Source organism: Mustelus asterias, chromosome 29, assembly GCF_964213995.1.
Source record: "Mustelus asterias chromosome 29, sMusAst1.hap1.1, whole genome shotgun sequence".
Taxonomy (NCBI): domain Eukaryota; kingdom Metazoa; phylum Chordata; class Chondrichthyes; order Carcharhiniformes; family Triakidae; genus Mustelus; species Mustelus asterias.
Window position 1 is genome coordinate 5,019,494 of NC_135829.1, and position 72,089 is coordinate 5,091,582.

Sequence of the window (72,089 nt, forward strand, 5' to 3'; positions counted from 1 at the left end):
CTTTATTTTTACTTTACGTTTTACTTTATCCATACCTTTTATCATCTTGTATATCTCAATTCGATCTCTCCTCATTCTTCTAAATTCCAGACAGTATAGGCCTAAACTGTTCACGTTTTCTTCATGCGACAAACCCCTCATCTCATTTGAACTGAGAGACACTAGAAATGGATGTGAGCAAGTGAGGGGGGGAGAGTGGTAAGAGGAACAGAAGAGAAAGACTGTGAAAGGGTGAAGGGCTGAAGAGATTTTACGGTATAGAAGGGAGTGAGATTGGGACGGCTATGGAAGCAAAGGATATGCTAGGCCATTTCCCCCTGGATGGGGAGTCTGGACCTGGGTGATGAGGGAGGGCACACAGTCTCAGGGTTGGACATTTAAGCCTGAGATGAGAAACGTCTTCAGTCAGAGGGTTGTGAACCTTTGGCATTTTCTACCCCAGACAATTCTCAGCCAATGATTATATTCAAAAGTGAGACACACAAACTCTTGGACACTGAGGGAATCAAGCGAGCAGTGAGGAATGTGAGACTGGAACTTTACACTGGTGGGATTTCCCCACTCCTGTCGGAGTCAGGGACTTTTGAATGGTTCGCTGCATTTTCCTTTCGTGACGGGGCCAAAAGATTCCTCCCTGGAGTTCAGATTATCCAAGATTCATGCAGCGTGGTGGCACAGGGGCTAGCACTACTGCCTCACAGCACCAGGGACCCAGGTTCGATTCTGGCCTTGGGTCACTGTCTGTGTGGAGTTTGCACATTCTCCCCGTGTCTGCGTGGGTTTCCTCCCACAGTCCAAAGATGTGTAGGTTAGGTGCACTGGCCGGGCTAAATTGCCCCTTTGTTTTCCGGGATGCATAGGTTAGCGAGGTTAGCGAGGTAAATGCCATGACACGATGGGCCGAATTGTCTAATTTGGTCTGATGATCTACCTACAAGCTGGTTATACTGGGCTCATTTGCCCTGGTAATCCCCCTCTAGAAAAACAAGCAGAGGTGCGGTATCCTTAGCAACCTTACCTCACTTCAACTCTATTATCCACCTCATATTTCAAATTAGATGAATGCCCTGTGACTTCAATACAAACTGCACAAGATTGAGTCTAACAGTGAAAAAAGATCTACGTGAGAGACATACATAGTGAATGACAGACGCACAGAACGGGAAGGAAGGCAGAAGAAAGGAAAAACAGAGAATAGAGTGGAAGAAATAATCACCGACAGGTAGCAGACCAGACAAGAGAGAGGGCGAGAGATCAAAGATAGATCATCGAATGCTACAGTGCAGAAGGAGGCCATTCGGCCCATCGAGTCTGCACCAACCACAACCCCACCCAGGCCCTATCCCCATAACCCCATGCATTTACTCTAGCTAGTCCCCCTGACACGAAGGGGCAATTTAGCACGGCCAATCCACCTAACCCGCGCGTCTTTCGGACTGTGGGAGAAAACTGGAGCACCCGGAGGAAACCCACGCAGACACGGGGAGAATGTGCGGACTCCACACAGACAGAGAGGCTTGTGTCAATAGAGGAAGACACAATGAGGGGCAGCAGTTCAGCCAGGAAGAAGGGGAGATTCCATTTCACAAAGTGGGGGAAGAGAAAGTTTGCGACACAATCTTTGTTTTATTTTTACCCGCGGAGGGTGAGGAAGTAATTGCACTCCGTCCTTAGACGATGAGCCATGGTATTCTGCTCTTGCCACTCTCAGCCTTGAACATTTACATCTCATTTTAATGAGCCGCTCCCGGTGCTGTATAAATGTATCATCAACATGGGTCTTGGCTGTCTGTGCTTGCTGGGTGTTAGCAAGTAGCAGGCTGGGGAAAGTGTGGACAGAATCGGGAATTTTTCTATGTTCACCCCTGTGTCCATTTTAGCTGGTGGGGCCAGTGATTCGGTGAATGACCAGATAAATCCGGCCAACAAATTTTTATCTAAAGAGCCAGAAAGATCCAGGCAGTCTTCAAATTACCATGCTGCAGAGTCTCAGCTACAGACCAAGACAGTAACACCAAAGCCTTTTTAAACTTGGAGGTTCCTGCATCTTTGAAAGTCTCCTATCCTTAAGAGTCATGCAATCATACCCATCATCCCATCGAATGCGCACTAACAAACGTACACCAAATCTACACTAATCCCACTTTCCTGCATTTGGCCCGTAGCCTTGGATGTTTTGACATTTCAAGTGCTCACCCCCATGCTTTTTTAAAGGTTGTATGTTTCCCTGCCTCTACCACCCCCCCAGGCAGTGAGTCACAGACTCCCATCATCTCCTGGGTGAAATGTTTTCAACAAATCCCCTCCTAACCCTCATAAAGTTATGTCCCCTCATAGAAACTAGAAGCAGGAGGAGGCCATTCGGCCCTTCGAGCCTGCTCCATTATTCTTTTTGATCATGGCCGATCATCGAATTCAATGTCCTGATCCCCCCCCCTTCCTCCCATATCCCTTGATCCCTTTAGCCCCAAGAGCTATCATAGAATCATAGAAACCCTACAGTACAGAGGGAGGCCATTCGGCCCATCGAGTCTGCACCGACAATAATCCCACCCCAGGCCCTATCCCCACAACCCCACACATTTACCCCACTAATCCCTCTAACCTACACATCCCGGGACACTAAGGGGCAATTTAGCATGACCAATCAACCTAACCCACACATTTTTGGACTGTGGGAGGAAACCGGAGTACCTGGAAGAAACCCACGCAGACACGGGGAGAATGTGCAGACTCCGCACAGACAGTAACCCAAGCTGGGAATCGAACCCATGCTCCTGAAGCTATGAGGCAGCAGTGCTAACCACTGTGCCACCGTGCCGCCCCATATATCTAATTTCTATATCTAATTTCTTCTTGAAATCACACAATGTTTTGGCCTCAACTACATTCTGTGATAATGAATTGCACGCATTCACAATCCTCTGGGTGAAGAAATTTCTCCTCACCTCAGTTCTAACAAGTTTACCCCTTATCCTCAAACTATGACCCCTAGATCTGGACTGCTCCACCATTGGGAACATTCTTTCTGAATCTACTCTGTCTAACCCTGTTAGAATCTTATAAGTTTCTATGAGATCCCCCTCACTCTTCTAAACTCCAGTGAATATAATCCCTCGTTATTGATTCTTCAACTGAGGGGAACAGCTGCTCCCTATCCATAGAACCATAGAAAATTACAGCTCAGAAACAGGCCTTTTGGCCCTTCTTGTCTGTGCCGAACCATTTTTTGCCTAGTCCCACTGACCTGCACTTGGACCATATCCCTCCACACCCCTCTCATCCATGAACCCGTCCAAGCTTTTCTTAAGTGTTAAAAGTGACCCCGCATTTACCACTTTATCCGGCAGCTCATTCCACACTCCCACCACTCTCTGCGTGAAGAAGCCCCCCCCTAATATTCCCTTTAAACTTTTCTCCTTTCACCCTGAACCCATGCCCTCTGGTTTCTTTCTCCCCTAGCCTCAGCGGAAAAAGCCTGCTTGCATTCACTCTATCTATGCCCATCAAAATCTTATACACCTGTATCAAATCTCCCCTCTGTCCATGCCCCTCATAATCTTGTACACCTCAATCAGGTCGCCCCTCAGCCCTCTCTGCTCCAACGAAAACAATCCAAGCCTATCCAGCCTCTCTTCATAGCTCAAATGTTCCATCCCAGGCAGCATCCTGGTGAATCTCCTCTGCACCCCTTCCACTGCAACCACTTCCTTCCTATAGTGAGGTGACCAGAACTGCACACAGTACTCCAGCTGTGGCCTCACCGGAGCATTTTATGCATCTCCAACATAATCTACCTGCTGATAAAGGCAAATTGTCCCATATGCCTTCTGAACTACCCTATTCACCTGTCCTTCCACCTTCAGGGATTTGTGGACATGTGCCCCAAGATCCCTCTGTTGCTCTGAGCTTCCTAGTGGCCTGCCATCCAAAGTGCATCACCTCGCACTTAGAGTCATAGAGTCATAGAGGTTTACAGCATGGAAACAGGCCCTTCGGCCCAACTTGTCCATGCCACCCTTTTTTTTTTAAACGTCTAAGCTAATCCCAATTGCCCCTGTTTGGCCCATATCCCTCTCTACCCATCTTACCCATATAACTGCCTCAATGCTTTTTAAAAGACAAAATTGTACCCACCTCTCCTACTACCTCTGGCAGCTTGTTCCAGACACTCACCACCCTCTGTGTGAAATAATTGCCCCTCTGGACCCTTTTGTATCTCTCCCCTCTCACCTTAAACCTATGCCCTCTAGTTTTAGACTCCCCTACCTTTGGGAAAAAATGTTGACTATCTAACTGATCTATGCCTCTCATTATTTTATAGACCTCTATAAGATCACCCCTAAGCCTCCGACGCTCCAGAGAAAAAAGTCCCAGTCTACCCAGCCTCTCCTTATAACTCAAACCATCAAGCCCCAGTAGCATCCTAGTAAATCCTTTTTGCACTCTTTCTAGTTTAATAATATCCTTTCTATAATAGGGTGACCAGAACTGAACACAGTATTCCAACTGTGGCCTTACCAACGTCTTGCACAACTTCAACAAAACTCCTGTATTCAATGTTCTGACCAATGAAACCAAGCATGCCAAATGTCTTCTTCACCATTCTGTCCACCTGTGGCTCCACTTTCAAGGAGTTATGAGCCTGTACCCCTAGATCTCTTTGTTCTATAACTCTCCCCAATGCCCTACCCACTGTAGGTAGGGCATTGGGGAGAGTTATAGAACAAAGAGATCCAGGGGTACAGGTTTTCAGGGTTAAATTCCATGTGCCACTGATCTGCCCATCTGACCAACCTGTCTATATCTTCCTGCAACCTAAGACTTTCTTCCTTACTATTACCTACCCTGGCAATCTTCATGTCATCTGCAAACATACTTATCATCCTCCCCCCCTGCAACATTCTCAGCCTGATTCTTAAATCCAAGGGTACCTGTAAAGAAATTTGAGCTCCTGGTACTGTCACCTATTGAACATTCATCTTTCCGAGGGAATCCAGCAACAATTCTGACGTCTGCCTTCAGCTATTTGAAGCTTCTAAACTACAATACAGAAGAGGAAACGGCTTCTCACGTTTAATGGACCCACAATGATTATTCTTCTATAACAAGCCAAACATGTGAACTATGGAACCAAAAGAGAAAATGCTGGATAATCTCTGCAGGTCTGGCAGCATCTGTAAGGAGAGAAAAGAGCTGACGTTTCGAGTCCAGATGACCCTTTGTCAAAGCTAAAAGGCAGAGAAAATGGGAGATATTTGTACTGTCGGGTGAGGGAATGAAAGATGTCATAGCCACAAAAACAAGGGGAAAAGGCTGCTAATGGCAGCCCATAGAGAGAATAGAAGGTGTGAATGGCCAAACGGCAGAGAAGCTGATATCAGAGGGTAAAGTGTGACAGATGAAGATGTGGGGGGAAAGGGGGAAGATGGGTGGGAGAGAGGTAAAATTGAAAAAAAGGGGGAAAGGGGAGCTATGAATTATTCTTTTGTTTACAACTTGTAAAAGTACACTATCCTCTTTAACTGTATCTCTTCTCAAGCATGTGGTGTGTGTGAGTGCGTGCGTGTGTGTGTGTGCGTGTGTGTGTGAGTGTGTGTGTGAGTGTGTGTGTGTGTGTGTGTCTGTGGTATGTGTGTGTGTGTGTGTGTCTGTGGTATGTGTGTGTGTCTGTGGTATGTGTGTGTGTGTCTGTGGTATGTGTGTGTGTGTGTGTGTCTGTGGTATGTGTGTGCGTGTGTGTGTCTGTGGTATGTGTGTGTGTGTCTGTGGTATGTGTGTGTGTCTGTGGTATGTGTGTGCGTGTGTGTGTGTTGATTGATGTTCCATTTAGATATTTGGAGTGGATCCATGAATAAATAAACCTCTTTATTGAAACCCACAAAAGCTTGCTGCTGTTATTTAAATTGACCACGCACTCCGGGTCTCACACATCACCCTCTCCAAAACCTGCACTGATTACGACAGTAAGGGGAAGCGTATAAGGGTATGGTTCACTCCCGGCCAGGTCCGTGACAAGCGTTACAGATCCATAATTGGCCCAAGTGCCCATTCTTCACAGGGGAGACATCAAAGACAGCAACAGTGTGAAATTCTGGCCCATTTTGTTAGTTTTTTTGAATCAATGCAGCAAGTTTCTACCCTGGTATCTAATTTGAGTTCAGCAGTTATTGAGTTCATTAATTAATCTTGTCTTTTGTAGTTATTGATTGTTCTGATGTGATCTTACAGGGTTTGGAATGTTAGATATTTGTGCCGATTATGCAATGGTTTCAGGTTTGCACTCACACAGAGCTGTGCAGGTTAATTTAGGCGAGAAGCTGTTTGCACTTGAACAGAGGGAGTGAAAGTTTTTGGGAGCTGTAGTCACTGCTGTAATGTACTAAATGCCGCAGCCAATTTGTGCACAGCAAGATCCCACAATCAGCAATGTGATAATGACCAAATAATCAGTAGACCGGGGGATAAACACTGGGTACGACACTGGGGAGAACTGCACTGCTCCCCTTCGAAATACTGGCCAATGGATCTAACGTTAACACTCCCTTTGCTCTGAAAAGGGGTCATCCAGGCTCGAAACGTTGGCTCTATTCGCCATCGCCTCCCCATGTCTTGTTCCCATATCACCTTTGTTACAATCTCTCCGAGCTCACACCTATCCCAGGCCTTCTACTTTCCTCCACCTGCTCCACCCCCTCTATAAAAGTATAAAATTAATCACATTTCTCCCTCTCTTTAGCTCCAAAGAAGAGTAATGTGGACGCTAAACATTGGCTCAATTCCCTCTCCACAGAGACTGTCAGACCTGCTGGGTTTTTCCAACATTTTCTGTTTTTGTTTCAGATTCCAGCATCCATTTGCCTTTTTCCTTTTATGTTTTTAAAAATTCATTCCTGGGACATGGGCGTCGGTGGCTGGGCCAGCATTTATTGCCCATCCCTAATTGCCCGAGGACAGTTGAGAGTCACTCACACTGTGGATCTGGAGTCACACGAGGCCAGACCAGGTAAGGACGGCAGATTTCCTTCCCTGAAGGACATTAGTGAACCAGATGGGTTTTTCCGACAATTGACAATGGTTTCATGGTCATCAATAGATTCTTAATTCCAGATTTATTTTGTTGAATTCAAATTCCACCATCTGCTGTGGCGGGATTCGAACCCGGGTCCCCAGAACATTGGTTGAGTTTTTGAATTAATAGTCTAGCAATAATAGCACCAGGCCATCGCTTCCTCACGTCTTGTTCCCATATCACCTTTGTTACAATCTCCCCTAGCTCACACCCATCCCAGGCCTTCTACTTAGCTCCACTTGCTCTGTGCTCTCAGTAATATTAATCACATTTCTTCCTCTCTTTAGCTCTGAAGAAGAGTGACGCAGACGCGAAATGTTAACTCTGTTTCTCTTTCCACAGATGCTTCTGGACCTGCTGAATTTATCCAGCATTTTCTGTTTTTATTTCAGATTTCCAGCATCCACAATATTTTGCTTTTGTATTGGAGAAGGCAGGGCCTAGATTTTAACATCTCATTGAAAAGTGACACCTTTGACAATACAGCACCACCTCATCCTTGCATTGTAATGTCAGCCTAGATTATGTGCTTAAAGGACTGGAGTGAGAATTGAACCCACAACCTTCTGACCCAGATGAGAGTGTGCAGGGAAGGCTCTCTTGCTCTGCTCCAAATGCCTTACAACGAATCTCATATCCATGAACCCTTGTTCAAAGTCCTTCCACTGCTTCAAGTTGTCTGCTTCAAGGTGGCACAGTGGTTAGCTCTGCTGTCTCACAGCACCAAGGACCCGGATTCGATTCCCGGCTTGGGTCACTGTCTGTGCAGAGTCTGCACGTTCTCCCCATGTCTGCAAGGGTTTCCTTCGGGTGCTCCGGTTTCCTCCCACAATCTGAAAGACGTGCTGATTAGGCACATTGGCCGTGCTAAACTAACCCTCAGTGTACCCGAACAGGCACTGGGGTGTGGTGACTAGGGGGTTTTTGCAGTAATGTAATTGCAGTGTTAATGTAAGCCTTACTTGTAAAGTAAACTTTATTTATTAGTCACAAGTAGGCTTACATTAACATTGCAATGAAGTTATTGTGAAAATCCCCTAGTCGCCACGCTCTGGCATCTGTTCGGGTACACTGAGGGAGAATTTAGCATGGCCACTGCACCTAACCAGCACATCTTTTGGACTGTGGGAGGAAACCAGAGCACCCGGAGGAAACCCATGCAGACACGGGGAGAACGTGCACACTCCACACAGACAATGACCCAGGCCGGGAATCGAACCTGGATCCCTGGCGCTGTGAGGAATCAGTGCTAACCACTGTGCCACCATATGTGACACTAATAAATAAACTACTATCCATCCTGACCATCCATTCATAGAGAAGACAGGTTGCAACATTTTGGACAGACAAGATGTGCTGAAGAGGTGGTGGAATATTAACCCAGCAGGAACCAGGGTGTGGAATGGACTGCCCGCAGTGATAGTGGAGTCAGACACTTTAGGAACATTTAAGCGGTTATTGGATAGGCACATGGAGCACACCAGGATGATAGGGAGTGGGATAGCTTGATCTTGGTTTCAGATAAAGCTCGGCACAACATCGTGGGCCGAAGGGCCTGTTCTGTGCTGTACTGTTCTATGTTCTAGATCATTGAAACATCTGCATTCCAGAATTACTCGACATCCACCACTAATGTGTGTGAGTCACGGGCAAATAAAGCAGGAATTGACAACATCAAAATGAAACAAAATTTTTGTTTTCGAACGGAGTGAACTTTGGTTCATGAAGCATCAGAACTGGCTCCTTTTTGGTCAGTTGAACGATAGAACGTTGACAAATTTTTCTCCCTCTTGTGTTTGCCATTTGCAAACACAATCCTGAGTTCCAGAGGAGTGTCTGTTGGTGTTACAAAGAACAAAGAACAGTACAGCACAGGAACAGGTCCTTCGGCCCTCCAAGCCTGCGCCGATCATGATGCCTGCCTAAACTAAAACCGTATGCACTTACAGAGTCCGTATCCTTCCATTCCCATCCTATTCATGTATTCGTCTAGTTGCCCCTTCAATGCCACTATCGTACCCGCTCCCTCCACCTCCCAGGGCAGCGCGTTCCAGACATTTACCACCCTCTGAGTAAAAAACGTGCCTCGCACATCTCCTCTAAACTTTTCCCCATGCACCTTAAACCTATGTCCCCGAGAACTTGACTTTTCTACCCTAGGAAAGAGTATCTGACTATCCACTCTGTCCTTGCCACTCATAATCTTGTAAACCTCTATCAGGTCACCCCTCAACCTCCGTCGTTCCAGTGAGAACAAACCGAGCTTATCCAACCTCTCCTCATAGCTAACACCCTCCAGACCAGGCAACATCTTGGTAAGCCTCTATTAGGTTGCCCCTGTTTCGGGACTCAAGTCACAAGAATCATAGAATCCCTACAGTGCAGAAGGAGACCACTCAGCCCATCGAGTCTGCACTGACCACAATCTCACCCAGGCTCTATATCCCCATAACCCCACACATTTACCCCGCTAATCCCCACTAATTGGCATGGCCAATCAATCATCTTTGAAATGTGGGAGGAAACCGGGGCACCTGGAGGAAACCCACGCAGACACGGAGAGAACGTGCAGACTCCACACAGTCAGTGACCCAAGCCGGGAATCGAACCCGGGTCCCTGGCGCTGTGAGGCAGCAGTGCTAACCACTGTGCCGCCCTACTGCCCATAATAAGAGATGATCGTTACAGATGGACTCCTCGGTATTTCTTTCCCTGATAGAGCGACAGTCAAGATTCTCACATTTCCAATGGCAGATGCCGTGGACTGACTCATAAACTTCACAGTCGGATGGACAAAAGGTTTTCCCCTGTAATCTTCTCCTCTCCATATACATTTCTGAAGCAGATGCCTTCAGGTTAATTGGATCTAATCCTCCCAGATTTGCTTGTGGACGGCACGGTGGCTCAGTGGTTAGCACTGCTGCCTCATAGCTCCAGGAGCATGGGTTCGATTCCCGGCTTGGGTCACGGTCTGTGCGGAGTCCGCACGTTCTCCCAGTGTCTGCGTGGGTTTCCTTCTGGTGCTCCGGTTTCCTCCCACAGTCCGAAAGATGTGTGGGTTAATTCCCCATTTCATCACTGAGCACTTTTATTCTGACAGTAGTGAACTGGCGGGCTGGTTGCCCATGGAAGGCATCGTAGTCAAAACTGAGCCTACTTTTTCTCAATGTCCATAGAATCATAGAATCTCTACAGTGCAGAAGGAGGCCATTCAGCCCATCGGGGCTGTACTGACAACAATCCCACCCTATCCCCGTAACCCTACGTATTTACCCTGCTAATCCTCTGCACTAAGGGGCAATTTACTATGACCAATCCACCTAACCTGCACATCTTTGGACCCTAAGGGGCAATTTAGCATGGCCAATCCACCTAACTCGCACATCTTTGGACCCTAAGGGGCAATTTAGCATGGCAAATCCACCTAAACTGCACATCCCCTCTGCGCCCGTTGGGCACCGCAGGGGCTGGGGTGCATTATAGACCCCGATAATCACATTATGATTTGATGCTTTAAGTTTCCTTTGTACTTCAGTTCTGTTCTGGCTGTTCCCCCTCCTTTTGGGGAGCTGCCCCTTTTACTTTATCCCTGAGTTAATTTGAGTTGGTTTATTTGGTTTGCCCTAAAAGAGGCCTAACCTGCACATCTTTGGACACTAAGGGGCAATTTAGCATGGCCAATCCACCTAACCTGCACATCTTTGGAGCGTGGGGGGAAACCGGCGGACCTGGAGGAAACCCACGTGGACACGGAGAGAATGTGCAAACCTCACACAGACAGTGACCTGAGGCTAGAATTGAACGCTATTCCCTGGCGCTGTGCGGCAGCAGAGCTAACCACTGTGCCGCCGTGCCGCCCACAAGCAAGTTACAGCAAAGTTTACTGGATAGCAATTTAAGTGGAGAGAGTAATTTATAATTGGAAATGCGCACAACAGGAAATAAGACTTTGTAAGTAGCGTGTGTACGCAGATATAAAAATTTCAATATATATTTAAATGATGCAGATTAGTATGTGGATCCTGAAATACTCTCAATATGAAGTGCAGAAACCAGTAGATATATATCAACCGTGTGGGAAAGGAGCCAAATAACTTCCTAATACCTGAACAAATATCAGCAACAATCTAACATCCTCCTCCACTAATACTTTGATATACATATTGACAGAAGAGAAAGAACTTCAGGGGGTTGAATGATGTCAATGCTCTGTGAATTATCCGGAAAGGAAAGCCAGTATGGACGGATTGATGTCAGCAGAGAATTGCAGAAATCCCACCATTTTTCACTAGCTCCTGAGCCTGGTTCTAAGCAACACGTTTGGTGGCACAGTGGTTAGCACTGTTACCTCACAGCGCCAGGGTCCCAGGTTCGATTCCAGCCTCGGGTCACTGTCTGTGTGGAGTTTGCACATTCTCCCAGTGTCCGCGTGGGTTCATAAGATATAATGTGGAGATGCCGGTGTTGGACTGGGGTGGGCACAGTAAGAAGTCCAGGTTAAAGTCCAACAGGTTTATTTGGAATCATGAGCTTTCGAAGCGCTGCCCCTTCATCAGGTGAGTGGAGAGTAGGTTTCACAAACAGGGCATGTATAGGCAAAGACACAATTGCAAGATAATGGTTGGAATGTGAGTCTTAACAGGTAATCAAGTCTTTACAGATACAGACAGTGCAAGTGAGGAGAGGGATAGTCACAGGTTAAAGAGGTGAGAATTGTCTCAAGCCAGGAGAGTTAGTAGGATGTTGCAAGCTCCCGAGCAGAAACTGATAGCCAAGTTTCGCATGCATGAGGATGGCCTCAACTGGGATCTTGGGTTCATGTCGCACTACATGTAATCCCTACCATTTGGCCTGGGCTTGCGAAATCATACAAGTGGACTTCTCTGCCCTGGATGGTGCCGATCCTTTTGAGTGTTGTTCGAGCTACCCACCCAGGCAAAGAACAATCATGGTGGGTTACGTTTAAGTACATTGACGATATGTAAAATAACATGGCCGTGGGTAAGAATTGAAATTGACACATTACGTCACAAGCTAGATTCTAAACTCCTGCAGCTTTAAGTGGAAGAGCTTCCTTAGCTTGACTGAACCCTAGAGTAAGGGGTTAGTGTTGACATTTAGCCATTATCAGAATGGGTTTAGTGCAACAGTAGCCCATTTTGTACTGCACACAACTTTCCTTTCCACAATGGTTGGATTCCACCCATACTTTATCTCTTACAGGCTACAAGCAAACAGGGGGATGTCAGCAACAACAACTTGCATTCATATAGCACCTTTAACATGCCCCAAGGTGCTTCAGAGGAGCAGTGTTTGACACCAGGCCACATAGGGAGATATTAGAACAGCTACCCTCAAGCTTGGTAAAAGAAAAGGGGTGGCACGGTGGCACATTGGTTAGAACTGCTGCCTCACAGCGTCAGGAACCTGTGTTCAATTCCCGGCTTGAGTCACTGTCTATGCGGCATTCTCCCTGTGTCTGCGTGGGTTTCCTCCCGGTTCTCCAGTTTCCTCCCACAGTCCGAAAGACTGTGCTAGTTAGGTGCATTGGCCATGCTAAATTCTCCCTCAGTGAACCCGAACAGGCATCGGAGTGCGGCGACAAGGGGATTTCCACAGTAACTTCATTGAAGTGTTAATGTAAGCCAACGTGTGACACTTGTGACCTGGGCGGCACAGTGGCACAGTAGTTAGCACTGCTGCCTCACAGTGCCAGGGACCCGGGTTCGAGTCCTGGCTTGGGTCTGTGCGGAGTCTGCACATTCACCCCGTGTCTGCATGGGTTTTCTCCAGGTTCTCCAGTTTCCTCTCACAGCCTGAAAGACGTGCTAGTTAGGTTAGGCACATTGACCTGACCAGGCACTAGAGTGTGGTGCCTAGGGGAATTTCACAGTAACTTCATTGCAGTGTTAATGTAAGCCTTACTTGTGACTAATAAATAAACTTTACTTTCAATAAAAAAACTTTAAATAGGTTATAAGGACCATCTTAGTGGAGAGGGATAGAGGCGAAAATGTTTTGAGAGGGAATTCCAGAGCTTAGGACCCAGATCCTTGAAGATATGGACACCGTTGATGGAGTATTAAAATCGGGACTATGTAAGAGGCCAGAGTTAGAGGAGTGTGGAGATCTTGAAGGGTTGTAGAGTTGGAGGAGAGGACAGAGGTCATGGGGAGATTTCAGCTGGAGTTAATGGAATGAATATATCAGTAAATAAGGGCACAAACTGAACATACTTAACATAGACCCAGTCTCTACAGCTCTCTGCAGTAAAGAATTCCACAGATTCACTACCTTTTGAGAGAAGAAATTCCTCCCCATCTCTGATCATATTCCAGGTGTGGACCAAGAGATCAATTCAACTGGTCCAATCCCCTGGTCCTCCTTGTCTTCATTACCACAATTCTGGCAAGATAACAATCAACTCTTCAACACACTGAAGATAAAATGATTGGGATCTTCATTTTTATACTCTGAAAAAGTTGAATGAAAGTTTGCAATAGACGATGGCATCGGGGTTGAAAAGACTGGGGAAAGAGTTGAAAGAAATTCAGAAATAGTAATTGGACAACATCAGGATTGCATTTTAGAAGTTTGTGGGTGGCAGTAGAAAGAAGACCTGAGGGAGATGAGGAGATCCACAGTTTTGAGGTACTACACAAGAATAAATTAGAGTTGGAGATGTACGATCCATCTCAATTTCCAACAGCAAGGAGTCAGGACAGGAACACGAAGGATGCTGAATTACAACTAATGAGAGACAAATAAAGAAAGTTTAGAGCAGCAATTGACATGGGAAACATAGAAACGTGGAAACGAGAAGCAGGAGGAGGCCATTCGGCCCTTTGAGCCTGCTCCGCCATTCATTTTGATCATGGCTGACCATCAAAATCAATATTTTGATTCAGTTTGGCAAGCAAGGTTAAAGACTGGATCCCCCGTTGTGTTGCGTTAGCACATCTTAGCGAGTACAGCAGTAGGGGAATCACATTTGACTCCAGTTTTATATTTAGCAGGTTGTTGATGAACGACCAATCTTTATGTTGCTTCTATAATCTGTGTTGATTGCTTGTGCCTTCATTCTATCAATCATCTGTACATTTATTAACCCGTGGAGACACGGAAACCACATTAACACATTCATCATTGGTTACTAATACCAAGAATCTAATCAGCATGGAGTTAAAATGGAATTTTGCCACAGGAGGATTTATTATTTTGATATCACAGAACATGGCTGGATTCCCAGGCGAATTTATCAGTTTTAGAAAAATCAACAGTTTCTTGATGAGGCATATGTCACAGATAGATGAAAAGATGAAATGGGTAGGAAAATCCAAATCCAATAATGCAATTTATTGAAATGAAGACTTATCCCCTACTCTAACTTGTTTGGGCAAATCTCTCTTTCCAGTACAACTTTGCATGTCTTTATCTACACTCTTGCTATAGAGGGAGTACAGCGAAAGTTTACCAGGCTGATTCCTGGATGGCAGGTCTGTCATACAAGGACAAACTAAATCGGTTAGGATTATTTTAATTGGAGTTTAGAAGAGTGAAAGGTGATCTCATAGAAGGTTATAAAATTCTAACAGGGTTAGACAGCGTAGATTCAGAAAGAATATTCCTGATGGTGGGGGAGTCCAGAACTAGGGGTCATAGTTTGAGGATAAGAGGTAAAACTTTTAGGACTGAGGTGAGGAGAAATTTCTTCACCCAGTTGGTGGTGATTGTGTGGAATTCACTACCACAGAAAGTAGTTGAGGCCAAAAGGTTGTGTGATTTCAAGAAGAAATTAGATACAGCTCTTGGGGCTAAAGGGATCAAGGGGGAGAAGGCGGGATCAAAATATTGAATTCGATGGTCAGCCATGATCAAAATGAATGGCGGAGCAGGCTCAAAGGGCCGAATGGCCTCCTCCTGCTTCTAGTTTCCACGTTTCTATGTTTCCCATGTCAATCGCTGCTCTAAACTTTCTTTATTTGTCCCTCATTAGTTGTAATTCAGCATCCTTCGTGTTCCTGTCCTGACTCCTTGCTGTTGGAAATTGAGATGGATCGTACATCTCCAACTCTAATTTATTCTTGTGTCGTACCTCAAAACTGTGGATCTCCTCATCTCCCTCAGGTCTTCTTTCTATTGCCACCCACAAACTTCTAAAATGCAATCCTGATGTTGTCCAATTACTATTTCTGAATTTCTTTCAACTCTTTCCCCAGTCTTTCGAACCCTGATGCCATCGTCTATTGCGGATTGCAAACTTTCATTCAACTTTTTCAGAGTATAAAAATGAAGGTCCCAATCATTTTATCTTCAGTGTGTTGAAGAGTTGATTGTTATCTTGCCAGAATTGTGGTAATGAAGACTAGGAGGACCAGGGGATTGGACCAGTTGAATTGATCTCTTGGACCACGCCTGGAATATGATCAGAGATGGGGAGGAAACTCTTCTTTCAGAGGGTAGTGAATCTGTGGAATTCTTTACCGCAGAGAGCTGTGGAGACTGGGTCTATGTTAAGTATGTTCAGTTTTGGTCCCCTCATCAAAGGAAATGGGTGTGTTGTTGCAATTATACAGGGCCTTGGTGAGGCCACACCTAGAGTATTGTGTGCAATTTTGGTCTCCTTTTCTGAGGAAGGATGTTCTTGCTCTCGAGCGAGTGCAGCGAAGGTTTACCAGGCTGATTTTGGGAATGGCAGGACTGATGTACGAGGAGAGATTGACTAGGTTAGGATTGTTTTTGCTGGAGTTCAGACAGATGAGGGAGGATCTCATAGAGACTTATAAAATTCTAACAGGACTAGACAGGGTAGATGGAAGAAAGATGTTCCTGATGTTGGGGGTGTCCAGAACTAGGGGTCTTTAGACCATTTAGGATGGAGATGAGGAGACATTTCTTTACCCAAAGAGTTGTGAGCCTGTGGAATTCATTACCACAGGAAGTAGTTGATGCCAAAACATTGAATGTATTCAAGAGGCGGCTGGATATAGCACTTGGGGCGAATGGGATCAAAGGTTATGGGGAGGAAGCAGGATAAGGCTATTGAGTTGGATGATCAGCCATGATCGTGATGAATGCAGAACAAGGTCAAAGGGCTGAATGGCCTCCTCCTGCTCCTATCTTCTATGTTTCTATACTGGATTGGAGGCAGTCCTGAGAAGGTTCACTAGTTTGATCCCGGGTATGGAGGGATTTTCATATGAGGAGAGATTGAGTAGGTTGGGCCTGTACGCATTGGAGTTTAGAAGAATGAGAGGTGACCTTATTGAAACATATCGGATTCTCAGGGTGGATGTTGAGAGGTTGTTTCCCCTTGTGGTAGAGCCTGGGACCAGAGGGCACAATCTCAGAGTGAGGGGGTGGCCCATTTAAGACAGAGATGAAGAAGAAATTCTTCTCTCAGAGGGTAGTGAATGTGTGGAATTCTTTACCGCAGAGGGCTGTCGAGGCTGGGTCGTTGAGTATGTTCAAGGCTGAGATAGACAGATTTTTAATCAGTAAGGGAATCGAGGGTTATGGGGATAAGGCGGGAAAATGGAATTGAGGATTATATCAGTTCAACCATGATCTCATTGAATGGCGGAGCAGCCTCACTGGGCCGAATGGCCTACTCCTGCTCTTAAGTAAGTTGCTCACCCTATGTAATCTATGAGTGGTATGCTTTGTATAGCACGGAAGAAACAATACTTTTCACTGTATACTAATATAGTGTAAACTCTACTTTCTATTGGAACTCTATTTTCACCCTCAAGACTGAATGGACCCTCTCTCTAATGGTTGTTAAGTCCCACTTAATGTTGGCAAACTTGGCAAACGACTCGGAACGAAGAGAGGAACTGGCAAAATGTATTCAGCATTTTCAATGTTAATGGTCATTAGAAGAAAATCTACCTTTTAAGATGTAAATTAAATCATGGGCTGGATTTTACAATCACCCATCTGTTTTTGATGCTTGGGGGAGGTAGGGCACTTTAAAAAAAAGGAGAGTGGCAAGGCTGGCACCTTCATGCCCATTCCTGAACTGTCCCTTACAACAGGGTAGATGGGCAGCCACCAGAATTGGATGCCCAGCCCACCATATATAAGTAAAGAAGGAATGGTCAATTGAGTTTGATACCAAGCCAATGCCCATGAACGGTTGGCATGGGTTGGCAGGTGAGAGTGGGTAGGCCTTTTCTTCTAAGGAAACTGCTTAAAAAGTGGGAAGGAAGTGGGCGGGCTGCCTTGCAGTTCGAACAGTGCCAGTGGTGTATCACAGCTTGGTATGGCTCCTGCTCTGACCAAGACTGCAAGAAACTACAGAGGATTGTGAATGAAGCCCAATCCATCACGCAAACCAACCTCCCATCCATTGACTCTGTCTACACTTCCCGCTGCCTCGGCAAAACAGCCAGCATAATTACGGACCCCACGCACCCAGGACATTCTCTCTTCCACCTTCTTCCGTCGGGAAAAAGATACAAAAGTCTGAGATCAGGTACCAACCGACTCAAGAACAGCTTCTTCCCTGCTGCCATCAGACTTTTGAATGGACCTACCATATATTAAGTTGATCTTTCTCTACACCCTAGCTATGACTGTAACACTACATTCTGTACTTTCTCATTTCCTTTTCTATGAACGGTATGCTTTGTCTGTATAGGGCGCAAGACACAATACTTTTCACTGTATGTTAATACATGCGACAATAATAAATCAAACCAAATCTAATCAATCAGATTGGCTGGCAGCTCTTGAGGGCGGGACGTCCTCCCACTGAGGGACGGAAGTCCCCCACCCGGCTTGGTTAGCCCCTGTAGCCATGTGTTGTGGCAATGGTGCGGGCTTCTTTCATGTGTGTGGCTACTGACCAACAATGAAACAATGGGCAGGGGGACTAATACACCCCCCACCCCCATGAAATCCAGAACCAGGTCTTAACAATGGGCAGTGTGATATAAGTGGCACTGCGCGTTGGTGCAGTATTAATAAGGCTTAGTTGAAATGGAAGGGCATCATTCTATTATCCACTATCTCCTCCATTGTGTCACTTAGCTCAAGCCAACTAGACAATTACAGGCACAAAAACAGAAAATGCTGAAAAATCTCAGCAGGTCCAATAGGTACCGAGCACAGTGGTTAGAGCTGTGGATGGGAGGGGGAGTAAAACGTAATTCTGTGATAAACGTATCTACTGAATAGCTTTAGGATTGTAAACAGGGAGAGTAGATGGGGCGGCATGGTGGCACAGTGGTTAGCACTGCTGCCTCACAGTGCCAAGGACCCGAGTTTTATTTCCAGCTTAGGTCTCTGTGCGGAGTTTGCACGTTCTCCCCGTGTCTGCGTGGGTTTCCTCCAGGTGCCCTGGTTTCCTTCCACAGTCTGAAAGACGTGCTGGTTAGGGTACATTGGCCGTGCTAAATTCTCCCTCAGTGTAACCCGAACAGGCGACGGAGTGTGGCGACTAGGGGATTTTCCCAGTAACTTCATTGCAGTGTTAATGTAAGCCTACTTGTGGCACTAATCTATAAACTTTAAACCAAGCTAATGTTTTGAGTCTGGATGCAGACTCTAAACGTTGGCTCTATTTTCTACCCACGGATACTGTCAGACCTGCTGAGATTTTCCTGCATTTTCTGTTTTTGTTTCAGATTCCAGCATCCGCTCTAATTTTGCTTTTATCTTTTAATTTATTCGTGGGACATGGGTGTCGCTGGCTGGGCCAGCATTTATTGCCCATCCCTAGTTGTCCTTGGAGGGCAGTTGAGAGTCAACCACATTGCTGTGGCTCTGGAATCACATGTAGGCCAGACCAGGTAAGGACGGAAGATTTCCTTCCCAAAAGGACATTAATGAACCAGATGGGTTTTTCCGACAATTGACGATGGTTTCATGGTCATATTTTTTATTGAATTCAAATTCCATCATCTGCCGTGGCGGGATTCGAACCCTGGTCCCCAGAACATTAGCTGAGTTTTCTGGATTAATAGTCTAGTGATAATACACTAGGCCATCGCCTCCCCCTTATCTCAGTAGACAATTACAGGCTTACCTCAGCTCAGATTGGAAAGGCGCCCGGCCATGTGGGGTTGTGTCTAACGGAGAAATGATGGCACTGAAGCGGGCAGCTTCTTGTTAGCATCTAGCTCCGCAGAAGTGCGGAAATGTTGCCCAGAGGATAAAAGTTGGAGTGTGATGGTAAGGTTATATAAGGCATTGGTGAGGCCGAGTTTGGAGTATTGTGTACAGTTTTGGTCACCTAGTTACAGGAAGGATGTAAATAAGATTGAAAGAGTGCAGAGAAGGTTCACAAGGATGTTGCCGGGACTTGAGAAGCTGAGTTACAGAGAGAGATTGAATAGGTTGGGACTTTATTCCCTGGAGCGTAGAAGATTGAGGGGAGATTTGATAGAGGTGTATAAGATTTTGATGGGTATAGATAGAGTGAATGCAAGCAGGCTTTTTCCGCTGAGGCTAGGGGAGAAAAAAACCAGAGGGCATGGGTTAAGGGTGAAAGGAGAAAAGTTTAAAGGGAATATTAGGGGGGGGCTTCTTCACGCAGAGAGTGGTGGGAGTGTGGAATGAGCTGCCGGATAAAGTGGTAAATGCGGGGTCACTTTTAACATTTAAGAAAAACTTGGACGGGTTCATGGATGAGAGGGGTGTGGAGGGATATGGTCCAAGTGCAGGTCAGTGGGACTAGGCATAAAATGGTTCAGCACAGACAAGAAGGGCCAAAAGGCCTGTTTCTGAGCTGTAATTTTCTATGGTTCTATGGTTCTAGGAGCACCAATGTCCAGCGCCATCACACGGAAAGATGTAGATTTCACTGTCCTGACCTCCCAATCTCAGATAAACTTTTGTGGGAGTCGCCAAAGAGGGGCCCGAGTTCTCCAACAAGGGATGAGGAATGCCACAGATACACAGTTGGGAAGTGCTTGAATCCAGCCAAATAGTGATTTCCCCAGAGCAGGCTACACTCCCAGATACTTAATCCCCAGGCTGAGACCACTTAGCAGAATAGATGCCGAGATACTATTAGCTGCAAGCTGGGGACGCTGGAACCAAGGGTCATAGAATCATAGAATCCCTACCGTGCAGAAGGAGGCCATTCGGCCTGTCGAGTCTGCACCGACCACAATCCCACCCAGGCCTTATTCCCATAATCCCTAACATTTACCCTAGCTAGGGCCAGCACGGTGGCGCAGTGGTTAGCACTGCTGCCTCACAGCGCCAGGGACTCAGGTTCGATTCCCGGCTTGGGTCACTGTCTGTGTGGAGTTTGCACGTTCTCCCCGTGCCTGCGTGGGTTTCCTCCGGGTGCTCCGGTTTCCTCCCACATCCAAAGATGTGCCGGTTAGGTGGATTGGCCATGCTAAATTGCCCCTTAGTGTCAGGGGGACTAGCTAGGGTAAATGCATGGGGTTATGGGGATAGGGCCTGGGTGGGATTGTGGTTGGTGCAGGCTCGATGGGCTGAATGGCCTCCTTCTGCACTGTAGGATTCTATGATTCTAGTCCCCCTGACACTAAGGGGCAATTTAGCACGGCCAACGCACCTAACCCATACATCTTTGGACTGCGGGAGGAAACCAGAGCACCCGGAGGAAACCCACACAGACACGGGGAGAACATGCAAACTCTGTAGACAGTCATCCAAGGCCAGAATTGAACCTGGGTCCCTGGCACTGTGAGGCAGCAGTGCTAACCACTGTGCCACCATGCCGCCCAAAGGGGTCAGCCATTTTGGACTGATATGAGAAATTTCTTTGCTGAGAGAGTGGTGAATCTTTGGAATTCTCCACTCTGGAGAGCTGTGCTGCTTAGTTGGTGAGTATGTTCAAACCTAAAAGAAATAGAATTTTGATGCTAAAGGAATGAGTGAACCTGCAATAGGATAGGAAGTGGAGGGGGTGCAGGGCGCGGTCAAAGGATCAGTCGTAGATATTAGGCGGTGCAGCAGGCTTGAGGGGTCAAATGGAGGTTATTTATTAGTTTCACAAGTAGGCTTACATTAACACTGCAATGAAGTTACTGTGAAAATCCCCTAGTTGCCACACTCCGGTGCCTGTCCGGGTACACTGAGGGAGAATTTAGCATGGCCAATGCACCTAACCAGCACGTCTTTCAGACTGTGGGAGGAAACCGGAGCACCCGGAGGAAACCCACGCAGACATGGGGAGAAGGTGCAGACTCCGCACAGACAGTGACCCAAAGCCGGGAATTGAACCCGGGTCCCTGGCGCTGTGAGGTAGCAGTGCTAACCACTGTGCCGCCCCACCCCTGGCCGAATGGCCCACTCCTGCTCCCATTTTGTATGTTCTTCTTTTCTTAAGGTGTGTGAGGAGAACCAAAGAAGGGGGTGAAAGTCAAGACAAAGAAAATATATGTTGTCGTTATAGGGCAATGTTCTCGAAGAAACAAAGCTAAGCCCTCCATGAGTTTAGAGGCTGAGTAATCTGCTTTGCCCTTTTCATCAGTAAGACGCAATGTGTTCAAATATAGGAGAATCATCATACAATCCCTACAGTGCAGAAGGAGGCTATTCGGCCCATCGAGTCTGCACCGACCGCAATCCCACCCAGACCCTATCTCCATAACCCTAAGCATTTACCCCCCTAACACTAAGTGGCAATTTAGCATGGCCAATCCACCCAACCTGCACATTTTTGGAGTGTGGGAGGAAACCGGAGCACCCGGAGGAAACTCACGCAGACACGGGGAGAATGTGCAAACTCCGCACATACAGCCACCCGAGGCTGGAATTGAACCCGGGTCCTTGGCGTTGCAAGGCAGCAGTGCTAATCACTGTGCCACCGTGCTGCTCTCCCTGTTTACGGTCCTAATGCTACTCAGTAGCAAGTTCACCACAGAATGACTCCCCCTCCATCCTTTACTAAAAGGAAACCTGTCATCCTGGTCTGGCCTATATTGTGAGTCCAGTTCCAATGCCAATATGGTTGACTCTTGCCTCTCTTGTGAAGGGGCCTAACAAGCCCAAATTGCATTACAGCATCTAAATGTGGGCAACAGGTGCCAGCAATGCCTACCCCAGTGATTTAATATGTTTTAAAAATACGTCCCCTCTTGCTACATTGGTTGTGAGCTGAGATAACATTTAAAAATGTGGCAGATGTGTTTGGATAAAAGACATCCCTGACATTTAACGGAAAGACCACTTTATTTCGAGGCAGACAATGCTACAACCAGTAATACTCCGCCAAAACTGGTTATTCTTGTACCAAAACATGGAAATCTAGAGACCAGGCAGACTGCTTTAAGAAAACCAGGATAACATATTTAATAATAGATTCAGTCATTCCAAAGGACACTGAAACACAGACAGAACAAGGCAAATGTACATATAGTTCTATGTACTATGACAGTATGCGAAGCACTAACAATTGTATGCAAAATATGTCCAGCAGATGTCTTCATTTTCTCTTTCTTTCTATTGTAAATAGAAGCGATTTTATTAAATCTCTTGGGTTCTCTACAAGCATTTGAGCAAGAAGAAGTTACAGCCAGAACTCCTGGGGCAGTCACAGAGTTTTCCAATCCTGGCTCCTTTTCTCACAGCACATTGTTCCCCAACGTCACACTGAAAATAGACAAAGACAAGCATTTAATGGTTAAAGACTTCAATGTGGAGTAATCTGCTACATTTATTTACACGCACGCACACACTCTTATATAGGATGTCATGGATTAGAATTAATGGGTCTTTTGATCCCACCAGGATACTACCGTTTCAACATTAAAATGTTTGTTCATGTATTCCAACAACAGCTCAATTCTCCATGCTAAATTGCCCCTTAGTGTCCAAAGATGTGTATGTTAGGTGGATTGGCCATGCTAAATTGTCCCTTAGTGTCCAAGGATGTGTAGTTTTGGTGAATTTGCCTTGCTAAATGGGTTACAGGGATAGGGTTGGGGAAAGGGCCAGGATAAGGTACTCTGCCCCTTAATGTCCAAAGATGTGCAGGTTACATGGATTGGCCATGCTAAATGGGTTATGGGGATAGTGTTGGGGAAAGGGCCAGGGTAAGATACACTGTCAGAGTGAGTTGGTGCAGGCTCGATGGGCCGAATGGCCTTCTTCTGCACTGTAGGGATTCTATGATTCAGGAAATCAAATTAATTTCAACAAATTGGAATTCATTTCCAATAAGGTCCAGTTTGAAGCTATGAATGATTGAGCAGTCACAAGGCAATAATTATCGCAGGTTTACAAGATGACCACCACTTGCATTCATATAGCACCTTAATGTCCTCAGGCACTTCACAGGAGCAATATGTGACAAGATTCGGCCATAAAAGGATATTAAGACCAAAATCATAGTCAAAGAGTTGGTTTTTCAAGCAGTGATCTTAAAAAGGAGAGATGGATGTATGAGTTTCTGAAACTGGAGACAAAATACGTTATTGCGGGAGCTTAGAGGAAATTACATTTACAAAGTGATTCTTATCAAGGGGAGTTTAACACTGTAGATGGATGTGAAATTGTTCAGAACACTACCATTCTTCAGCTAGTAAACCTTAAATTGTAAGACAAGAAAAATGATTTCAAATTCCTCGATGATAACTCAGGGAGGATACGGAAGAGGTTCACCAGGATGTTGCCTCGTCTGGAGGGCATTAGCTTTGAGGAGACGTTGGATAAACTCAATTTGTTCTCACTGGAACGATGGAGGTTGAGGGGTGACCTGATAGAGGTTTACAAGATTATGAGTGGCATGGAGAGAGTGGATAGTCAGATGCTCTTTCCTAGGGTGGAAAAGTCAAGTACTAGGGGACATAGGTTTAAGGTGCGTGGGGAAATGTTTAGAGGAGATGTTCAAAGTGAGGATAAAAGCTACAAGTCCATGGGCTATAGTTTGATGCTTAAATCCACACGAGTTGTTGAATAATTTTGGACACTAGCTGACTATCAGGACACTGCTCAGTTTTTCTATATTGCTGACATTTTATAAGTTCCTTTCTAAAAGAAAAGCCAGGACAATTCAATCATACCTGTGCTCGTGGAGGCTGTGGGATTTTCAAAGTTGTGGAAGGATACTGTGCTGTAACCTCGGCAAAGGCTATTCATGTGCTAATCTGGTTAATTGTTCTAGCTCGGACATGGGTATGGTGTGAGGGGCCCTCTGGTGCTTCATCTAAGTCACATCTGAGCTTAAAATGAGGTGTTGTCCACTATTCCATTGCGAGGTCATTGTAGACAATTACCAATCCGACAATGTCCACTTTCCAATGGGGTTACTGGATGATAAAAATCCAGCTGGATTATTTTGCCTCCTAGATTAGGGAATGCCAGCTGTAGGCATAGCATCCCTGCCGCTGAAACGCCAAGATCATTTAACTCCACATCAACTGGAGATCGAGCCAGAGATTGTTCTGGGCTGTGTTATTCAAATCAACACTGGACATTACACTGCATGTATGTGTACCAGTATCCATTACACTGCATGCGTGTGTACCAGTGTCCATTACACTGCGCGTGTACCAGTATCCATTACACTGTGTGCGTGTGTACCAGGATCCATTGCACTGCGCGTGTACCAGTATCCATTACACTGTGTGTGTGTGTGTGTGTGTGTACCAGTATCCATTACACTGCGCGTGTACCAGGATCCATTGCACTGTGCGTGCACCAGGATACATTGCACTGTGCGTGTACCAGGATCCATTGCACAGTGCGTGTACCAGGATCCATTGGTGTACGCATACAGTGCAGTATCCATTACACTGTATGTGTACACCAATATCCATTACACTGCTGTTTGTGCCAGTATCCATTACACTGCATGCGTGTGCCAGTATCCATTACACTGCATGCGTGTGCCAGTATCCATTACACTGCATGCGTGTGCCAGTATCCATTACACTGCTGTTTGTGCCAGTATCCATTACACTGCATGCGTGTGCCAGTATCCATTACACTGCATGCGTGTGCCAGTATCCATTACACTGCGTGCGTGTGCCAGTATCCATTACACTGCATGCGTGTGCCAGTATCCATTACACTGCGTGCGTGTGCCAGTATCCATTACACTGCATGCGTGTGCCAGTATCCATTACAAGCTCACTGACTCCCACAGCTCCCTTGACTACAGCTCTTCACACCTCACACCCTGTAAGGACATCTCTGACACAGAGTCATCCAGACTCGAAACATTGGTTCTATTCCCTCTCCACAGATGCTGAGATTTTCCAGCATTTTCCGTTTCTGCTGGACATTACACTGACCAGCTGAACCGGCAGAAGGAAAACAGCAACGTGGATTCTTACTGGGTTGGAGCAATTCATCCTGTGGTCAATTAGTTAGGCCTTTCTGTGCAACTATCAGCTCAAGTGTCATTGGGTGCCGTGATTTGCTGGAAGTAAGAGCTATTACAGGTGCAGCAAAAGCAACGGTGCATCTGGGACCAGCGTGAAGAACGGGATCGACTGTCTACTCAACCAACCTGATTTCCCAGTTGAGAAATAAACAGAGAAAAGATTGAGCAGAAGGGAATTTATAATGCATGGAAGACATGCTGTTTAGGTGCATTGGCCGTGAAAAATTCTCCCTCAGTGTACCCGAACAGGCGCCGGAGTGTGGCGACGAGGGGATTTTCACAGTAACTTCACTGCAGTGTTAATGTAAGCCTTACTTGGGATGCTAATAAATAATGGGCGGCACGGTGACACAGTGCTTAGCACTGCTGCCTCACAATGTCAATGACATGGGTTCAATTCCAGCCTTGGGTGACTGTGTGGAGTTTGCACGTTCTCCCCGTGTCTGCGTGGGTTTCCTCCGGGTGCTCCGGTTTCCTACCACAGTCCAAAGATGTGCAGATTAGGTGGATTGGCCGTGCTAAATTGACCCTTAGTGTCAGGGGGAGCAGCAGGGTAAATATGTGGGGTTATGGGAATAGGGCCTGGGTGGGAGTGTGGTTGGGGCAGACTTGATGGGCCGAATGGCCTTCTGCGCTGTAAGGATTCTACAATAAATAAATAAATAAATGACTCCAGGTCAAATTAGGTGCCAAAAAAGAACAAAAAAGGAAGAAAAATTGTTTTAGGAAAGGAAGAAATGTAAGGAAAAAAGAAAATTTGACATTTTAAAAAATCTCCAAAAACAATTCACAACCTGAAGGAATGAGAATCCACAGTTATAATTGTTCACTTTTTGGGTAAAAGAGGTTGATTTGCAAACAATAACAAACATTGAATTCTGACAAAAAGTCATCAATTTGAAACATTAACCCAATTTTTTGTCCCCACAGATACCAACCTGCTGAGTATCTCCAGCATTTTCTGCTTTTATTTCAGATTTCCAGCATCTGTAGTGTTTTGTTTTTGGATAACATTTATCACATTCTTAAATGGGTACATGTACCATTAATTACCAGACTGAACTATCTTGGAGAATTTCCGAGAATCATAGAATCCCTGCAGTGCAGAAAGAGGTCATTCGGCCCTTCAAGTCTTTTCCGACAACAGTCCCACCCAGGTCCTATCCCCATAACCCCATGCATTTACCCTAGTTAGTCCCCCTGACAGTAAGGGGCAATTTAGCATGGCCAATCCATCTATCCCGCACATTTTTGGAATGTGGGAGGAACCCGGAGCATCCGGAGGAAACCCACGTAGACACGGGGAAAACGTGCAAACTCCACACAAGCAGTGACCCGAGCCTGCACAGACCATGATCCCACCCAGACCCTATCCCCAAAACCCCATGCATTTACCCTAGCTAGTCCCCCTGACACTAAGTGGTAATTTAGCCTGGCCAATCTACCTAACCCGCACATCTTCGGAGTGTGGGAGGAAACCGGAGCACCCGGAGGAAACCCACACAGACACGGGGAGAACGTACAAACTCCACACAGACAGTGGCCCAAGCCGGGAATCGAACCCGAGTCCCTGGTGCTATGAGGCCGCAGTGCTAACCACTGTGCCACCGTGCCAAATCAAAGAACAAAGAACAAAGAATAATACAGCACAGGAACAGGCCCTTCGGCCCTCCAAGCCCGCGCCGCTCCCTGGTCCAAACTAGACCATTCTTTTGTATCCCTCCATTCCCACTCCGTTCATATGGCTGTCTAGATAAGTCTTAAACATTCCCAGTGTGTCCGCCTCCACCACCCTGCCCGGCAGCGCATTCCAGGCCCCCACCACCCTCTGTGTAAAATATGTCCCTCTGATATCTGTGTTAAACCTCCCCCCCTTCACCTTGAACCTATGACCCCTCGTGAACATGGTGCTTAATCTTCATCCCAGGGAGGTTAAGTACAAGGCTAAGGACTGAGTGTCACAAATGGCCCAGCAATTTGTGGGGATCTATAATTCAATGGCCACTAGTTGCTGGGCGATTTGCACATGAACATAGTTCACACACGCTATTATTGCCTGCCAATTTGGAAGGGTGAATTCTGGGTGTTTGATTCCTGCTCTGGATTGAGTGGGATGATGGCAGAGACTCAATAACTGTTCCAAAACCAACCCATTATTGGTTCCATAATGAAAAACGGGGGGGGGGGGAGGGAAGTGGAGGGTTGAGGGGTGGGAGGAGAGAGGGAAGGGTGAGGAGAGTTATGAGGAACGACAGGGTTGGGGAGAGGCAGAAAAGTGGATTTGGCCACAATTAAGCCCCCAATCCAATCAGCCATGAAATTATTGAATGGCGGAGCAGGCTCGAGGGGCCTGCTCCTGCTTATATCATCTCAATACATGTTGGAGAATAGGTTTGGATTCAGCTTGATCCAAAAAATTAAATCTCCTGCCGTTTCTCCATGAGGACTGAGAGCAAAGTAAAATTCTCCAAATTTGCTTTGCTGCCCATTTCTATTTTAATTTTTAAGTTTGTTCTCCCCACAAACCTTGGACTCAAATGACGACAAGTCCTTTCAATTGAATAACAACACTGACCCCCACCAGTTAATCAGCAATCTCTTCAGATCTTTATAACAATGCATGCAAATCAATATTTAAGAATAAATTAAGTTGTACTGAACGTGGTATCTGTTTTCTGTCTGGTAAAATGAAATATTATTCAATTGTGTGCATGGCTATGTCCCTATAATAAGATAGCTGCAGAGAGGGCAATTTAAAACAGGGCCTCGTTCGTTTGAAGGAAGAATTTTTGGGAGGCAAACCAAATACTTTGTTTCATTTAGTTCTTTATTTCGCCATTCCATCATTTTTTTGAAGCAAAGTTCTAACAGGATTTATATTCAATTCTTGCACTAACAGCACTTAAATCTAAAGTTTAATGTTTATTTATTAGTGCCACCAGTAGGCTTACATTAACACTGCAATGAAGTTACTGTGAAAATCCCCCAGTCGTCACACTCCAGAGCCTGTTCGGGTACAACTGAGGGAGAATTTAGCACGGTCAATGCACCTGACCAGCTTTCGGACTGTGGGAGGAAACTGGAGGAAACCCACGCAGACACGGGGAGAACGTGCAGACTCTGCACAGACAGTGACCCAAGCCGGGAATCGAACCCTGGTCCCTGGAGAGAGGGTATTAATATCAGGTTATGTTGAAATGAGAAAACTTTCTGCATGCAAGGCCCCCTTTATCAACCATGGTTTTACCAAAATAAAGAGTTCAATTCCTTTACGAAATTTCTTGTGTTAAGGATAAAGTGAAAGAAGGCTTTGTGTCTAAGGTATGTCTCCTCTCTAACAGTCTGAGGGGAAAATATTGTGAAGAGGGCACTCTACAAGAATCAACCACCAGAGGGTTTATTTCCTCTCTGGATGGTTTTTTCTTCACCAGTTTTCTCGGTGCTCTTCTGAAGACCTTGCTGTCGCTTGCTCATTATCTACGTGAGTCTTAGAAGGAACCTCAACAGAGATGGGCCCTGCCCTCATCCAAACTCCACCTCAGTGGGTCTGGAGCAGGAACACTGACTGAATTTCCTTTCGCAACACAGGGGTCAAATGTAACACTCCAGATAACAGACACCATCCAATGTTTCCCTAAAAATGTGGAGTAATATGTTCCACAAGGAGGGCGATTACTGGGAAAAATTATTCAATGGCTGGAAACTCAGACAGATCTTTTTTTTAAATTCATTCGTGGGACATGGGCGTCGCTGGTTGGTCAGCATTTATTGCCCATCCCTGGTTGCCCTTGGGGGCTCAGTTGAGAGTCAACCACATTGCTGTGACTCTGCAGTCATGTGTAGGCCAGACCGGGTAAAGACAGCAGATTTCCTTCCCTAAAGGACATTAATGAATTAGATGGGTTTTTCCTGACAATGGTTTCATGGTCATCAGTAGATTCTTAATTCCAGATATTTTTTATTGAATTCAAATTGCACCATTTGCCATGGCGGGATTCGAACCTGGGTCCCCAGAGCATTAGCTGAGTTTCTGGGTTAATAGTCTTGCGATAATACCACTAGGCCATCACCTCCCGTTGCATGTTGGAATTATGCTGAAGAGAATGGAGAAATGTTGGTAATGGTAGAACTGTGCGTCTGTGAAGGGCTAGAGAAAAAGGATGCTAAAGAGCTTAACATGAAACTCTTTTACATTTTACAGGAATGCAATGATAGTCAAGAACCTGTCAACTCAGACAATTGTGCACCAAGCTTCAGGCAGGACTGAACCATATCAGTTCCAAACTGGAGTCAGAACTCATGAAAGCAGCCAGAAAGTTGACTGGGAGATGACCTCGAGGTTGAGATGGTGAGCGAGTGTTCAATAAACCAAATGGAATGGAAATATTATTCTGCAACCAGGCTATCTACAAACATTTTCTCTCCTTTTCGCCCTACCCTTTCTGTGGTATTGACTCCTGCCTCAGTGATGGTGCAGTGTGTAGCCAAATGACAATCTTGTGGACTGATTGTTTAATTCCCACCTCATTTAACTCAATGGGGCTTTATTAGAGGGCGATTGTGACCCAACCTCAACCTTGAAGTCAAGGAGGTGTAATATTAGAATGTATAGGGGTCAAATATGAGAATGTATAAGGGTTAAGATGGTGTAATATTGGAATGTAAAGATATCAAAGGGGGTGTAATATTGGATGTAATATTGGCATGTGAAGGGTTCAAGGGGGTGTAATATTGGAATGTAAAGGGGTTAAGGGGTGTAATATTAGAAGGTAAAGGGGTTAAGGGGTCTGATATTAGAATGGATAAGGGTTAAGACGGTGTAATGTTGGAATATAAAAATATTAAGGGGTGTAATATTGGAATGTAAAGGGGTTAAGGGGTGTAATATTAGAAGTTAAAGGGGTCAAGGGGGTGTAATATTGGATATAAGGTTATAATGATATAATATTGGACATGTGTAATATTGGGTGTAATATTAGAATATAAAGATATTACAGGGGTGTAATATTGGAACGTAAGGAAGTGTGATATTAGAACATAAGGGGGTGCAATGTTAGAATGTAAGGGCAGTGACATCCTTTCTCCTCGGTTTGCAGGCTGTCAGGGATTGAGTTCAAATTGCCTCAATGTTTGTCTGACGCTTACACGGGAGTCCCACAAACATCTCCACGAGAAATGTTTTCTTCAGTTTCAACCCGGGTGACCATGGGGGCAGTTACTGACATTCCCCTCCTGTAAGAGTTTGGCCACAGGATCAGTTAGCAGAGCCGGCCCCCACCCTCCCCCAGGACAATGCCTGTCTGAAAGAGGAGAGGGGAGCCTGAGTGTTGTCCGGTGTAGACTCCGGATTAGGGGAAGAGTTCCACCTGAAATGTGAACAGTTCCTCCTCCCCTCAGACACTGTGCTCAGCCGCATTCCCGATCTGAAAACAGCAGCAGGGAGAAACTGGCACTGAGATAGCTGCACGGATCAGAATAGAAAGTTGCCTTTACCAGAGGGACCTGTCCAAACTTCTTTTCCCAGGCTGGAAGCCGCTTACTCTGCAGTTTCTCCAAGACTTCTTGCAGTGCTCCGAGCTGTGGGTTAGAGCAGTTCTGGATCAGAAAGGGCTTGCCAGGAACATACACACATGCAGACACACAGTCCTTGCAAACAAGTAAAACATTTAAATTGAAACAATTGGGATCAGGAAATGGAATAAATCCTCCCAGAATCATTTGGAATGCGGGGCTGTAATCAAACCATTGACCCAAAGGGGATAGTCACTGGAACCTCTTACACCCCTTCCCCATCCCCAATCTGCCCCCAAAGTTGCTTAAATAGAATAGAATCCCTACAATGCAGAAGGAAGCCATTCGGCCCATCGAGTCTGCACCGACTCTCTGACAGAGCGTCTTACCCAGGCACTATCTCCATAACCTCATGTAGTTACCCTGCTAATCCCCCTAACCTACACATCTTTGGACACTAAGGGGCAATTTAGCATAGCCAATCCACCTAACCTGCACATCTTTGGATACTAAGGGGCAATTTACCATGGCCAATCCACCTAACTTGCACATTTTTGGACACTAAGGGGCAATTTAGCAAAACCAATCCACCTAACCTACACATCTTTGGACACTAAGGGGCAATTTAACATGGCCAATCCACCTAACTGCACATCTTTGGACACTAAGGGGCAATTTAACATGGCCAATCCACCTAATCTACAGATCTTTGGACACTAAGGGGCAATTTAGCAAAACCAATCCACCTAACCTACACATCTTTGGACACTAAGGGGCAATTTAACATGGCCAATTCAGCTAACCTACACATCTTTGGACACTAAGGGGCAATTTAGCATGGCCAATCCACCTAACCTACACATCTTTGGACACTAAGGGACAATTTAGCATGGCCAATCCTCCTAACCTATACATCTTTGGACATGAAGGGACAATTTAGCATGGCCAATCCACCTAACCTGTACATCTTTGGACACTAAGGGGCAATTTAGCATGGCCAATCCACCTAACCTACACATCTTTGGACACTAAGGGGCAATTTAGCAAAACCAATCCACCTAACCTACATATCTTTGGACACTAAGGGGCAATTTAGCATGGACAATCCACCTAACTCGCACATCTTTGGACTGCATGAGGAAACCGGAGCACCCGGAGGAAATCCATGCAGTCATGAGGAAGAATGTACAAACTCCACACAGACAGTCACCCAAGCTGGGAATTGAACCCGAGTCCCTGGCGCTGTGAGGCAGCAGTGCCAACCACTGTGCCACCCAGACCAGAACTCATCATAGGAACAAGGGATGGGAGTTAGGTTTAGCCCTTTGAGCCTTGAGAGTGTGCTCACTCTCTCAGCATGAACCATATTGCTCCATTTAATAAGACATACGAGCAGAAGGAGACCATTCGGCCCATTGAGTCTGCTTCTCCATTCAGTGAGACCATGACTGACCTGATGTGATAATCCTCAACTCCACTTTCCCGCCTTATCCCCATAACCCTCGATTCCCTTACTGACTAAAAACCTCTCACAGCCTTGGATATACTTAACGACCCAGCGTCTACAGCCCTCTGTGGTAAAGAATTCCACACATTCACCATCCTCCGAGTGAAGAAGTTCCTCCTCAGTTCTGTCTGAAATGGACCACCTCTTTATTGGTCCATCAAAACTGCCCCACATCTGAGATGTTGGGAGTATCATGGTTTTAATCTTAAATCATTTTATTTCAGCACCTGTTTATTCACGTTTAATAGTTCCTTTGCTTTAACTTGTAGATTTTTATATAAAAAAAGAAACAATCATATCAACAGTAGGCAGCACGGTGGCACAGTGGTTAGCACTGTTGCCTCAGTGCCAGGGACCCGGGTTCAATTCCCGACTTTGAATATAGAATCCTACAGTTCTGAAGGAGGCCATTCATCCCATCGTGTTGTGGCCCGACCACAATCCCACCCAGGCCCTATCCCCATAACCCCATGCATTTACCCTAGCTAGTCCCCCTGACACTACGGGGCAATTTAGCATGGCCAATCCCCTAACCCGCACATCTTTGGACTATGGGAGGAAACCAGAGCACCCGGAGGAAACCCACGCAGGCACGGGGAGAACGCGCAGACTCCGCACAGACAGTGACCCAAGCCAGGAGTCGAACCCGGGTCACTGGCACTGTGAGGCAGCAGTGCTAACCACTGTGCCACCGTGACTTGGGTCACTGTCTGTGTGGAGTTTGCACATTCTCCCATGTCTGCCTGGATTTCCTTCGGTGCTCTGGTTTTCTCCCACAGTCCAAAAATGTGTGGGTTAGGGGGATTGGCCATGTTAAATTGCCCCTTGTGTCCCAAGGGATTAGAGGGATTGGCCATGCTGAATTGCCCCTTAGTGTCCCAAGGTGTGTAGGTTAGTGGGATTGGCCATGCTAAATTCCCCCTTAGTGTCCCAAGGTGTGCAGGTTAGGGGGATTAGTGGGGTAAATACCTGGGGTTACAGGAATAGGGCTGGGTAAGATACTTTGTCGGAGGGTCGGTGCAGACTCGATGGGCCGATAACAGCTTACACAAACTTTGGAGAATGCCCAATAAACGCCGATGTGCGGAAGGGCCACAGATCTGAAAACATGAACTGCCAGACCTGCTGAGACTGTCACTGTCTACTTTTAATTTAATTCAGATCTCTAACTCTCAAAACGTCCCGGAGTCTCACTCAATCAATCCCCTCTATAAATCTCGCTCAGAAAAACAGAATAAAGTAGCAAAATATAATACAACAAGAAAATTTAAAAAACTGACCAGTTCCTTTTCGCTGGAAGGATAAAGATCCTTTGGGTAGAAATCTCTCAGGGCTCTGGTCTCCAGATCCGAGCTCTCGGTGCCACTGGCCAGAGACAGGAGGATAGAGAGACAGACAGCGGCGAGTAGTCGGTCGCTCTCCATGGTGCTGGATCCCAGTGAAACCACACACAAGCAGACTGGGGGGATCTTACAGCGGTTTAGCTGCTCCGGTCTGGAGCCCATGCTTTTATAGAGGAGGGTTACTGATGTGTAAACATTGACTAGCTCCTCCCAGCTAAAGAACCCTGGCGATTGGTACATTGGAGTCTAATTTAAAGTACATCAAAAAAGGCATTCACTCTCTCAGCACTAGCCACACTGCTCCGTCTTTGGCACCACTCAGAACAGCATCTACAAGATATTCAGACAGATGTCACACTGATAGAGATTCCTATCCAAACACCCACTTCAGAAAGCAACATGGTCCAGGGCGGAAAATAACTCGCCTTGTAAACTTGAAATATATATATATTTATTTATACAAGGGTTCGTAAATGACTAGAAAAGCAGACAATAATACAATAGCATTATTTTAAAAAAAAATTAAAAGCCATTCTGCTATTAAGCAGCGGAACTGTGTATCTGATATTTATTACACAGTCCCGGACAACAGTGTGGATCTGATAGTGTTGACGAGATACCATCAGAGTTCTATGTAACACTTTAACATCAGCTGCTATGGTGATCGGCATGGATCTAAACCATTCATTCTTTTTGAATGGGGCTGCTTCCGGGATGGACAATATCTTATTCTTCACAGCCATTCCCCACTCCAATGAGCGCAAGACTTTACAAAATGTTCTTTTTTAAAGGAAGAACCTGTATTTTTATAGCGCCTTTCATATCCTCGGGATATTCCAGAGGGATTCGCAGCCAATGAATGATTTTGGAAGTGTGAATCATAGAATTCCTACAGTGCAGAAGGAGGCCATTCGGCCCATTAATCCTGTACTGACAACAATTCTACCCAGGCTTAACCCCACCTATTTACCATGGCAAATCTATCTGGCAAGGGAGGGGAAGGTGATGGTGTGGTGGTATTATGGCTAGACTATTAATCCAGAAACTCAGTTATTGTTCTGGGGACCAGGGTTCAAATCCCGCTGTGGCAGATGGTGGAATTTGAATTCAATAAAAAATATCTGGAATTAAGGATCTACTGATGACCATGAAACCATTGTCGATTGTCGGAAAAACCCATCTGATTCACTAATGTCCTTTAGGGAAGGAAATCTGCCATCCTTAGCTGGTCTGGCCTACATGTGACTCCAGAGCCACAGCAATGTGGTTGACTCTCGACTGCCCTCCAAGGGTAACTAGGGTTGGGCAATAAACGTTGGCCAGCCAGCGACACCCATTTCCCATGAATGAATTTAAAAAAAGAAATTATCTGCACATCTTGAGACACTAAAGGGCAATTTAGCATTGTCAATCCACCTAGCCTGCACACCTTTGGAGGAAACCAGAGTGCCCAGAAGAAACCCACACAGACACGGGGAGAACGCGCAGATTCCACACAGACAGTGACCCAAGCCGGGAATCGAACTCGGGTCCCTGGCGCTGTGAGGCAGCAGTGCTAACCCACTGTGCTACCGTGTCATTAAACACTTTCCCACCTCCAATAGGACATCTCCGACTCTCTCAGCTCTGCACTGAAGAATCAGCCTTCACTTTGTACTCAAGTCCCTGGATTGGGGCTTAAACCAACTGATTTAGAAGCAGTAGCTTCTAGCAGCTCAGATCTGTCCCTGCATTATATATTATGTTGGCTCATTCAGCAAGATTGTTAAATATAGATAAACTGCAGAACATTCATGTCATACATCTTTGATAAGTGCAAGTGAAGGGAGGTTTTCTCCTGAGTATTGATGAAGGTTTGGACACTGACGTTAGCAACTGCTCTGTGGTTCGTGTTAGTTGCGTTTTATGGAACATTGCAGTTCAAAAGTAGGAATACTTTGTCGTGAAATGATATAAAAGTTCAGTTCAGCACCAAGAAGTGAATGAGTAATGACTGTCTCAAATTGTAAATGCTTTACCGAGACTTGCTCTCACTTTCTCCTGAAAGTCATGGTTCGTGATCAGATACACTTTTTGAAACCGACAGCTTTTTAAACGGCTGATCCTCATGCACTTGACTGGAAATGAGGGCTTCAGCTGTGAGCAGGAATCAGAGCCAATTCCAATCCTGCTCTATACATCCACACACATGCACATAGGCAGAACAAATCACACACACATACATACACCAGCACACACTCAAATATTCACCAGCACACACACTCAAATATTCACCAGCACACACACTCAAACATACACCAGCACACACACAAATATTCACCAGCACACACACTCAAACATACACCAGCAGACACTCAAATATTCACCAGCACACACACTCAAACATATACCAGCACACACACAAACACACATAGACAAATAAACATAGAAACACACACAAACACACACACTCACACATACACCAGCATGCACATAGATACATACATTGGCACACACATAGACACACATAGTCATGCAAGTACACACACACAGAAACATGCACACACACAGACACACACACATAGACACATACATGCACCAGCACACACATAGACATACAAACACAGACACACAGAAACATGCACATACACAGACACACACACACATACACTCACTCAAACATATACCAGCACACATACAAACACACACACTCACACATACATCAGCACGCACATGGGGTACATACATTGGCAGGCACGTAGACGCACATAGTCATACAAACACACATGGAAACATGCGCACACGGATACACACACACATACACCAGCACACACATAGACACAGGTAAACACAGCACACACATGGACACATAGACACACATAAGCATGCAAACACACTAGCATTCAATACACATAGTTGCAGTGGGGATCATTCAGTGGTGACCAGCTTGAGGAACACTGCCTGCCTTTCAGCCCCCGGATGTAAGGACGTTGGTACAAAGTACAGTTGCCCGAGAGTTTCACATTCTGAGCTCTGCTGACTGAGTGCAATCCAGACAGGAAACTGGAATTTAGTTTGCTCTGTATCACACAGTGTGCACACCAGCAGAAAAGGGGAATCCGGCACTAAACGTTCATTCAGTGATTTGTCACTGGGCAAATTGCCTGTGGCTTCCTGGCGAGCTTGCGGATGATGTTCACTTGTGGCTTGGTCTTTTCAGCAGTTTGTTGGAGGTGATGATTTGCGGAGGGGATAAGGATCACTCCGAGAGGGTAGAAGTTGGCTCATACTTCTCCTTCGCAGAAGGTGGCATAGTGTGTCTTGCGATTTTCAAGGTGGGTTGCACAGCCAATAGGCTTGGCTGGGTTTAGCTGCAGTCTTACATAGAACATAGAACATAGAACAGTACAGCACAGAACAGGCCCTTCGGCCCACGATGTTGTGCCGAGCTTTATCTGAAACCAAGATCAAGCTATCCCACTCCCTATCATCCTGGTGTGCTCCATGTGCCTATCCAATAACCGCTTAAATGTTCCTAAAGTGTCTGACTCCACTATCACTGCAGGCAGTCCATTCCACACCCCAACCACTCTCTGCGTAAAGAACCTACCTCTGATATCCGTCCTGTATCTCCCACCACGAACCCTATAGTTATGCCCCCTTGTAATAGCTCCATCCACCCGAGGAAATAGTCTTTGAACGTTCACTCTATCTATCCCCTTCATCATTTTATACACCTCTATTAAGTCTCCCCTCAGCCTCCTCCGCTCCAGAGAGAACAGCCCTAGCTCCCTCAACCTTTCCTCATATGACCTACCCTCCAAACCAGGCAGCATCCTGGTAAATCTCCTCTGCACTCTTTCCAGCGCTTCCACATCCTTCTTATAGTGAGGTGACCAGAACTGCACACAATATTCCAAATGTGGTCTCACCAAGGTCCTGTACAGTTGCAGCATAACCCCACGGCTCTTAAACTCCAACCCCCTGTTAATAAAAGCTAACACACTATAGGCCTTCTTCACAGCTCTATCCACTTGAGTGGCAACCTTTAGAGATCTGTGGATATGGACCCCAAGATCTCTCTGTTCCTCCACAGTCTTCAGAACCCTACCTTTGACCCTGTAATCCACATTTAAATTTGTCCTACCAAAATGAATCACCTCACATTTATCAGGGTTAAACTCCATTTGCCATTTTTCAGCCCAGCTTTGCATCCTATCTATGTCTTTTTGCAGCCTACAACAGCCCTCCACCTCATCCACTACTCCACCAATCTTGGTGTCATCAGCAAATTTACTGATCCACCCTTCAGCCCCCTCTAAGTCATTAATAAAAATCACAAAGAGCAGAGGACCAAGCACTGATCCCTGCGGCACACCACTAGCAACCTGCCTCCAATCCGAAAATTTTCCATCGACCACCACCCTCTGTCTTCGGTCAGACAGCCAGTTACCTATCCAATTGGCCAACTTTCCCTCTATCCCACAGTCTTCACTTTAGAAATATTCAACCATGGCTCCTGCTCTGCCCAAGACCACAAGGAGCTACAAAAGGTCGTGAATGTAGCCCAATCCATCACGCAAACCAGCCTTCCATCCAATGACTCTGTCTACACTTCCTGCTGCCTCGGAAATTCAGCCAGCATAATTAAGGACTCCACGCACCCCGGACATTCTCTCTTCCATCTTCTTCCGTCGGGAAAAAGATACAAAAGTCTGAGGTCATGTACCAACTGACTCAAGAACAGCTTCTTCCCTGCTGCCGTCAGACTTTTGAATGGACCTACCTCGCATTAAGTTGCTCTTTCTCTACACCCTAGCTATGACTGTAACACCACATTCTGCACTCTCTCCTTTCCTTCTCTATGAACGGTATTCATTTGTCTGTATAGCGCGCAAGAAACAATACTTTTCACTGTATGCAGCATTTCACTGTACGCATGTGACAATAATAAATCAAATCAAGTCAAAATTTTTGACAGGTCAGAGTTTAGTGTGCTTTCTGTATGCTGGAATGATTCTGCAAGAGTTGGCAAGCCAATATCATTGGCATAAATAAACGTTCATGATGATACGGTGGGCTTGTTGCTAATGTAGACGCAAAAGTGTTGGTACCAGGGCACTGTTCATCAGAGATTGTTGCTTAGTGCTCTTAAGGTGCTGACTGTGCCTTGGTGGTAGACCTTCAGCTGGCAGTGCTGGAGTTATACTGCAGGCTACACATTCTGGACACGAAAAGAAATAAAAACTTGCACTTATGTCATGGTTTTCATGGCCATTGGATGTCGTAAAGCATTTTACAACCAATGAAGTATTTTTGGAAGTGTAGACATTGCTGTTATGTAGGACTATGAGGGAAGCTTACAGATGCTTCCCTCATAGTTCTCTCTGGAGCGGAGGAGGCTGAGGGGAGACTTAATAGAGGTTTATAAAATGATGAAGGGGATAGATAGAGTGAACGTTCAAAGACTATTTCCTCGGGTGGATGGAGCTATTACAAGGGGGCATAACTATAGGGTTTGTGGTGGGAGATACAGGAAGGATATCAGAGGTAGGTTCTTTACGCAGAGAGTGGTTGGGGTGTGGAATGGACTGCCTGCAGTGATAGTGGAGTCAGACACTTTAGGAACATTTAAGCGGTTATTGGATAGGCACATGGAGCACACCAGGATGATAGGGAGTGGGATAGCTTGATCTTGGTTTCAGATAAAGCTCGGCACAACATCGTGGGCCGAACGGCCTGTTCTGTGCTGTACTGTTCTATGTTCTATGCAGATGGAGATTAATTTAGACAAATGCGAGGTGATGCATTTTGGTCGATTGAACCAGGGCAGGACTTACTTAGTTAATGGTAGGGTGTTGGGGAGAGTTACAGAACGAAGAGATCTAGGGGTACATGTTCATAGCTCCTTGAAAGTTCCAAAAATACTTCATTGGTTGTAAAATTGGTTGAAAGTGGAGTCACAGGTGGACAGAGTGATGAAGAAGGCATTCGGCATGCTTGGTTTCATCGGTCAGAACATTGAATACAGGAGTTGGAATGTCTTGTTGAAGTTGTACAAGATATTGGTAAGGCCACACTTGGAATACTGTGTGCAATTCTGGTCACCCTATTATAGAAAGGATATTACTAAACTAGAAAGTGTGCAGAAAAGATTTACTAGGATGCTACCGGGTCTTGATGGATTGAGTTATAAGGAGAGGCTGGATAGACTGGGACCTTTTTCTCTGGAGGAGGTTGAGGGGTGATCTTTTTTTTTAGAAACCCTACAGTGCAGAAGAAGGCCATTCGGCCCATCAAGTCTGCACCGACCACAATCCCACCCAGGCCCTACCCCCACATATTTACCCGCTAATCCCTCTAACCTACGCATCCCAGGACTCTAAGGGGCAATTTTTAACCTGGCCAATCAACCTAACACACACATCTTTGGACTGTGGGAGGAAACCGGAGCACCCGGAGTAAACCCACACAGACACGAGGAGAATGTGCAAACTCCACACAGACAGTGACCCGAGCCGGGAATCGAACCCGGGACCCTGGAGCTGTGAAGCAGCAGTGCTAACCACTGTGCTACCGTGCCGCCTATATAGAGGTCTATAAAATAATGAGGGGCATAGATCAGCTAGATAGTCAATATCTTTTCCCAAAGGTAGGGGAGTCTAAAACTAGAGGGCATAGGTTTAAGGTGAGAGGGGAGAGATACAAAAGTGTCCAGAGGGGCAATTTTTTCACACAGAGGGTGGTGAGTGTCTGGAACAAGCTGCCAGAGGTAGTAGTAGAGGCAGGTACAATTTTGTCTTTTAAAAAGCATTTAGAGGGATATGGGCCAAATGCGGGCAATTGGGATTAGCTTAGGGGTTTTAAAAAAGAAAAGGCAGCATGGACAAGTTGGGCCGAAGGGCCTGTTTCCATGCTGTAAACCTCTATGGCTCTATGACTCTATACATCCAGTTTTCCTCCCATTTTTTAATGTTTTGAGTACAGGTTTCAGTTCTTAAAATATATTTTTAAGATTAATTCCTCCAACAAATCCTTTGAGCACTTTCATCTTGATGGGTGGCACAGTGATTAGCACTGCTGCCTCACAGCGCCAGGGACCTGGGCTCAATTCCTGGTTTGGGTCACTGTGGTGTTTGCACGTTCTCCCCCGTGTCTGCGTGCGTTTCCTGTTGGTGCTCCGGTTTCCTCCCACAGTCCAAAGATTTGCTCATCACATCTCTCAAAGATTTTCTCTCCTGATCGTTAATACCCTCTAAACCAGGCAACATCCTGGTAAACCTTTTCTGTACTCTCTCCAAATCCTCCAATTCCTTCTGGTAGTGTGACTACCAGAACTGCATGCAATATTCCAAATGTGGCCTAACTAAAGTGGCATCCTTTCCCAGATAGATTTGCCATGGTAAATGGGTGGGGTAAAGTGGATAGAGCCTGGGTGGGATTATTATCAGTGCAGACTGGATGGGCCAAATGGCCTCCTTCTGCACTGTAAGGATTCACACTTCCAAAATCATTCATTGGCTGTGAATCCCTCTGGAATATCCTGAGGATACGAAAGATCAACTGGCCATGCTAAATCGCTCCTTAGTGTCAGGGGGATTTGCAGGGAAAATACATGGGGTTACGGGGATAGGGCCTGGGTGGGATTGTGGTCGGTGCAGCTTGATGGGCTGAATGGCCTCCTTCTGCACTGTGGTGATTCTATTGATTCTATGAGTCTACCATCCTGGAGTTATACTCCGGGTGGCGAAACACCCAGGTGGAATGAGATAGCCTCCCATTTTTGAGTCAGGTCAGGTCCTGATTCAGTCTGGAGCCCTCAGAGTCAATTCTCCAAACCTGTTCCCCCCCCCCCCCCCCCACCCCACCCACGTAGACCCTTACCACTCGGACTCCGGACAATGGGGAAACCATAGGCTCACAACTTTCCATTTATTCCTTCGGAACATTGGCCCATCCCCTTGCCCTGCAGTCTAATTTCAATCCTCCTTAGTTGTCTGAGAAAATCATTGCATTCGGAGATCTTGATAGACGTGCCACACATTTATTTAAATATTGCATATATGAATAATTCAAATCATGAATTAGATAATTAATTCACAGAAGTTCAATGCTTCCTACACAAATGAGTGGATATTAATTTCAGAAGTTGGTTATCTACATAAAGTTCTTTGGCATAGGCGTTCCTTCCATTATTTGCTCTGTCAATATCACTTGCTTATTTCAATACATTAACAAGTGAAAAGGAAAATAATTAACTTGACATTTTGCTCTCAGGTTCAATACTTTTCTCCTCATTTACATAAGCCAATACAGTCTGCTTTTTAATCTAAAAAGCAGGATGAAGATCTTTATAGACCTCCTACACAAGGCCCAATACAGCATCATCAGAAACTATTGTCCAGGCCCATGGTGGTTAGAATAAATTCCCTCGTAACTTTCACATCACAATTGAAATAATACTTAAAAAGGCAATAAAATCTGCAGGATAATATAGGAAGGGAGGTCGGTGGATTTGTGTGTTTAATTTGATAGCTCTTTCAAAGAGCTAGTAGAAGTGCCAGGGGCTGAATGGCTCCCTTCTCGACCTTTCATTTGGAACTCATAGTGGACTGGCGGGCTGGTTGACCGTGGAAGGCATCGCAGTCAAAACTGAGCATACTTCCTCTCAATGTCCACAGAATCATAGAATCCCTACAGAGCAGAAGGAGGCCATTTGGCCCATCGAGTCAGTACTGGCAACACTCCCACCCAGTCCCAATGCCCGTAACCCCACGTGCTTATCCTGCTGGTCCCCCTGGCACTAAAGGGGCAATTTAGCACGGCCAATCCACCTAACCAAACCGGAGCACCCGGAGGAAACCCACACAGACACGGAGAGAACGTGCAGACTCCGCACAGACAGTGACCTGAGTGGGGTATCAAACCTGGGTCCCTGGCACTGTGAGGCAGCAGTGCTAACCACTGTTTTTCCATGGGACATAAGCGTTATTGGCTAGGCTGGCATTCGTAATCCATCCTTAATTGCCCTTCAGAAGGTGGTGGTGATCTGCCTTCTTAAACCACTGCATGTGGTGTAGGTACACCCACAGTTTAAGTTAAAGTTTATTTATTAGTGTCACAAGTAGGCTTACGTTAACACTGCAATGAAGTTACTGTGAAAATCCCCGAGTTGCCACACTCCGGCGCCTGTTCGGGTACACTGAGGGAGAATTTAGCATGACCAATGCACCTAACCAGCACGTCTTTCGGACTGTGGGTGGAAACTGGAGCAGCCGGAGGAAACCCATGCAGACACGGGGAGAACGTGCAAACTCCACACAGACAATGACCCAAGCCAGGAATTGAACCCGGGTCCCTGGTGCTGTGAGGCAGCAGCGCTAACCACTGTGCCACCGTGCCACTGGGAGAGGGTTCCAGGATATTGACCCTGTGACGGTGAAGGGGTGGTGAAGTAGTTTCAAGCAGGAATGGTTTGTGGCTTGGAGGGGAAGTTTGTGGTCGCTGTTTTCCTCTGGCATCAGCTGCCCTTGTCCTTCTAGGTGATGGGGGTTGTGTGTTTGGAAGGTGCTGCCAATGGAGGCTTGGCAAGTTTCTGCAATGCATCTTGTAAATGGTACACACTGCTGCCACTCCACTGTGTGTCAGTGGTGGAGGGAGTGAATGTTTAAGATGCTGGATGGGTTTCCTGCTTTGTCCTGGATGGTGTTGAGCTTGTTGAGTGTTGTTGGAGCTGCAATCATCCAGGCAATTGGACAGTATTCCATCACACTCCTGACTTGTAAATAGTGGATGATTTTGGGAGTCAGAAAGTGAGTTAGTCACTGCTGAATTCCCAGCTTTTGTAGTCACTGTATTTATATAGAATCCCTACAGTGCATTCGGCCCATCGAGTCTGCACCAACCACAATCCCACCCAGGCCCTATTCCCACAACCACACACATTTACTTTGCTAATCCCCCTGACACTACGGTCAATTTAGCATGGCTAATCAACCTAACCCGTGGGAGGAAACCGGAGCACCCGGAGGAAACCCACGCAGACACGGGGAGAATGTGCAAACTCCACACAGACAGTGACCCGAGGCTGGAATTGAACCTGGGTCCCTGGTGCTGTGAGGCAGCAGTGCTAATCACTGTGCCACCATGCCGCCAGTGGCCAGTCCAGTTTCTGGGAAATGGAAACCCCTGGGATGTTTATAGAGTGCAGAATTTGGCAATGGCAAAGCCATTGAAAGGGGAGATGATTAGATTCTCTCCTGTTGGAGATGGTCCTTTCCTAGTTCTTGTGCAATGCCAATGTCACGGTACAATTGATCAACACAATTCTAAGCTTGTACAAAACGATGAAGTCTAAGTTGACTGATTTTCATGTTGGTTCCTAATTATCTGACAAAAATGTAAATTCAGGTTTGTCTTTGGTTTTGCAGATCTGACTGCATTTCATGAATAATTATGTGTTGTGTGCCAAAAGGCACACTCAGAACAAGGTTACAAAATCATGAGTTATGAATAGATTAAATACTCGGGATGGTTCTGTCCCCAGAGAACGGTGGACCAGTGGAAAAGGCTGCACCTTGTGCATTCAAAGCTGACTCACTAAATTCTTTCAAGTGCGGGAGGGACTTGTTTCTGCTGGGGAGGCAGTTGTGGGGGTCGGGGGACGGAATCACCCTGTCGCTGGACTAGTAATTCAGAGAGCCAGGGTAATTCTCCAGGTTTGAATCCCAGCATGGCAAGTGTGCTGGAGGCAGGTTCAATCGATGCATGCAGGAGAGCATTAGATAATAATTTGAATGTGCAGGGGAACAGGGGAATGCAGGCGCTAAACCACTGCTTGTTTGGAGACCCGGTGCAGAATGCAAGGTCTGTATACTAGCTGTGACTATAACTAAAAGTAAAGTTTATTTATTCGTCACAAGTTGCCTTACATTAACACTGCAATGAAGTCACTGTGAAAATCCCCCAGTCTCCATACTCTGGCGCCTGTTCGGGTACACTGAAGGAGAATTCAGCATGGTCAATGCACCTAACCAGCACGTCTTTCGGACTGTGGGAGGAAACCAGAGGAAACCCCAGACACGGGGAGAACGTGCAGATTTCACACAGAGAGTGACTCAAGCCGGGAATCGAACCTGGGTCCCTAGCGCTGTGAGGCAGCAGTGCTAACCACTGTGCCACCAGGAATACTAGCTATGACTTTAACACTGCATTCTGCACTCTCTCCTTTCCTTCTCTATGAATGGTATGATTTGTCTGTATAGCGCGCAAGAAACAATGCTTTTCACTGTATGTTAATATATGTGACAATAATAAATCAAATCAAATCAAATCAAAAGGGGCCAAATAGCCTCTTTCTGCGCAGTAACAATTCTGTATTGGCAAAACATTTTTGTGTCTGTGACTGAATATGACCAGATGTAGAAATGTGGAAGTAGCTAACTTTGGGAGAAATATCTGTGACAGATGTTAGCTTCATCCTACATCTGTCACAGTTTTGTTCTTCTTCATTACGAGAACAAGTACCCCAGTCGGTTGAATATTAGTCTAAAGGGTTTGAATCTTGGGAAGAGTCGTTGCTGCCTCTCATCTTTCTCACGTATTGGGATTAAAGGGGTGCAGAAAAGGGACTCACTTAGAGAACCAAACACACCCATTAGCACAGTGCATGTCTGGCTCCTGAGGAATGTACAGGCATCTGCGGTGGATGCCTAAAACAGGGACTAGGCCCCTCCAGTAAGCTAACAGTAACAGCTGCTTTCAAACCTGCGGTGAACCATCGTTGGTTCCCACTGGATAGTACTGAGCCAGGGTCTGGCCAGTACTACAAGTATGTACATATGTTGCTGTTGGGTTAGGGATGGGTTGTTCTACTTGTTGCTGTTGGGGTTAGGGTGGGGTTGTTACACCTTTGTACTGTAGTGTTGTGGTACATCCCAGTCGGGCTCCGCCTCCTGGGAGAGGTATAAAGGTCCCTGCTCTGGCCGGGACCCCTCAGTCTGGGATCGTGTATACAATTGGTAGCTGCTTTGTTACAGCAAATAAAAGCCTTTATTTCCTGAGCATCAAGCCTCGTGTATGATAACGCGCATCAAAACCCAAACCTTAAATTGCTTTGTCCTAAATGCAGAAGACCAGGCGGTTGAACATATCGTAGCCTTGTTTCGCTATCCAGATCCTAAATGTATCTAATGGAAAGTTAGACGTGCTTATGAGGAAGCTGATTCCACTAATGGGGTGGGACTACTTTCTATCTGCAGGACAGAAACAGGCCATTCAGCCCATCAAATCCATTCTGGTATACTTACATTACATAAACCGTGTCCCACCCTCTTCCTCCAGCTTCCTCAGCATATCCTTCTATTCCTTCTCCCCACCCCTCCATATGAGAGTCTAGCTTTCCCTTGAATGTCTTTGTGCTTTTTTCCTAAACCTCCGGGAGCGATTTCCACATTCTCACCGCTCTTTGGGTGAAGATCTTTCGCCTGAATTTCCGATTGGATTGATTGGACTCTACCTTACATTTATGTCCCCCGAGTATCGGTCTCCCTCAAAGGAGGGAACATCTTCTTCTCAATTCAAAGTCATTCAGGATCTTAAAGGATTCCCCCAGGTCACTCCTCAACCTTCCCTTTCCAAGAGGAAAGATCCCCAGTCTGATCAATTTCTGGCACCAGTTACAGTCCCTCATTCTGGTATCAGCCTGGTGAATTCTTCTTGAACAGAACTGTGCACAATATTCCCAAGTGTGCTGTAGCCAGTGTTTGATATAAATGTAACGGCACAGTGGCACAGTGGTTAGCGCTGCTGCCTCACAGCGCCAGGGACCCGACTTCGATTCCCGGCTTGGGTGACTGTCTGTGCGGAGTCTGCACATTCTCCCCGTGTCTGCGTCGGTTTCCTCCCGGTGCTCCGGTTTCCTCCTGGACAAGAGCAGGGATGTACTTCTGAGATTGTATAAAGCTCTGGTCAGACCCCATTTGGAGTATCGTGAGCAGTTTTGGGCCCTGTACCTAAGGAAGAATGTGCTGGTCTTGGAAAGGATCCAGAGGAAGCTCACAAGAATGATCCCTGGAATGAAGAGCTTGTCAGATGAGGAACGGTTGAGGACTCTGGGTCTGTACTCGTTGGAGTTTGGAAGGATGAGGGGGGATCTTATTGAAACTTACAGGATACTGCGAGGCCTGGATAGAGTGGACGTGGAGAGGATGTTTCCACTATCATAGAAATCATAGAAACCCTACAGTGCAGAAGGAGGCCATTCGGCCCATCGAGTCTGCACCGACCACAATCCCACCCAGGCCCTACCCCCACATATTTTACCCGCTAATCCCTCTAACCTACACATCCCAGGACTCTAAGGGACAATTTTTTTTTTTAACCTGGCCAATCAACCTAAACCGCACATCTTTGGACTGTGGGAGGAAACCGGAGCACCCGGAGGAAACCCACGCAGACACGAGGAGAATGTGCAAACTCCACACAGACAGTGACCCGAGCTGGGAATCGAACCCGGGACCCTGGAGCTGTGAAGCAGCAGTGCTAACCACTGTGCTACCGTGCCGCCCTAGTAGGAAAAACTAGAACCAGAGGGCACAACCTCAGGTTAAAGGGACAATCCTTTAAAACAGAGATGAGGAGGAATTTCTTCAGCCAGAGAGTGGTGAATCTGTGGAACTCTTTGCCGCAGAAGACTGTGGAGGCCAGGTCATTGAGTGTCTTTAAGACAGAGATAGGTTCTTGATGAATAAGGGGATCAGGGGTTATGAGGAAAAGGCAGGAGAATGGGGATGAGAAAAATATCAGCCATGATTGAATGGCGGAGCAGACTCGATGGGCCGAGTGGCCTAATTCTGCTCCTAAGTCTTATGTGTCTTATGGTCTCCCACAGTCCAAAGATGTGCGGGCTAGGTGATTGGCCATGCTAAATTGCTCCTTAGTGTCCAAAGATGTGTAGGTTAGGTGGATTGGCCATGCTAAATTTGCTCCTTAGTGTTAGCGGGGGACTAGCTAGGGTAAAATGCATGGGGTTAAGAGGATAGGGCCTGGGTGGGATTGTGGTCGGTGCAGACTCAATGGGCCAAATGGCCTCCTTCTGCACTGTAGGATTCTATGATTTATTGCCCATCCCTAGTTGCCCTTGGAGGGCAGTTGAGATTCAACCACATTGCTGTGGCTCTGGTGTCGCATGTAGGCCAGACTAGGTAAGAACAGCAGATTTCCTTCCCTAAAGGACATTAATGAACCAGTTGGGTTTTTCTGACAATCGACAATGGTTTCATGGTCATTGTAAGTAGTCTCACAACACCAGGTTAAAGTCCAACAGGTTTATTTGGTAGCACGAACTTCCGGAGCAGCGCTCCGAAAGCTCGTGCCACCAAATAAATATGTTCGACTTTAACCTCGTGTTGTGAGACTACTTACTGTGCCCACCCCAGTCCAACGTCAGAAACTCCACTTCATAGTCATCAGCAGATTCCTAATTCCAGATATTTTTTATTGAATTTAAATTCCACCATCTGCCGTGGCAGGATTCGAACCCGGGTCCCCAGAACATTAGCTGAGTTTCTGGATTAATAGCCTGGCAATAATACCACTAGGCCATCACCTCCCCGTGTACAGTTACAGTCCATCACTCTGGTATCAGCCTGATGAATTCTCCTTGAACAGAACTGTGTGCGGTACTCCCAAGTGTGCTGTAACCAGTGTTTGATATAAACTAACACAATTTCTCTGCTTTTCGATTCAGTTGCTCAAGAAAGAAATGGTAATAATTGCTTTGCTTTTTTTTCAACGTCCTTATTAACCTGCCTTGTTACTTTCAGTGATTTGTGTACCTTGTAATAATATGGTGGGCGGTAATTGCTGGGCTGCCCAAGTCCCAAAGGGAAACTCAAGACAAGCCACCACAATGATTAGTGTTTTGTACTTTATAATGAAAAGGTACCTGCACTGGAGTCAGGAGCAATAATCTCAAACCACTTCAGGAGATTATAAATATTAAATTTAAACATACTTTTTTTTTCCAGAAGAAAAGAAAACTTGAACACAGCAGATTACACTTACACAGTTAACAATAGTTTTACAAACATTTCCCAGAAGATTTCTGCTCAGAGGAAAACAGTCCTCATAGATTTTCGCTGTAAAAGTTCCAGTAAGATTATCACAAACATCCACTGACATGCTGGTTAGGCGCATTGGCCATGCTAAATCCTCCCTCAGTGTACCCAAACAGACACCGGACTGTGGCGACTCGGGGATTTTCACAGTAATTTCATTGCAGTGTTGGAGCAGCACTCCGAAAGCTCGTGATACCAAATAAACCTGTTGGACTTTAACCTGGCGTTGTGAGACTTCTGACTGTGCCCAGTCCAACGCCGGCATCTCCACACTAATAAATAAACTTAAACTTCCCTTTCCAGAACATAAAGATATTTTACGTTATGCTATGATCACTACCTTTGGATACAAAAAAACTTAATACCTTGTCTTATTCATTTATGACCTTCACTAATTGTACATTTTCCTTTCGAAATATGATAGTTAATCTTCAATCCCTCTTTATTTTCCTAATGCAAATTTCAATTCATGCACTCCTTTGTTGCATCTTAACCCTACTCATCTCCACTGCAAAATATTAGCTTCACGCCTAATCCCTTTTGATATTTTCAGCCTTTGTATTCTAACAGTCTTCAGTCTAATTAAATTAGCCACACCAGTATAAACACACACACGTTTTATGTAGGGATATGGGGATAGGGCCTGGGTGGGATTGTGGTCGGTGCAGACTCGATGGGCTGAATGGCCTCTTTCTGTACTGTAAGGTTTCTATGATTCTATGATTCTATGATACACATGGCCACAGTGATATTGTGAAAATATTGACAAATATAATATTTTTGTCACAGATCCCTCTGTCCTCTATACTGTCTAGATTATTATTTTCCAAGGTTACTATGACCTCCTTATTCTTCTATAAAAATGTACCACTTCACACCTCTCCACATTGACATTCAATTCCTCAGCAATTCAGCAAGCATATTGATGCCTTCCTATATTTTTTTGCAGTCCTCTTCTGTGTTAACTACATCCCTTTATTAGGTAAAAGCTAAGAGAGCGCTGACCCTTTTTCTGCTAATAACACATCCCGCTACTTTGCTTTCAGACAGTGCTGACCTTTATTCCGCTATTAATTTTTTACAGATACACCACAGAATGCATCCTTTCCGGATGTATCGCAGCTTGGTATGGCTCCAGCTCTGAACAAGACCACAATAAACTACAAAGGGTCGTGAACGCAGCCTAGTCCATCACGCAAAGCAGCCTCCCATCCATTGACTCTGTCTACACTTCCCGCTACCTCAGGGAAGCAATCAGCATAATCAAGGATCCCACGCACCCCCCCCGTACTCCCTTCCACCTTCTTCAGTTGGGAAAAGGATAAAAAGTCTGAGATCACGTACCAACCGACTCAAGGACAGCTTCTTCCCTGCTGCCATCAAACCTTTGAATGGACTTACCTTATATTAAGTTGATCTGCCAGACCTGCTGAATTTTTCCAGCATTTTCTATTTTGATTTTCCTCCATTTGGTGTCTTACGCAAATTCTGAAATCACACTTCCGATTCCCGAGTTCAAATCAGTGTGAAGAGGTTTTGGGGTAAGAAGTTTGTATGGAATATTTTTATAAAATTCATTCGTGGGACATGGGCGTCGCTGGCTGGCCAGCATTTATTGTGTGGAGATGCCGGCGTTGGACTGGGGTAAACACAGTAAGAAGTTTAACAACTTTCTATTTGTGATTTTCTAATTTTCTAACTTTCTAATTCTGTTTGTGAACAGAATTCCCACTCACCTGAAGAAGGGGCTCAGAGCCTCGAAAGCTTGTGTGGCTTTTGCTACCAAATAAACCTGTTGGACTTTAACCTGGTGTTGTTAAACTTCTTACAGCATTTATTGCCCATCCCTAGTTGCCCAAGGCCAGTTGAGAGTCAACCACATTGCCGTGGCTCTGGAGTCACATGTAGGTCAGACCAGGTAAGGACGGCAGATTTCTTTCCCTAAAGGACATTAGTGAAGCAGATGGGATTTTCTGACAATCGACAATAGAAACATAGAAACTAGAAGCAGGAGGAGGCCATTCGGCCCTTCAAGCCTGCTCCAACATTCATTATCGTCATGGCTAATCATCAAATTCAATATCCTGATCCCCCCCTTCCCCCCATATCCCTTGATCCCTTTGGCCCCAAGGGCTATATCTAATTTCTTCTTGAAATCAGACAACGTTTTGTCCTCTGGGCGAGGTCATTAAGGCAGCCAGGCTCACTGATGACATGTAAATGCTTATTTAAATAAGTTTCAATAAATGAACCTGCCTCTCACCCATTTCCGGCGACAGGCTGACTTCGTCAGAAAGCCGGCGCTCGTAAAATGGCGCCGGTCACGAAAACGGGAGCCAATCATGCTTTATGCCCGACTTCCCACAAGACCATAAGACATAGGAGCAGAATTAGGCCACTCGGCCCATCGAGTCTGCTCTGCCATTCAATCATGGCTGATATTTTTCTCATCCCCATTCTCCTGCCTTTTCCCCATAACCCCTGATCCCCTTATTAATCAAGAACCTATCTATCTCTGTCTTAAAGACACTCAATGACCCGGCCTCCACAGCCTTCTGCGGCAAAGAGTTCCACAGATTCACCACTCTCTGGCTGAAGAAATTCCTCCTCATCTCTGTTTTAAAGGATCGTCCCTTTAGCCTGAGGTCGTGCCCCCTGGTTCTAGTTTTTCCTACTAGTGGAAACATCCTCTCCACGTCCACTCTATCCAGGCCTCGCAGTATCCTGTAAGTTTTAATAAGACCCCCCCTCATCCTTCTAAACTCCAATGAATTCAATCCTAAGTGATGGTTTGATGGTCATCAGTATGCTATTAATTCCAGCCATTTTTTAATTGAATTCTGCCGTGGCGGGATTCGAAACTGGGTCCCCAGAACATTAGGGGAGGCGTAGAGCATTTGAGTGCCTTCTGAGCTGCAGATTGGGTGTAATTCTATGTCGACATGAAGGCAAACTGCCAACGTACATGGACATCCAGGGTTTAAAACTGCAATTAATCCTGAAGAAAGAAAAAACATGTTTTGACTAATTAAGATACACAGTGTAGGTGTTTTTCCTGTCATTTGTAGTGTACACTCGAGTAAAGGAAGAAATTCGAATGCCTGTGGTTTAGGTGTGATCCATAAGTGTCATTGCACCCACTAAGGAAGTCAAAGCCACATTTTAAAAAATATACTTCTTAACTGAGATTAATTACAAGTCACTGTGGGTTGGAGCAAAATAATTACTACGTGTGGGCATCTCTTTTTAAAAGTAAGTAGGAAATAGTGGAAGTGAACAGGAGATCAAGCAGCATCTGACACAAGAGAAAGAGGTTAATGTTTCAGGTGTGACTCTTTCAGCAGAATGCCCCTTGTTGGAACTGAGCAGATACTGAGTGACTTGTTCTGTGTTCATTAAACCATGATGTGGAGATGCCGGCGTGGACTGGGGTAAACACAGTAAGGAAGCTAACAACACCAGGTTAAAGTCCAACAGGTTTATTTGGTAGCAAATGCCACTAGCTTTCGGAGCGCTGCTCCTTCGTCAGGAGAGCAGATTTCCACTCCATCTGACGAAGGAGCAGCGCTCCGAAAGCTAATGGCGTTTGCTACCAAATAAACCTGTTGGACTTTAATCTGGTGTTGTGAGACTCCTTACTTCATTAAATCATACAATCCCTAGAGTGTAGAAGGAGCCCATTCAGCCCATCGTGTCTGCACCAACTCTCTTACCTCTCCCCTGCCCAATCCACATAATCCCACACATTTTACCATGGCTAATCAATTAAACCTACACATCTTTGAACACTAAGGGGCAATTTAGCATGGCCAATCCACCTAACCTACACATCTTTCGACACTAAGGGGCAATTTAGCATGGCCAATCCACCTAACCTGCACATCTTTGGACACTAAGGGGTAATTTAGCATGGCCAATCCACCTAACCTGCACATCTTGGGACTCTAAGGGGCAATTTAGCATGGCCAATCCACCTAACCTGCACATCTTTGGACACTAAGGGGCAATTTAGCATGGCCAATCCACCTAACCTGCACACCTTGGGACTCTAAGGGGTAATTTAGCATGGCCAATCCACCTAACCTGCACATCTTGGGACTCTAAGGGGCAATTTAGCATGGCCAATCCACCTAATCTGCACATCTTTGGACACTAAGGGGCAATTTAGCATGGCCAATCCACCTAACCTGCACATCTTTGGACTGTGGGAGGAAACTGGAGCACCCGAAGGAAACCCACGCAGACACGGGGAGAACGTGCAGATTGCACACAGACACAATCACCCGAGGGCAGAATTGAACCTGGGACCCTGGTGTTGTGAGGCAGCAGTGCTAACCACTGTGCCACCGTGCCGCCTTATGGGAGTCTGAAATGCGAGTCTTTTCTTACTCATCTGCACAAGGGATGCTTTCAGGTCAGACCCCCTTCCCGAAACTACACGTGGAAAAAGGTTCTGTTTTGAAAAAACCACTAGGTCCTTATCGTGGATAAAGAATGATCTTTCTAAACAGCTCCATGGACTGGATGAATATGATACAAATGAGGATGACCCACACCTCCAGAGTAAGAGGTCCAGAGTCACCAGTGGGAAGGTGGACCTTTGCTTTTCATTCCCACTCCAGTGAAATTCCTGGACTGCACTTGACAGGAGGCCATGGAGTGATGTTGAAATCAGGAGTGGGAATTGCAGAATCCCATTGGAAGAGTTGCTGCTCATTCAATTCCTGCCTCAGTATTCCCTGTATTGTCTGGGTCTGTGCCCTTTGGCAATGTCATTAATAACACAGCTCTCCGTGTACATGGGAAACCGATCCATCCCACAACCTGGCCGGCTCCCCCTTGAAGTCAATGCAGCATCAGGACATGGCAAATTAGGGATAGCGTAACGACTTCAACAAGGCCCATGAGGTTGGCCTCTTGGAGTATGAGCTCCTTGTTTGAGGTCATAATTGCCTGCCCAATCGGGCAGCCTCACTTGTATCCTGCAAAATATGGGTGGATAAGGCCATCCTGAAAATAACATCTGGATCATGGGCCTCGAAATCACAGTTTGCCCTGGAGCCAACGATATCCAGCAGACTGAGACCGAGAACTCTCATAGAATCAAAGAATCATAGAATCCCTACAGTGCAGAAGAAGACCACTTGGCCCATCGAGTCTGTACCGATCACAATCCCACTCAGGCCCTTTTCCTGTAATCTTCATTTACTCCGCTAATCCGCCTGACACTAGGGTCAATTTAGCATGGCCAATCCACCTAACCCGCAGATCTTTGGACTCCCATGCCAGCCAGCACCACCTCTCCATCGCTCGTAGTTGGGACCTCGGAATGGGCAGCACTGACAAAGCCACAGTTACTCCTCTGCCACCCGAGGAAGGGAGCAAACCAGAACTCTCTCTTTCTTAAGAGATATGCGCCTGTTCGATACACCCCTCCCACATCGTACACCGAGTTGGGGGATCTGGGACCCAGTGCTGAAACGTCCCAACAAACCCATGAGGCATGCGAATCACCGAGGTTCCTCCCCAGAATTAGGGGGTTAGGAGTGTAATGATTTCAATGAGGTACAGCTCTTGGAGTATGAGCTCCCTAATTGAGGTTGTACTGGCCGACCCAATCAGGGAGCCTCATCTGTATATAAGTATGGGAGTGTCAGGTCTATTGACACTCCAGATTCTGACTTTACACGGGAAGCACTCCGAGGAGTGGAATTGAGTTTGGAAATAAACTCTGAGGAGTCATCTCAGATTGCAACTATTCTGAGAACCTCTTTTCAATTTGCCAAAGGAGGACCACACTTCCCGCCAACACTGCACTGGCACGAGGAGTCGGTTAGCTCAGCGGGCTGGACAGCTGGTCAGTAATGCAGAGCGACGCCATCAGCGTGGGTTCAATTCCCGTACGGGCTGAGGTTATTCATCAAGTCCCCACCTTCTCAACCTCGCCTGAGGTGTGGTGATCCTCAGGGGTTAAATCACCACCAGTCAGCTCTCCCCCTCAAAGGAGAGAAGCAGTCTATGGTCATCGGGGACTGTGGCAACTTCACTGTTATTGGCACCTGGACCACAAGATGTCCTAATCGCCTTTGAAAGTTAGATTGATTTGTTTGCATGCTCCTCAAATGGAAAATGACAGTTTGTTTCAATCAATGTGAAATCAGATTAGACTCCGAGTAAATGAATTAATTCCCAGACTGGGACAATAAAGTCCCACCAGCAACATGTTTGCTTTTGTTTTTAATGATCACTAAGTTGATCAATAAGTGTCCAGTCTGCAACTACTGTGATGCCTTTTAACCAAATAAAAATGCCTTTGAAATCCGGCATGGTGGCACAGTGGTTAGCGCTGCTGCCTCACAGCGCCAGGGATCCAGGTTGGATTCCCAGCTTGGGTCACTGTCTGTGCGGAGACTGCATGGATTGGCCATGCTAAATTGTCCCTTAGTGTCCAAAGATGTGCAGGTTAGGTGGATTGGCCATGACAAATTTCCCCTTAGTGCCCAAAGATGTGCACGTTAGGTGGATTGGCCATGCTAAATTTCCCCTTTGTGTTCAAGTTTGGTGGATTGGCCATGCTAAATTTCCCCTTCGTGTTCAAGTTTGGTGGATTGGCCATGCTAAATTGCCCCTTAGTATCAGGGGGATTAGCAGGGTAATTACGTGGGGTTACAGGGATAGGGCCTGGGCGGGATTGTTGTTGGCGCAGGCTCATGGGCCGAATGGCCTCCCTCTGCACTGTAGGGGTTCTATGAATCGGAGAAAGGGAGAACATACATTTTTCTAGCGTCTGTTAAAACTCAGGACACAAGTCAAAGGCCACTCCCACAACCCACCTCTATCTTCCCACGAAACTCATTCTGTGTCCCTGGTACAATATCTGTTTACCATGCTCTCAGCACGCTCTGACAGGAGTAACAACATTACGCCACGGTTTCTAAAGAGGATTACTTTGCGATTGTCAAAAGCACCTTGTAAGCAAAGTTACCCCCGGCATTCTCTGACTGTCAGTCCTAATAACAGTCTGTAAAGGTTAAACCTCTGTATAAATTACACCAGGGGAGGATGCGTGTCTCCAACCCGCTGTGCTCTTCAAGATGAAAGTCCAGGTACCTACACAGATGGTGCAGATCGAAAGCTTTAGATTACGTAGCAATTAATTGACAGGATTGAGCTGCTCTTTCTCCTTTCTGCACCCTCCTCATGTTGCGATGTAGCCATTCACACCTCATCTGGACACATCCTTTTGTTCCTTGTGTATGCCCGATACCAACTCCTTTGGCTATTTTAACCTCTCCTGTTCCCTGTACCCTATCTCAGATATAATAACTCAGGAGTCAGCTGTAAAGGATTTATTTCACAAACTAAAGGTGAAACCACAAGCTTGTGGTGAACGTATACAGGTCCCATCCGGGACGGTGGAAAAATGGACCCGCTCATGGTCCTGCTTTATAAAGGGCTCGGGATACGAGTTCCACCTATTTAGGTAATTACCTATCACCAACGCGAACTCATATTCTACAAGGCCCACTGGGAGGTCAATCAGGAATTCCCCAGGCAAATCCTGGGGTTTATCACAACCCCCTCTCCCCCAACTAAAATAAAACCTCTCACTTTCCTTCTCAAAACTTCATCTAAACATGAACTCTGTTTCTCTCCACAGGTGTTTCAAGTTGAAAGTTTTATTTATCGGTGTCACAAGTAAGGCTTACATTAACACTGCAATGAAGTTACTGTGAAAATCCCCTAGTCGCCACACTCCTGTTCGGGTACACTGAGGGAGAATTTAGCACGGCCAACGCACCCTAACCAGCACGTCTTTCGGACTGTGGGAGGAAATCGGAGCACCCGGAGGAAACCCACGCAGATACGGGGAGAACGTGCAGACTCTGCAGAGACAGTGACCCAAGCCGGGAATCGAACCCAGGTCCCTGGCGCTGTGAGGCAGCAGTGCTAACCACTGTGCTACCATGCTGTTGAGTACTTTCAGCATTTTCTGGGACTTGGGGTGAGCGTGACTGGAAAATCCCGCCCTCTAAGGGCCTCCGGGCTGTATAGTCCAGTACAGCAACAAGAACACACTATTTATTCATTTCCTGGATGTGGACAAGGCAGGTGAGGCCAACGTTTATTTCCCACCTCTAATTACCCCTTGAGAAGGTGGTGGTGAGCCGCCTTCTTGAACTGTTGCGGTCCGTGGGCAGTTAGGGAGGGTGTTCCAGGATTATGAATCAGCGATGATAAAGGAAAGACCAAAGTCATTCCAAGTCAGGATGGTGTTTGTGCGTGTGGCTTGGAGGGGGATCTTGGACCTGGTGATATCCCCTTATGCCTGCTGCCCTTGTCCTTCTAGCTGGTGGAGGTTGCGGGTATGGGTGGTGTTGTCAAAGAAGCCATTAAAATGAGGAGCCACTTAAATGAACATTCATGTGACTTCCTCATATAATTGCTGATAAGATAGGCCCCTTCTCCCCGAAGCAGCATTGCTCAAAGCAAGATTATCAGAGGGTCATCGAAGTATTAGGGCACAGAAGGAAGCCATGCAGTCCATTGAGTCTGTTCCGATCGCTATCGCAGATAGTTGCCTTGGAGATTTCCTCCTCATAGGATTGAATCCCTACAGTGCAGAAGGAGGCCATTTGGCCCATCGAGCCTGCACCTTCCACAATCCCACCCAGGCCCCATCCCCACAACTCAACATATCTACCCCGCTAATCTCCCTGACAATAAGGGGCAATTTAGCACAGCCAATCTACCTAACCCACACATCTTTGGAGTGTGGGAGGAAACTGGAGCACCCGGAGGAAACCCACGCAGACATGGGGAGAATGTGCAGACTCCGCACAAAGTGACCCAAGCTGGGAATCGAACCTGGGTCCCTGGCGTTGTGAGGCAGCAGTGCTAACCACTGTGCCACCGTCAAGCCAGTTCATCTGCAATTAAGGAGTTGGGCACCTCCATTGCAATGAATTTGACACAGCGTTTTACTGAACAATGCCCGTTGGGGTGGCACGGTGCCACAGTAATTAGCACTGCTGCTTCACAGCACCAGGGACCCGGGTTCGATTCCAGCCTTGGGTCACCGTCTGTGTGGAGTCTGCACATTCTCCCCGTGTCTGCGTGGGTTTCCTCCGGGTGCTCCGGTTTCCTCCCACAGTCTGAAAGACATGCTGGTTCGGGTGGATTGACCCAAACAGGCTCCGGAGTGTGGCGACTAGGGGAATTTCACAGTCACTTCATTGCAGTATTAATGTAAGCCTTACTTGTGACTAATAAATAAACTTTGCTTTAAAACATTCCGTTCTCTGGCCTCTGAATCTTTTATTTGACAGAACGAATAAGAGCAGAGATTCCCGAGGCAGGAATCCGATGCTAAGGATTATGACAATCTGAGCAAAGTATGTCAACAACAAGCTTTATTTGCTTTTTGGTACTGCGGATCTCAGTCAGACGGAAGGCACATACATCGGTGATAACGCGATGTGTGACAGAAAAATAATGAGGTTTATTCAGTAAAAATCTGACATTCGGTTAATTTGAATTTCTCAAGAAAGCAATAAATAGCGTCATACACACCTCGGTGCAAATACCAATTAAAGAGGATGAAATGGTTTATTTTTGTTATAAAATTGACATCGACTGAAATGTATAAGGCGCGTCATACATAACAAAACATCTGAAGGCGCTGTGAGGAATGGGGGGAGGGTGTGGAGTTACACTACTCAGCCTGAAGTAGGGAGACAAGCTGGGAGAGATGGCTGATAGGACAGTTAGCAAAGGTGAGCTTTGAGGATGAAGGGGGGGGGGATAGAAAGGCTTAGGGAGAGCCACTGGTATCCCATGTATCTCCACATCATCCCATGCAAGAGACAGAGACGAGGGCATGGAGGAAGGGAAAGATGCATGGTCAGTTTGCAGGGGGCAGAGGGACAGAGTTCAGGGAGAAAGGAATAGAGTGTAGCAATGAAGGAACGGGTCAATGGGCTTGGTGGAAGGTCAAAGGGCAGTGAGGAGGGGGCAGGGCAGAGAATCGGGGTAAAGTACGGGAGGGGGGCAGGTGTACTGAGGAGAGTTTGTAACAGAGCGGAATATTCCCATCCCGTCGCCCCCCAACGGGAATCGTACAGACAATGTATCTTTAAGATCTGGTTGGCTATAGAGATTCGCATTCTAATCAGTATTCTGTAACTTGATTTTGTGTCTCTGTGCCCTGTTTGAGAGCAGATTTCCACTCCATCTGACGAAGGAGCAGCACTCCGAAAGCTAATGGCATTTGCTACCAAATAAACCTGTTGGACTTTAACCTGGTGTTGTTAAAACTCTTACTGTGTTTACCCCAGTCCAACGCCGGCATCTCCACATCATGACTTTGCACATTGACCAGGAAGAGAGGCAGGGCAGAGGGGAAAGGTACTGGAGCAGGATGGAGGAAGACAGAATAGAGTGCGTAGGGACATGGTGACGGAACATATAGAGAATGCACCTCACACAGTCAACTGGTAAAAGCTCTTCCAATGTGGAGCTGAGATAGCAAAATTATTATTTATTTATTGGTGTCACAAGTAGGCTTACATTAACACTGCAATGAAGTTACTGTGAAAATCCCCCGGTTGCCACACTCCGGCGCCTGTTCGGGTACACTGAGGGAGAATTTAGGATGGCCAATCCACCTAACCTGCACGTCTTTTGGACTGTGGGAGGAAACCGGAGCACCCGGAGGAAACCCACGCAGACACGGGGAGAACGTACAGACTCCGCACAGACAGTGACCCAAGCTGGGAATCGAACTGGGTCCCTAGCATTGTGAGGCAGTAGTGCTAACCACTGTGCCAACGTGAAAAGGTTGCATTTTTGGTTCCTGCAAGGCCTTGACTTAGCTGATCATAAGTTAAGCAGCCAGACAGGCAGCACAGTAGGAACCAGAGGCCTTGAGAGGGAGTGTGGTGGGGGGGTGGTGGGGGGTGGGGGGGGACATGATGAGGGTGAGGGGGCGGGCGATGGTACTGGGGGGGCTGGTGGTGGGGTGGGAGAGGGGGAGTAGGGGGGCGATGGGTGGGGATGCCATGGTGGGGGGGGGGGTGACGGGGGCGATGGGGGTGGGGGGTGATGGGGGTGGGGGAACATGATTTGAGCTGAGCATTGTGAGATGCTGAGGTCAGACGTTGAATGAGGACAACATCAGGTTTCTCTGTGAGAGGCCCTTCATAGTCAAATAGCCAGTCTCTACCTCCACAGAATGGAAGGTGCCCATTGGCGTTTGGCTCTGGACTCAGTCAGGTGAACTTGAGATCTGATTGGTTTTTTTAACGCAAGCGGGTGAAACTTGAAGGTTCAAAGTCTACGCTGCAGCGTCTCATCGTGTCTGACTCACATCGTGTCTGACTCACATCACTGCGACACAGCGTAATGGCAGCTCCCTGCACAATAAGGACATCAATAATATTTACGCAGAAATCCAATTGCTTCAACACCCTCGGGAATTCAATGCATTAATCTGTGCCACATTCGACCTGCTGCAGATCCCTGTCCTGTCCTTGGGTGATAAAAATATTTTAACTTGGAAAATGCAGCTTATGGACTTGCCTCAACTGTGAAGCATCCTGTGGTGGAATAGCCTCATGACTCTCACTGTCCAGGTTCAAACCTTGTAGCTGGAGTTAATGACGTAGATTTTTATTACTCCAAATGGTCATCATTTATCACAAAAAAAGTCATTACATAGAATTCACATCACAGCGATAGATCACTCAGTTCAACTGGTCCATTCCGGTGTTTAGGATTCTCTCAGGGCGGCTCCTACCCTACCTTATTCCACCCTATCAGCAAATCTTTCTGTTCCTTTTTCCCTCCTGAATTTATCACCTTAAATGTGTCTGTCCTATTTTTTTTATTGGTACCTTTGGGTACTTCCATTTCCAATCAAAAAGCCAGTTCAAATTAAGTCCAATCATGGCTCCCACACGAGGGACAAACCAGATCCAAGTTGACAAGACATCCTGGGCTCAATCAAAGATCTAAGCTGATAGAGAGTGCAATGTCTCATCCTCTCGGGCTGGATCTAATGCTTTATCTTATTCAAAAGGGGGGTGGGGGCCGGCACGGTGGCACAGTGGTTAGCACTGATGCCTCACAGCGCCAGGGAGCCGGGTTCGAATCCCAGCTCGGATCACTGTCTGTGTGGAGTCTGCACGTTCTCCCCGTGTCTGTGTGGGTTTTCTCTGGGAGCTCCGGCTTCCTCCCACAGTCCAAAAGATGTGCGGGTTAGGTGGATTGGCCATGCGAAATTGCCCCTTAGTGTCAGGGGGACTAGCTCGGGTAAATGCATAGGGTTATGGGGATAGTGCCTGGATGGGATTGTGGTCGGTGCAGACTCGATGGGCCGAATGGCCTCCTTCTGCGCTGTAGGGATTCTATGATTCTATGAGTGCTAAAAGGCCAACATGGCTTTAAAAAACTGCATCAGGTAAAACCTCGGTGTTATCTCATTGGCCACCCTGATCCCTTACTCTACCTTAATTTAAGCAAACCACGATCGCATCGTCAGCACACCTCTAGTGCAATGGGCTCGCCTCGTCCCTGCCTGATCATTGACTCTCTCCTGCCAGGGAAGTATATCCTATTTGCTTCAACTGCGCCCAGTAATAAGAGTTTCCTCGCTACTCTTTGGGTTCAAAGGTTCTGCCTGAATTTCCTGATTGGGCTTATCAGTGACTATCTTACATTTCTGAATAGTAGCTTTGAATAATTAAACCCGAATGTTGAAAAAGGCAAATGGGGATGTCTTCCAGACCATAGAATCCCTACAGTGCAGAAGGAGGCCATTTGGCCCATCGAGTCTGCACCGACCACAATCCCACATGGGCCCTATCCCCATAACCTCATGTATTTACCCTAGCTAGTCCAAAGATGTGCGGGTTAGGTTGATTGGCCAGGTTAAAAAAAAAAATTGCCCCTTAGAGTCCTGGGATGCGTAGGTTAGAGGGATTAGCGGGTAAAATAGGTGGGGGTAGGGCCTGGGTGGGATTGTGGTCGGTGTAGACTCGATGGGCCGAATGGCCTCCTTCTGCACTGTAGGGTTTCTATGATTTCTTTCTATGATAATCCCCCTAACCAATCCATCACACAAACCAGCCTCCCATCCATTGACTCTGTCTACACTTCCCACTGCCTCGGCAAAGCAGCCGGCATAATTAAGGACCCCACGCACCCCAGACATTCTCTCTTCCACCTTCTTCCGTCGGGTAAAAGATACAAAAGTCTGAGATCACGCACCAACCGACTCAAGAACAGCTTCTTCCCTGCTGCTGTCAGACTTTTGAATGGACCTACCTCACATTAAGTTGATTTTTCTCTACACCCTAGCTATGACTGTAACACTACATTCTGCACTCTCTCGTTTCCTTCTCTATGGATGGTATGTTTTGTCTGTATAGCGCGCAAGAAGCAATGCTTTTCACTGCATACCAATACATGTGACAATAATAAATCAAATCAAATCAAATTAAGGGACAATTTAGCATGGCCAATCCACCTAACCAGCACATCTTTCGGACTGTGGGTGGAAACTGGAGCACCCGGAGGAAACCCACGCAGACACGGGCAGAACATGCAGACTCCTCACAGTGACCCAAGCTGGGAATCAAACCCGTTTCCCTGGCGCTGTGAGGCAGCAGTGCTAACCATCGTGCCACCGTGCTGCCCCATGAGGACAGTGAGGAACACTGACAAAATTGAACTTGTTGGAAGACTGATGGAGGGAGAAACTTTTGTAAAATGAATTGGATGTGTCAAACTGTGATTTTTAATGAGCTCAGTAATGTAAAAACTGTCTCATCTGATAGAGACTTTCAGAGGCCTCTTCTAAGGCAAGTTTATATGTCCTGCCCTATTAAGATGCAGCCTGCTTCCATCGAGAAACATTTTATTATGAATGAATAATAGAACTGTTTCTCTAATAACGTCCTGCCAGTGTCACTCATTAATATTCCTGCAAGTTCTTCCTGGGTTTCTGTACAATATGTTTTTGCCTGTTTCCAAGTTGAGTCATTCCACGAGACCCCAAGGCTTCAGTTGATGTGAGTAACACTGCAGCCTCTGACTCTCTGTGCTAGGAGTGTAATACTGGGTCTGATCAAAGGTCATGAACCTCAAACATTGGCCACATTTTTCCGGCTGTTCCCACTGGTGGGATCTTCCGGTCGCCCCGACGGTGACCCCCGCTGATGGTTTGTGACAAGGGAGGGTGTGAACAACGGCAAAATCTTCATCAATTCAGGAAAAAGATACAAAAGTCTGAGGTCATGTACCAACCGACTCAAGAACAGCTTAAATGAGAGGTGATGCATTTTGGTAGATTGAACCAGGGCAAGACTTACGCAGTTAAAGGTAAGACATTGGGGAGAGTTATAGAACAAAAAGATCTAGGGCTACAGGTTCATAGCTCCTTGAAAGTGGAGTCACAGGTGGACAGGTGCTGAAGAAGGCATTTGGCATGCTTGGTTTCATTGGTCAGAACATTGAATACAGGAGTTGGGATGTCTTGTTGAAGTTGTAGAAGACATTGGTAAGGCCACACTTGGGATACTGTGTGCAGTTCTGGTCACCCTATTATAGAAAAGATATTATTAAACTAGAAAGAGTGTAGAAAAGATTTACTAGGATGCTACCAGGGCTTGATGGATTGAGTTATAAGGAGAGGCTGGATAGACTGGAACTTTTTTCTCTGGCGCATAGGAGGCTTAGGGGTGATCTTATAGAGGTCTATAAATAATGAGGGGCATAGATCAGCTAGATAGTCAATATCTTTTCCCAAAGGTAGGGGAGGGTATAGGTTTAAGGTGAGAGGGGAGAGATACAAAAGAGTCCAGAGGTACAATTTGTTCACAGAGTGTGGCGGGTGTCTGGAACGAGCTGCCAGAGGTAGTAGTAGAGGCGGGTACAATTTTTTCTTTTAAAAAGCATTTAGAAAGTTACATGGGTAAGATGGGTATAGAGGGATATGGGCCAAATGAGGGCAATTAATCATAGAATCCCTACAGTGCAGAAGGAGGCCATTCGACCCATCAAGTCTGCACCGATCACAATCCCACCCAGCCCCTATCCCCGTAGCCCCACATATTTACCCTGCTGGCCCCCCTGACACTAAGTGGCAATTTAGCATGGCCAATTAAACTGACCTGCACATCTTTGGACTGTGGAAGGAAACCGAATCAGCCGGAGGAAACCCACGCAGACACGGGGAGAATGTGCAGACTCCACACAGACAGTGATCCAAGCCGGGAATCAAACCCGGGTCCCTGGCGCTGTGAGGCAGCAATGCTAACCACCTTGCCACTGTATTCCCGAGAGTTTAGAAGAATGAGGGGTGATCTCAGTGAAGCACGTAAAAGTCTTATTGGGCTTGACAGTGTAGAAGCAGGAAGGCTATTTGCCCCCGGGTTAGAACAAAGAACAAAAAACAGTACAGCACAGGAAACAGGCCCTTCAGCCCTCCAAGCCTGTGCCGCTCCTTGGTCCAACTAGACCAATCGTTTGTATCCCTCCATTCCCAGGCTGCTCAAGTGACTATCCAGGTAAGTCTTAAATGATGTCAGCGTGCCTGCCTCCACCACCCTACTTGGCAGCGCATTCCAGGCCCCCACCACCCTCTGTGTAAAAAACATCCCTCTAATATCTGAGTTATACTTCGCCCCTCTCACTTTGAGCCCGTGACCCCTCGTGAACGTCACTTCTGATCTGGGAAAAAGCTTCCCACCGTTCACCCTATCTATCCCCTTCATAATCTTGTACACCTCTATTAGATCTCCCCTCATTCTCCATCTTTCCAGGGAGAACAACCCCAGTTTACCCAATCTCTCCTCATGGCTAAGACCCTCCATACCAGGCAACATCCTGGTAAACCTTCTCTGCACTCTCTCTAATGCCTCCACGTCCTTCTGGTAGTGCGGCGACCAGAACTGGACGCAGTACTCCAAATGTGGCCTAACCAGCATTCTATACAGCTGCATCATCAGACTCCAGCTTTTATACTCTATACCCCGTCCTATAAAGGCAAGCATACCATATGCCTTCTTCACCACCTTCTCCACCTGTGTTGCCACCTTCAAGGATTTGTGGACTTGCACACCTAGGTCCCTCTGTGTTTCTATACTCCTGATGACTCTGCCATTTATTGTATAACTCCTCCCTACATTATTTCTTCCAAAATGCATCACTTCGCATTTATCCGGATTAAACTCCATCTGCCACCTCTCCGCCCAATTTTCCAGCCTATCTATATCCTGCTGTATTGCCCGACAATGCTCTTCGCTATCCGCAAGTCCAGCCATCTTCGTGTCATCCGCAAATTTGCTGATTACACCAGTTACACCTTCTTCCAAATCATTTATATATATCACAAATAGCAGTTGGGGGGAGGGGGGGGAGGTTTAGACTCATGGGGGCAAAGTCTTAGAATGAGGGGGCAGGACCATTTAGGACCGATACGAGGAGAAGGAACTGCTTCACTCAGGGGCTGGTGAATCTTTGGAACTCCATCCCAGAGGGCTGTGGGAGCTCAGAATGTTCAGGGGGGTGGGATTTCCCAGCTGCGTCGTGACAGAGCCAATTGCAGGGGATGCAAGGAGCAGACAAAGATCTTTCGGCAGGACTGGACGTCTTGGCAGAAGTCGGGGGAGGGATGGAAAATCCCACCCAGAGATACAAAATGCTAATGTATGTAGCATTGTATTGCTGCATACTAATAACATCAGGGATACGGGGATAGTGCAATGATGTTGAGGTGAATAATCAGCCATGGCCTATTGTTAGGGATGATGTGGAGATGCCGGCGTTGGACTGGGGTAAGCACAGTAAGAAGTCTCACAACACCAGGTTAAAGTCCAACAGGTTTATTTGGTAGCAAATACCATAAGCTTTCGGAGCAATGCTCCTTCGTCAGATGGAGTGGTCTCTGTTCTCAAACAGGGCACAGACACAGAAATCAAATTACAGAATACTGATTAGAATGCAAATCTCTACAGCCAGCCAGGTCTTAAATGCACAGACAATGTGGGTGGAGGGAGCATTCAACACAGGTTAAAGAGATGTGTATTGTCTCCAGACAGTACAGCTTGTGAAATTGTGCAAGTCCAGGAGTCAAGCTGTGGGGGTTACTGATAATGTGACATAAATCCAACATCCCGGTTTAGACCGTCCTCATGTGTGCGGAACTTGGCTATCAGTTTCTGCTCAGTGACTCTGCGCTGTCGTGTGTCGTGAAGGCCGCCTTGGAGAACGCTTACCTGAAGATCCAAGGCTGAATGCCCGTGACTGCTGAAGTGCTCCCCCACAGGAAGAGAACAGTCTTGCCTGTGGGGGAGCACTTCAGCAGTCACGGGCATTCAGCCTTGGATCTTCAGGTAAGCGTTCTCCAAGGCGGCCTTCACGACACACGACAGCGCAGAGTCACTGAGCAGAAACTGATAGCCAAGTTCCGCACACATGAGGACGGTCTAAACCGGGATGTTGGATTTATGTCACATTATCAGTAACCCCCACAGCTTGACTCCTGGACTTGCACAATTTCACAAGCTGTACTGTCTGGAGACAATACACATCTCTTTAACCTGTGTTGAATGCTCCCTCCACCCACATTGTCTGTGCATTTAAGACCTGGCTGGCTGTAGAGATTTGCATTCTAATCAGTATTCTGTAATTTGATTTCTGTGTCTGTGCCCTGTTTGAGAACAGAGATCACTCCATCTGACGAAGGAGCATTGCTCCGAAAGCTTATGGTATTTGCTACCAAATAAACCTGTTGGACTTTAACCTGGTGTTGTGAGACTTCTTACTATTGTTAGGGACCAGATCAGAAGCTCCAGGGTACGTTATGAAGTTAGCCTAGACCCCAGCTTTATTTGATTTTGGCATTAGTGTGAGCATAAGGTGTTTCTCTCCAAGTGTGATTCTATTAGAGCCATAGAAACCAGAAGCAGGAGGAGGCCATTCGGCCCTTCGAGCCTGCTCCGCCATTCATTTTGATCATGGCTGATCATCGAATTCAATATCCTGATTCCCCCCTTCCCCCCATATTCTCATATCCAAATTAGAGTTGGAGATGTACGATCCATCTCAATTCCCAACAGCAAGGATTCAGGACAAGAACTCGAAGGATGCTGAATGTACAACTAATGAGGAACAAATAAGGAAAGTTTAGAGCAGCGATTGACATGGGAAATATAGAAACTAGAAGCAGGAGGAGGCCATTCGGCCCTTCGAGCCTGCCCTGTCATTCTTTTTGATCATGGCTGATCATCAAACTCAATATCCTGATTCCCCCCCTTCCCTCCATATCCCTTGATCCCTTTTGCCCCAAGAGCTATATCTAATTTCTTCTTGAAATTAGACGTTTTGGCCTCAACTACTTTCCGTGGGAGTGAATTCCACACATTCACCACCCTCTGGGTGAAGAAATTTCTCCTCACCTCAGTTCTAAAAGGTTTACCCCTTATCCTCAAACTATGGCCCCTAGTTCTGGATTCCCCCACCATTGGGAACATTCTTTCTGAATCTACCCTGTCTAACCTTGTTAGAATTTTATAAGTTTCTATGAGATTCCCCTCTCACTCTTCTAAACTCCAGTGAATATAATCCTAACCGACTTAGTCTCTCCACATGTGACAGACCTGCCATCCCAGGAATCAGCCTGGTAAACCTTTGCTGTACTCCCTCTAATGTGTTGACCCACTAGATAGTTTTTATTAAAACAGACTTTATTTATGAATACAGTTAGAATATAACAAAAAGAATTAACAAAACATTTACCAATTAAAATACTTAAACATGACAAAGTACAATTCTTAACAGCTATCTATCTCTATAGTTCCAATTTAAGCAATATCCCCAAAGGTATAAATCCTCCTTCAGAACCAAATAACACCATAAACAGATCTGTTCACGAGGATGCTAAATTTCCATTCTCTGGACTGATACAGAAAGACACCTGCTTTCAGACTCCCATATAGCAGTCTTCAGAAAAAGATCTACCTTTAAGCAGCAGAACTTCAGATTAAGAGGCCTATTTTCTGGCAGATCCCAGTCTCCAAATCCAGAGACTCAGAGATATTTCTTCTGTCTACAGCTCCAAACAGCGACTGAGCTGGGGCTCTCTCCATGAGCCTAGCCCCGCTCAGTTACATGACTTCCCGAATCAAGCCCCAGAGGAAACCACTAAAATAACAACCCTGCATTAGTTCAGATTAAAACAAACATTTTAGCAATTAGGATCAATTATGCTGCTGCAGTAACAACAGGGAATGCCAGCTACAGACAAAAGTGCACCGATAATAAAACAAATCTGCTAAAACAAATCCTGCACAAGAAACATGACCCAAATATATTTCTTAAGGGCACAGTATCATCACGCTATTGAATGGTAGGGCAGGTTTGAGGGGCTGAATGGCCTGCTCCTGAGTCCCTACTTTTACACGTCAGGTTGGTGAGGTTTTCGTAGCTCCGTAAACTGGGAACAGTTTATAATAACATTATCTACATGATTATAAACTGCGTAGTCAGGTCTACTTTTAGTTACATGTTAATGGATTAGCCGTGGAGCAGAATTACTATTTATTCCAGGTGCCAACTCTGAATATTGAATCCAAAACATTTAATTAATCTCATACTGCTTTAAAAAAATAGATGAATCATGCTGGAGTTAGGGACTGGGACTTGATAATAATGGAGGCAGAATTGGAAGATGTGCATTTATAAAGGACTTTTTCATCGTAAAAGTATTTTACAGCCAATGAAGAGTTGTAATTCAATGCCCCAGTGCAGTAGTACTGAGGGAGTTCTGCACTGTCAGAGGTGTCACCTTTCAGACATCTTAATCTTAGTACTGTAGCCCCTAACTCAGAGACTCGGGACTCTTGCTAGAGTGTTAGTATAAATTGCTGTGCTTAGGTTTCTGGAGTGGGACTTGACCGCTCAGCCTTCAAGCTCAGAGGTAAGGGTTACCGCCCGATAAGCCATGACTGACGCATGGTGGCCATCTCTGACCAGTCCCTAAGTTCAAAAATGGCACTCTTTTAGTGGTATTGTCACTGGGTGTAATCCAGAGACCCAGGGTAAGATCTGGGGACCCAGGTTCGAATCCCACCGTGGCAGAGGGTGAAATTTGAACTCAATAAAAACCTGTAATTAAAAAAAGTCTAATAATAACCATTGCCGATTGTCGGAAAAACCCATCTCGTTCGTTAATGTCCTTCAGAGAAGGAAATCTGCCATCCTTACCCTGGTCTGACCTACATGTGACTCCAGAGTCACAGCAATGATTGACTCTTAAATGCCCTCTGATGTGGAGGGCAGTTAGGGAAGGGCAATGGTGGGCCCAGCCCATGACACCCACATCCTATAAATGAATAAAATAAACCCTGTGGTCTAGGGATGTCTGACCCCTGACCTTGGACTGCATCTGACTGCATTGTGATTTTAAATAATCCCGGGAACAGGTTTCTGATCAATGAAACACAGCCAGCAGGAACAGTGAGGAAGAAAAGTAAGACTTGGATACACAGGGCGGGAATTTCCAGCCGCGCTCACACCAAATCCGTAAAATGGCCCAATAAGCCATGAGTGACATGTGGTGACCATCTCTGGCCAATCCCTACGTTCAAAAGGTGGCACCCTTTTAGTGGTATTGTCACTGGGCTAGTAATCCAGAGACCCAGGGCAAGATCTGGGGACCCAGGTTCAAATCCCACCATGGCAGAGGGTGAAACTTGGTCCCGCCCGCTACCATTCCCGACGACACAATTCCGCCCACAGAGCCTGAAGCTCTAAAACAGTACATAGGGTCAACTCCAGTTCATTCTGGGAGGGGGGAGGAGGGGAGAGGGGGGAGGGGGAGGAGGGAGAGGGGGCGGAGGGGAGGAGGGGGGAGGGGAGGAGAAGGGGAGAGGGGGAGGAGGGGAAGGGGATCAGGGGGAGGGGGAGGGGGAGAAGAGGAGAAGGGGAAGAGGGGGAGGAGAGGAGAGGGGGGAGAAGGGGAGAAGGGGTGGAGTGGGGAGGGGGAGAAGGGGTGGAGTGGGGAGGGGGAGAAGGGGTGGAGTGGGGAGGGGGAGAAGGGGTGGAGTGGGGAGGGGAAGAAGGGGAGAGGGGAAAGAGGGGAGGAGAGGGGAGGGGAGAGGGGGAGGGGGGAGAGGGGGGAGAAGGGGTGGAGTGGGGAGGGGGAGAAGGGGTGGAGTGGGGAGGGGGAGAAGGGGAGAAGGGGTGGAGTGAGGAGGGGGAGAAGGGTTGGAGAGGGGAAGGGGAGAAGGGGAGAGGGGAAAGAGGGGAGGAGAGGGGAGGGGAGGAGGGGGTGAGGGGGAGGAGCTGGCTAAGCCCAGCACGCATTGCCCATCCCTAATTGCCCTTGAGAAAGTGGTGGTGAGTTGCCTTCCTGGAACCTCTGCTGTCCCTGGGACTGGGAGGCCATTCCAGGTTTTTGTCCCAGCGAGAATGAAGGGACAGTGATGTAATTCCAAGTCAGGATGGGAATGACGACGTTTCCATGTGTCTGCTGCCCTGTCCTCGAGGCTGCGGGTTTGGAATGTGCCGGCGTTGGGAGACTTGCTGAGCTGTAGCAATTATCTCCCTTCCCTTTACAAAATAATTAAACGCCTTCGAAAGAGTCTGGGTCTCGCAATCCTTTATTCTTAAGCTGTTTGTTTGGATGAATCAAATTTTACCCTGCAGTAAAATCATTTGGTTTAAAAAAAGCAAATGTCACGGAGCTGAGGAGCACTGGGCTTAATGCAGACGCAGGAGGCCAGCACTGACAGCTCTCACAGACACAGTAATTCTCTGGAAAGCTTGGGGGTGAGATCTGAAATAACCCGCCCTGCGCTTCCAGGGTAGAGCGAGTGGGCGATGTGTGCGTCAGAAGGAACTCCTTTGAGCAAATGTGCCGAGGAAAGAGTTTGACTTACTTTGATGAAGGTTTAATTCAAATTAAAAATGATTCCATACTCCAAAGCCAAGCTCGGCTTGCTACAGTTCAGATCAGAAACTCCAGTGTTTTATGGAGCCTGCCCGGATCATAAGTTTTGCACCTTGAATTTGGCTAGGACAAGCATGATAGGGCGGCACGGTGGCACCGTGGGTTAGCACTGCTGCTTCACAGCACCAGGGACCTGGGTTTGATTCCTGGCTTGGGTCACTGTCTGTGCGGAGTTTGCATGTTCTCCCCGTGTCTGCGTGGGTTTCCTCCCGGGTGCTCCGGTTTCCTCCCACAGTCTGAAAGACGTGCTGGTTAGGGTGGATTGACCCGAACAGGCACCGGAGTGTGGCGACTAGGGGAATTTCACAGTAACTTCATTGCAGTGTTAATGTAAGCCTTACTTGTGACTAATAAATAAATTTTACTTTACTTTAGGTTTCACCTCAGGTATGATTCAAATAAAGAAGGTTTAAAGACTGAAAGAGTAAATGCTGGAAAATCTCAGCGGGTCTGGCAGCATCTGTAAGGAGAGAAAAGAGCTGATGTTTCGAGTCCAGATGACCCTTTGTCAGCTTTGACAAAGAATCGCAAACCTGCTGAGATTTTCCAGCATTTTCTCTTTTGGTTTCAGATTCCAGCATCTGCAGCAATTTGCTTTTATAAGAAAGTTAAAGAGTTTATTTATTAGTGTCACAAGTAAGGCTTACATTCACACTGCAATGAAGTTACTGTGAAATTCCCCTTGTCGCCACACGTTCGGGTCAATGCACCCTAACCAGCACGTCTTTCAGACTGTGGGAGGAAACCGGAGCACCCGGAGGAAACCCACGCAGACACGGGGAGAACGTGCAGACTCCGCACAGACAGTGACCCAAGCCAGGAATCGAACCTGGGTCCTTGGCGCTGTGAGGCAGCAGTGCTAACCACCGTGCCACCGTGCCGCCCCACTAAGGAGCTTTTATCAAACAAAGTTTATTTAAGAATATAGTTAACACGTATGGAAAGAAAATTGGCAATAACTTTTATCAATTACAAACAAAAACAAAACAACCACAATAATGTATAACCCTTAACAAAGATATCTAAGATGTTCCAATCAAACCAATCCCATAAACAAAACCCTTCCACAGGTTTAACACGGCAAAGACTAATGCTCACGTGATACTGGAACTGAGTCCTTTGGATGAATGCTGCAGTTCTCTTGATACACTCAGGAACAGTTTGAAGTCAGAACAGCTTCCCAGACCAGGGAGAGACTCTGGTCGAGCCACCAACGGCAGGTTTTCT

General features: G+C 46.4%; 1 protein-coding gene across 1 annotated transcript; it reads right to left on the reverse strand.

The window, feature by feature from the left end:
• Positions 1-22,543: 22,543 nt before the first annotated feature.
• On the reverse strand, positions 22,544-33,830 carry LOC144480595 (cocaine- and amphetamine-regulated transcript protein-like). The gene is made up of 3 exons (XM_078200222.1): positions 33,687-33,830; positions 30,882-30,965; positions 22,544-22,651 (listed from the first exon to the last, which is right to left on the reverse strand). Exons 1-3 carry the CDS (start codon positions 33,828-33,830, stop codon positions 22,544-22,546), a joined length of 336 nt encoding a protein of 111 aa, XP_078056348.1.
• Between the last annotated feature and the right edge of the window lie 38,259 nt (positions 33,831-72,089).

Excerpts from the sequence above, each read along its gene's own strand:
- LOC144480595 (XM_078200222.1), bottom strand. The coding sequence starts at position 33,830 with ATGGAGAGCGACCGACTACTCGCCGCTGTCTGTCTCTCTATCCTCCTG. Across the intron at positions 30,966-33,686 it reads CTTCCAGCGAAAAGGAACTG|CTCGGAGCACTGCAAGAAGT; the intron begins GTCAGTTTTTTA and ends TCTAACCCACAG. Across the intron at positions 22,652-30,881 it reads AGTTTGGACAGGTCCCTCTG|TGTGACGTTGGGGAACAATG; the intron begins GTAAAGGCAACT and ends GTCTATTTTCAG.